The sequence below is a fragment of the Arachis hypogaea genome, chromosome 9 (genome assembly GCF_003086295.3).
Source record: "Arachis hypogaea cultivar Tifrunner chromosome 9, arahy.Tifrunner.gnm2.J5K5, whole genome shotgun sequence".
Classification (NCBI taxonomy): domain Eukaryota; kingdom Viridiplantae; phylum Streptophyta; class Magnoliopsida; order Fabales; family Fabaceae; genus Arachis; species Arachis hypogaea.
The window spans coordinates 1,474,274-1,546,362 of record NC_092044.1 but is presented as its reverse complement, the minus strand read 5'-3'; the positions used below and the strand labels follow the sequence as shown (position 1 = coordinate 1,546,362).

Genomic DNA, 72,089 nt, shown 5'->3' with positions numbered 1-72,089 from the left:
CAGTTTGACAAGAAATGCAATCAAAAGATTCATTTGGAACTTGACCTAAAACACCCTGAGAGACAAGAGGACGCAGTTTTCCTAAGGAGGTGTGGGCAAGACGCTGATGCCATAAGTGGAGGGTAGAGGGAGAAGAAGCAGCACAGAGATTTGGTACATGAAGAATATGAAGATTCTCGAGTTCAAACAACCTTCCGACCTTACGTCCAGTCCCGATGATTTGTCCTGTACGAAGATCCTGTACACGATAACCAGAAACAGAAAAAGTGACTTTAAAATCCAGATTAACAAGTTGACCAACAGAAATAAGATTGAAGTTTAATTTGGGAATATAATAAGTATCAAGAAGATTAAGAGTTGACTGGGATATAGAACCCTTGTGTGTTGCGTACAAGAGGGAGTCATTTGCAGTATTGACAGAAGGTCCATTTGTAGTGGTAGACATGGACGAGAAAATATTATGCAGCGGAGACATATGATTAAAGCAACCCGAGTCAAAGTACCATGTAGAATTACCTGGAGATGTGGAAAAAGCAGCAAGGGTATTACCAGAAACAGAGAGAAGATGCTGAAGAAGAGATGCAATATCAGAAAGAGAGACAGGAGACGAGTCGAGTGGACTAGGACGTGGTGGGCGAGTAGGACAGGCAGTAATTAAATGTCCCGAGAGCTTGCAGTAATGGCAGAACCACTGTGAACAATGGTAGCTAAGATGACCTTTCTGGTGGCGTGTGCGACATTCAACAGAAGGACAGTCGGCGAAGAGGTGCCCAGAACGGTTACAGTTTTGACAGAATTTACCCTTTCTGTTGGTGGCAACAAAAACATCTGGCTTTTCTATGATAGCAGTCACAAAGATCAAAGAGAGGAGAGAAAACGGAAACTTCGGAGCAGAAAATGAGAAATCGGAGTGCAGAATCGGAAAGAGCTCACCAAAAAACCTTAGGGAGGGTCCCACTTGTCTGCCACGTCAGCGCCATGTCAGCGAGACAAGGACACGTGGCGGCACCTGAGAGGAGGGAGAGAGACACGCTGGCAGTGAGGTGGACGCGGGTCAACGTCGGGTCGGTCCGGGTCGCGCGCGGGTCAAACAAGGAGCTGCATGCGACACGTGGCAGCGGGAGGAACGCCCGATCAGTGCCGAGATCTAACGGCTGCTGAAGCTTCTGGAAGGAGAAACAATGGAGGTGGACAGCGAACTTCTGGCGGCGCGTGACAGCGCGTCTGGTGGCGAAGGGCGGCGATCTCGGCGGCGTTGGAAAGCTGGCGAAGAGTAGAACACGATGATGCCGGAGGTGACGAACCAAAGCGTCGAAAACAAATCGAAAAACGAGAGAAAAGAAGCACGGTCGGAGGAGAAAAACAAGAAGCGCTATGAACAAAAATTCATTGAAAAAAAAAACTTTAGGCTCTTGATACCATGTTGTAAACAAGAGATTGAGAGAGTAATCTGAAAAGTGTATTATTGAGTTGTGATCAAAGGTACAATATACAAAGGGTATTTATAAGTGCTAAATGAATCAAAGTAATAAAGATATAGAATCTTACAATTAATGTACAGATATACTATATAAATGATACTAATTGATTTAAATTGATTCTAATGATTTTCTAACAAAAGTAAAGCCTATACAAAAATATAAATATATATATATATATATATATATATTAAAAATATAATTATTTATATATATTTTTATCAGTTTAAATTTTTGAGACATTGTTTATAAGTTTAACACTTACTATTAAAATTGAATGGATTTAATTAATGCTTAGTCTCTAGTAAAGTGAATTTTGTTCGAATTATTTTTCGATTAAAGTTATATATATATTATTGCATTGATGGAGTTTTGGTATGTAACAACAGGGTCAAGTGAAATGCTGAACAACTCAAGGGAACTCCTCCATAAACTAGCTACCATGGTGTTGACAACAATATTTCTAATTTAGATTAAATTTATATTAAAAATAAATGATTAAAAATTCTCCATTTTTCCAAGAATATTATTGTCCATTATTCGACCAGCCGAATCTAAAGTGCAGCGAACTATTCATACTGTCATACATAACGACTAACGAGTATTACTGAATTCTCTAGAGGTCTCTGTGTTTCTATTTTATCAACTTTATGTTTTTTTTTTCTCTTTCAAAAGTCAAATTATTACTATATATGATAATATAAACAATTATATGTTCCTTTCCTTTCTTAGCTTTCCCCCGATATTAAATTATAGTATCAAATAATGTGTTATATCTCCCTTTTTTAAATTTTGGCTATATTACGAAGAGTAGAAAGAATAAAAAAGGATGAGATTTGAATGGTGACTGTTTCGTATGGATTTTGTATTTTAGATTTTGATTAGAGGTGTCGATTAAATTTGTATCAATAATTTTAATTTAAAAAGTAAATACAATTTTTTTTATGGGTTGTTTCTAAAATTTAAAAATTGTGCCCAACAAAAATATAAAAACTAATAATTATAAAAAGTAAAAAATAAAAAAAACAAGCATAAAAAATAATTAATTAAAAATTATAAAATTTGTATTAAAATGTGCAAAAATTTACAAAAACTTGAATGAAAAAAAAAAATAGAATTTAAAAAACAGAATTAAAATTATTGAAATAAAATTAAGTTTTTCAATACTTATGTATAGCTTATGTTTTCGTGTGTCAATGTGACTAAAATTTTTTATAGTGAGTTAACGTGTGAATAAATAGAAGGTTTTCAAACTTATTAAAACTAATTCTATTTATAGAGAAAAATTCTAAATTAATTAGTATAACTTTGAATTTCAAATAAATTTGTACTTCAAGTAATTTTGAACCTCAAATAAATTTTGACTTCAAGTAGTCTTAGATCTTAAGTAAATTTAGACATCAAATATAAGGTAATAATTTGACCACCAAATCTAGCTCATTCTTATTTTTTTCAATCATGTTGTGTTTCATGTATATATAATATTCGCCTTTAACTATTGATCTTTTCTGGCGTCGATCATTTATGCCAAATTTTTTGTACAACAAAATGTCTCTTAAAGTTTTGGATGACTTTAATTTGACGAAGAAATATTAAAAACTTTAAAAATGATCTCTGAACTCAATTTAAAGTAATAGAATTGATCTTTATCTTATATATCAACTTTCATAAATATATTTTTTATCTTAACTGTTTGTGAATTATGTATTTTTTTTCTCTTTTGGGATGCACAAAAAATACATAATTATATTTAATTTTAACCTTTTTTGTGAGATAAAAAGGCTAATAAATTTTCATTAACCTTAGAGTATATATATCTTATTTTGAGTATATGTTAGAGTCAAATAAAATTTTTTATTTTATTATCGTATTGACAATAAATTCCTCAAATTTTGTTAAAATTTGAGGTCAACTCACAAAAAATTTTATTTTTAATAACTCTCTTCTTTAAAAATAATTTTTTCTTCGATAAGATTAAGAGATTGACATATACAATATTAGAATTATATATGCAACCAAAATATTTAATTTACACTATATATATGTCGGTATCATCCCATTTTGGTATTTTAAAAATTATAGTATCTCCATGCACACTCATTATTCTTATCCGTGTCGGTGCTTCACATCATCATCTTGCTCTAGGTATATTTATGTAGTGCAGCTCTTGAATATACCAAGGGACTAATAGAATTGAAAAAAAAAATGGTGTACTAATTAAATATATGTCACATCGAAACCCTACCTATATGGAATTATATATGTGTAACGAATGAGAAAAATGTAATAATTTGTATATATATGATAACTAGTGTGTTGTTGCTATTGATTATTTTGCCAATAGAATGATGACCCTATAATATGTTGTCTTATAGTGAATGAGTGTGACCATAACCATTAACTGAGCTGGAAGGTTTTCATTTTGATGTTATCCTCAGCTTCAAGACAAGACAATGGCACATCACATGTGTTAGTGTAGGATTGTAGGGCTACTAAGGAAAAATTATTTTTAGTAGTTATTTATTTCGTTTTTAACGATTATAAAATAATCGTTAATATATTTATTGATAATTAAATATTAATGATTTTATATTTTGTTATCAAAATCTTTTAGTAATAACTATATAATTATCAATAAATTTTTTTAAATAACTACAAAAAATATATAATTATTATAATATATAATAATAATGCTAAATATATAATTATATATTGTAAAATGTAAGTTAGATAAAACGTATAATAATTATTATTTAAATTCCATTAAAAGTAATTTTTATTGTAGTGAAATTCGTACTTTTTTTTAAGTAACGTTTATTTTGAGATTTAGTATCATATTTGTTGATTTGGAGACTAATATTAAAATTTTAGTATTTATTTCTAAAATTTTAGTATTTTTAAAAAATGGAGACAGAAAGAATTGAAATTTTGAGAGACGAAAATTGAAATTTTAATAACATTTTATAATTACTGTTATCTACGTGTTATTATTTAACTGAACAAAAAAACATTTTTATTACGTCATATATATCTCCTAGATTCCCTCTCAAAGTTAATTTGTTATTCCAGTAAGATATATATATGTCGTTATAGTTTTTTTCCCCTGAATATTTGGAGATCAGGAGGTATGAATAATTAGAAAGATTTCAATATATATAATATGGTGAAAACTCACGTGAAGTTGATACTTAATAGTTATTAGATAAAAATTTAATTAATTTAATTAAATCATGTAATACCTCTCATGTATCAATTTCACCTAAAATCGACTCCACCTTAATTTTCATCATATAATATATATAATTTGGATGTGATAAAATATTTTTAAAACTTGATTTACATGTACATATATAATTGAAATTCACAATTCTTTTAATTTATACCAGCTCTGTACACACTTTCCTAGCAAAATTCAACTCTTACATGATTGAAATGTCAAATTATTCCTACACATGATTCCACACACCTTTAAAAGGGTATCGCCATCAGTTTGTACCAATAATAGTGAAGTTGGTTGTCCTTTCCTTTTTATATGTTTGTTCTTCCCTTTGTCCATACATAAATCTTTTTTTCTAAGGTTGATTTTTGCGGACTTATGGTAGAGTTTCCCAATATAAATTATAAACTTCACAATAATATTTTTTAAAAAATATTACGTGTATATTTAAAATTATTTATTAAATTATTTTATATATTTATTTATATATATATATACATATATTGATTCATATATTTTTAATATATATATATATATATATATATATATATATATTGTATTTTAATATATATTTTATATAAGTGATTAATTTTTTTATGTACATATAACTAATTTTTGCATTTTTTTTTTCAGAAATTACACTAATGTATGTAACAATATTTACACTCTTTATTTTTTAATAGAAGAAAAAAATTATTTATTTTTTAAAAATTTAATGTAAAAGAAAAATAAATACCCCTACCTTAATTAAAAAGCACCGTAGCATATGGGGATCATTCATAATGAAAGTTCAACAATAATAATTGACTATACTTTAAAGTAAGATTATTATTCTATTTTAAAAATAATATGTGATATTTAAATATAGAAATCATAGAGTTTATTTATTGAGGAGTGCTACACATACAAGTTATTTAGTTTACAAGTCATACAAGTTGTGAGAAACTTAACAAAAAGCACGCTGACGCTGACCCATATACGATTTTCATGGCGTGTTTCGCGTTCTTCTTTCTCCTCCTCCTCTTCCTTCTTCTTCTCCTTCTTCTTCTCCTACTCTTCTTCTTATTCCTCCATGAAAACGAGTTTCTTGCCAAATTTGATCTCCTTCGTGCGTTCTCGATCTCTTTGCCTTTTCATTCGTTATTTTATCTGCGTTTATAATTGGTATTCTTGCTTCATTTTTTTCGATTTTCATGGTTTCTGAAATCAAGTTTTGAAATCGTTTTGAAGATAATGGAACTTCAGAAATACACCCGAACGATTACAGAAATACACCCAAACAATTACAGAAATACACCAAAATGATTACAGAAATACACCCAAATGATTACAGAAATACACCCAAAGGATTATGAAAATACACCCAAAGGATTTAAAAAATACACCCAAAATTCGTTGAAGTACACCTTATGCATAATTCAGAACTCTTTCTCTTTCTCCTCCTTATTTTCTACTGCTTCTTCTTCTTCAAAAATGATTTTAGAGCTTGATGTCAAAAAATAATGAAAATTGAGAATAACGAAAAAAGAAAACAGAGAGAAAAATACGTAAATAAAGAAGGAGAAAGAAAAGACAAGAAACGAAAGAAAAAAAGAAGAAGAAGAAGAAGAGGAAGAAGAACCTGCAGCAAAAAGAAGAATGTGCAGAAGATGAGGAGGAAGAAGATGAAAAACCTGCAGTCAAGAAGAACGAGGAGAAATATGACGATGAAAATGAAACACTTCAAAAACGAAGAAGAAGAGGCACGGAAAAAGAAGAAGAACGAAAAGAAAAAGAGGAGGCATGAAAAAAGAAAAAGAAAAAGAAATAAATGACTTATATGACTTATATAAAAAAAACGTTTGTATGTGGAGAATTTATCTTATTTCTGCCTTCTTAAAATGTATGATTTCTAATAAAGAATTATCATGACCTTTTAGTATCTAATTAATTACTTGAATTTGCAATTAAACTAAATATTAAACCAAGTTAAACTTCATACATATAACTAGAATCAATCCAACACTGTCATATTTAACTTCTTTTAGATTTGCATAATTTTTTTTTTGTATAGGCTTTTTTTATTAGTTTCATACTGGAATTTTTTATTTTTTGGAGTTAATAAATCTAAATTTTTAAGTTATAAAAATTCTACTATATATCATAATATAAAATGATTTATTCTAAAAATTTAATTAATGCCAATGAGTTATAATTCAAATGACATAGTCTTTCTATACTTACTTAGAAATTGCGGGTTTAAATCTCTTTATCTTAGGTAAAAAAAAAATTGATAAATAAAAGAGACATAAATAATTATATCACTATCAAACTCAAGCAATAAATTTAGTTATTAATTTTGAGCGAGGATAAGTTATAAATTATGCTACAATGAACATACACCATTAATAGTTTTAATACTATTTTTAATTTCTTTAGGTTTATATTATATATGTTAATTAATAAACAAATAAAATTGTCTTCATCTTCTCCATCTTCTATTCTTCTCTCTATATATACTCACCCAACAAAATCTTGTTCCCCATCATCTTATATATATAAAAAGGAGGAAGTTTTTTTAAGCAAGTACTAGCTAGCCCTATATTCCTAATTTGGCCACACAACTATTATATATTCACATACATAAACAATTATTTCTTCTTTGGTTCTAAAATTTCTTCAACACCATGCCTTCACTCTCCGAAGCCTTTAGAGAATACCCTTTGCACCTTAACCATAATAAGCTCCTTGATTTCAATTCCTTACAAGAACTCCCAGATTCTTATGCTTGGATACAAATAGATCAAGAAGATCACACAATAACTAACCCTAATTTCCCTTCAAATTCTTGTCATGGTGATGAGAATGTCCCAATTATCAACCTCAATGATCCAAATGCTCCAAAGCTTATAGGCAATGCATGTAAAACATGGGGTGTGTTCCAAGTTGTGAACCATGGGATCCCCATGAGTCTTTTTCGCGACATTCAGCAAACCGGTCAGGCTCTGTTTTCATGCTCGACTCACCAAAAGCTCAAGGCAGCTCGAACCCCAGATGGGGTGTCGGGTTATGGCCGAGCCCGAATTTCGTCCTTCTTCCCAAAACTTATGTGGTCTGAGTGCTTCACTATTGTTGAGTCCCCTCTTGAACATTTCATCCAACTATGGCCCCATGAGTACAACAAACACTGGTTGGTAACCAACAATTATAATGCATGTGTTATCAATAGTGAAAATTAATGCTACACGCTAGTCATCAATGTTAGCTTATTTTTGTTTGATTTATTATTTTTAATTTGTCATAAAATTACTTCTCCCAACAATCTAAATTGATAGATAAAGATATAAATGGCTATTATATCTTTAATATATATTTTCATATTTTAATTTTTTTAGGATAAAGTATACTTCTATTTTTTTAAGTTTGTCAAAAGTGTCAAAAATATCTCTAAATTTTATTTTGTTTCAATTTTGTCCCAAAAGTTTATGATTTGCATAAAATATATTCTCGACAGCTAAATTTTCAAAAACTTTAAGATCAATCTAAGAATAATGCATGAAAATTATGCTTGATTTGTTTGTGTTGAAAAATTATGCTTGATCAATCGGTCTTAAATTTTTTGAAAAATTAGCCGTTAAGAGTATATTTGATGCAAATAAAAAATTTGTGAGACAAAATTGAAACAAAATAAAACTTAGAGGTATTTTTAAAATTTTTGTCAAACTTCAAAAGCAAAAAGAATATTTTACTTTTTTTAATAATTTGCATAAACTTTATTTATTTATAGATTTTTTTATTTGGCTTATACTAATTTTTTTATATTAATCAAGGTTAAACCTAAAATTTTTAATTATAAAAATTTTAATTTGATAAATATCATAAAATTATTTTTTTAAATTTTAAATTAATGAATAGAAAGTAGATGATATAGTATAGTTTGATGACAAAATTGATTGATTATATATGGAACTAATTGAATAATGATGAATAAAAAGTTTATCTTTATATAAATTTTGATATAATTATTTGATTTTATTTTAACATGTGAGTGATTGAATTTTTTATTAATATATAATTTTATTACTATCTTGTGGAGTTGTGGCTTTGAAAAATATCATTTTCCTAAGTAACATTATTAGTTAAACTATTCTTATAAAAGTGGCAGCAAAAAAAAATTGAAAGAATTGGCATATTTTAAATTAAAAGTTGCAATGTTCAATGTTATGAAAAACAAAAAATATTATATACATACTAAAATCAACTATCATCTATTTGTTTATAAATATATATATATATAATTTATTTTATATTTTAATATATATTTTATATTAATAATTAATTTTAATAACTAATTTTAATATATACCGACATATAGTTGTATTGAAAATTAGTAAATTACCATGTTACAACATAAATTGGGTTCTCTATCACACATTTCATTAAAAATTTCCATCTGTGGCAACAAGCATTTTCTGTATCATAACTTTTAAAAAATTATTGCAACATATTATATTTTTCAAATATAATACGGGAGCAAACCCCACTATTACAAGTCTTCTTCAATAATGTTTATGTTTGAATCTTTACCATTAATAAACTGGTTGAGGTAGAAATATTATAATATTTAGTTTGTCACATTAATCAGATTCAAAATATACTTCGTACACATATTCCTTCTTTTTCTCAAGTAATTTTAACAAATACTTCATTATTTTACTACCAAAAAATTTCAAAAATAATTCTTTTTTTAAATACTAATAAAAAATTATATTCATACACAAGAATATATTTTTAATATCAATTATAAAGAAATGTTATTTAATAAGCACAAAAATTGCGGCCAAATCTCATATAGAAAAAGACTATTCTTTTAATTTTATTTATTATTATATAATTTTTTTTTAATTTTAAGGGTGTAGTGACCTGGAAATGTGTAAGTCTATTACCTTATCCTAATGCAATAGATCCAAGATCATAATGAGAGGAAAGGACCCACGAGGAAGATTTTGGGTGATGAGAATCTATTGAACCAAAGGTTCAAATCACCATTTGTCACTGTTAATTATTTTGTTGGAATCGAAGCCTCTTATATTTTTCAATATTGTTTTGTATTTTCTAAACACAGCTCCAATTGTGGGGTTCATTTGGTCTTTTCAGTGATGTAGTGGTGCAATATGAAGAAGCCATGAAAAAGTTAGCACAAAAGTTAATGTGGATGGTGTTGACTTCTCTTGGCATTTCAAAAGAAGAACTCAAATGGGCCGGCCCAAAAGGTGAATTCAAATGGGCCTGTTCAGCCTTGCACTTGAACTCCTACCCTAGTTGTCCGGATCCGGATCGGGCCATGGGTCTCGCCCCACATACCGACTCGACTCTCCTCACAATTCTATACCAAAACGATGTAAGCGGGTTGCAAGTCCTAAGGGAAGGCGTCGGCTGGGTGGCGGTGCCACCCCTTCCCGGTGGACTTGTGATCAACATGGGTGACCTCTTCCACATTTTGTCGAATGGGTCGTACCCGAGTGTGCTCCATCGGGTGCTGGTGAACCGAACCCGGCAAAGATTTTCGGTTGCATATTTATATGGGCCCCCATCAAATGTCCACATACGTCCACATCCAAAGTTAATAGGCCCAAATAGACCTGCCCTTTATCGGCCAGTGACTTGGAATGAGTACCTTGGAACCAAAGCAAAGTATTTCAATAAGGCACTTTCATCAGTTCAACTTTGTGCAACGTAATGTATGTAACTATATATATTAATGGTTGGTTTGATGTAAAAAACTCTCATAATATATAATAGTGTACAAGTGTCTTGAATATGCTTTTTTTTATTATTATATTCTTCAAAGGTTAGTAGTGTACTAGTGTTTTTGGTGTGTGTGTGTCTATATATATATATATATATATATATATATATATATATATATATATATATATATATATACACACACAATTGTGTTGTTTAAAGTTGCGATTGCCAAGTTGCCTTAAAGTATAAAATATTTATGAAAAAAGTAATAGTAGCAAAATTGAGAAAATTTATGAAAAAAGTAATAGTTGCCTTATATTTTTTTCATAAAAAATTTATGTAATAGATAACTTAATGGATCAAAATGCATATCAAACCTAATTTGTTTCTTAATTAATTAAAATCAGGAAATATAGTTGTTTAACGTCACAACTCCTACTTAAATTAGTAGCAAAAGCATTATTAGATATATAATTAATTAATTATTTAATGATTTAAATTTTTAAAATAAATAATTTTATAATAAATAATACAAAAGAAAGAATAATAGAAAGCTATTTTTTTTATATAAAAAATAAGGAGACTTAAATTCACGACCTCTTAAGTGAATATAAAAAGACTATATTATTTGAGTTATAACACATTGGTATAATAGAAAGCTATCTTATTTAACTTATTTTTGTGCTTAAAATTTTTGGCACTTGTATTATTTAATTTGTCCATAAGTTATTGTAAGAATTATAATGAGCTACAACATGGTGTATTTATTCTGCTGGTTAGAACCTTCTACAAATATCTCTTTTTATTGGATAACTTAACAAAAAGACTAGTATAATAAATTATTACAAGATTCTGAAAAGACAATAACAATCACTACAAAAGTTAATTATTATAAAGGAGTTTTTAAGGTCTTTTATCATTTTTTTTATATTCAACATTTTAATTTAACTAGTATTCTTTTTTATCACTACAATGCATTTTTCAATGGAGACTTGAGTGAAGATGTGTACATGCATGGTTTAGCCAAAAAGTTTTGTCTCTTCCAATTCTCTACAGTATGCCATGTCAGGTTAAGCCAGTTATATTCTATGACAACTAAAATGTAGTACTCTTAATAACTGTCAATCCAGTACTTCACTATAAATTTAAACTATTTTTCTCAATCAAATAGTTTTTTTTGTTTGTTTAATTTTTTGCATAACTTTTTTTTATTTGTCTGATGTTATTTTTTTTTACTTTTGAAATTCACCAAAGACCAAATTTTAAATTTTACGGATATAAAATTTTATTATCATATCGTAATGCTACTATCCTAAAAGTTTAAACTAATTAAAAAAAATTATGAATAATTATATTTCTAACATTAAAATTTCTTATGTTCTTCCTATATAATTTATGGATAAAGTTAAATCTGAAAGAGAATAATGAATTCCACCCGACCAAGTAGTGGTTGCATGGTGTGTGGTAAATAAGGGACTGGCGTGGCTTATAAGGAAGCCAATAAACAAAGTAAACTCCCAAAGACCCAAAGAAATGGAATTGTCAACAAAGTGAGGGAATAAATTCTCTTCAATCATTCCACTTTGGAAAAATAAGTGTGCGAAAGATATTGCATTTCCATGTTCTTGTCCATTTAAATAAATATCCATTTAAATATATTTTAGATCTTTCATCAAATACAATAAATAAAGAACTTGCTATCTTATCCTAATTCTTATGCATGTACTTCTTTAATATATAGACAGATTTAATCGTTGAAATTTTTTGTAGATACTCATCTGATGACTCGGAAATTATAGTTGATTGAAAGTTTCTGTTCTCATCTAAAAAGAGCAATTCAAAATAGTTATTGCTAAACAACAACAAATTGTAACAAAATTAAATAATTTTATTTCTTATGTTAAAATTTTGTAAAAGCAATAGCAATCAATCGAATTCTAGAAATTTTTCTTGAAAATTTAAATAATATGTCATTAAATTATTTATTTTAAAAGTTTAAAATATTAAATAAAAACACGTAAAAAATATGAAGTTCATGAGTATATTAGAGATGAAGTAAGAGAAAAATAAAAAAGTAAATCAGAGTGTTAAACTCTTCTTTTTTTCATAAGTAGTTTAAATAATTAAATTAAATAATAATTGGAGACTAAAATAATGAGGTATTTATAAAATAATATCTGGACACAAGCTAAGATCTTTGCTTATTAGTTATATATATCCCTATGGTATGTAGTTTAAAGGACACCATCATGAGAGTGATCATTACAGTATATAAAAGCAAAAAAGACAGCTAAAAAATACCAACTTTAATTTGAAGAATAATTGGTGACTGGTTTAGGAATAAAGCCAACAATCTTTTTGTGGTGAAGTCTTGATGTTATTGTGTTTCATTGTAGCCATGTTATTACACTGCTCACTGTACTGCAGAATATTCCTTCCATTTCATATCATAGTAATTGTTCTAAAATAGTAAAAATATAGACACTTTTTTGGGTAAGATAAAGTTCAAGTCTTCAATAAATACAATTAATATTATTTATATATCTTCTTTCTTAAAATTATATATTATTATTTATAATTTTTTAATTTAAAATATACAAATCGAACAAATATTTATTATAAAACGGAAAGATCAGAATATTACTTACTATAATTTTTTTCGATAACTATCAATTTAAATTTTCCAAAAAAAAAAGCATAACATTTCAAAAAAATATTTTTACGTGAGAAAAAATGACTTAAAAACTATGATGCATGGACACTAACATAGACACGGGACACGATACGACACGAAATATATCGACACGCGAATTTTAAAATCTTACATGGGACACGGAGACACGCATACATATAAAATATAAAGTATTTTTTATATAAATTGTAATGAAGATTTGATATTTTATTAATATTAAAATATAAATTATTTTTTTAATGTCTTATTTTAATTATATTAAGTATTTAAAATATTTTTTGTTTTATTAATTAATAATATATATTATATCTAAATTTATTTTAAGAATATATTTTAAGAATAAAATTGGACACGCTGACACATGATGGTATTTAAGTGTGTCCAGACGTATCCGGAGAAGAATTTTTTATTAAGACATGGTTCGACACGGCAGACACGCGTGTCGAACGAGTGTTGGTGAGTGTTGTCTTCAAAATGTGTCTAATACGCAAACACAACAACTCAGCAAAGTGTCCGTACTTTATAGTTTAAAAATATAACTACTTTTGTGTTTTATTCTATCGATTTAAAAAAACTCAGTGTAACTTAATTACTGTTTAGAAGTTATACTTGAAGGCCTCACACATGGAGATGATACCATTATTAGGCGACAAAAGTAAATCATTAATGATTGAGAGGAATCTCTCAGGGTGTCTATTATTTGATTCTAACGAGAATGCCTCCAAATTCTAAAATCTTGTCAGTTTTTTATATTCTAATTCTTACCACAAGGATGGTCTCCTAGTTAATAATTATGGAAAATATTATATGAATATTAAAATTCATTATCAATTAATTTTAAAAAAATATATATATATTTGGTATTTTTGAAAATTTTGTTTGTAATATATTGTAAAAATATTTTTGATTATTTAACATAAACAATTTGATTAGTTTGATAGCTAATTATTTTATTTAAAAATATATAAAAAACATAAATATGCATAAATATATAATAAGTAAATTGATTATTGATTTTTTGTGTTTATAGAATTTTTTAAATATTATTTTTTAAGAAAAAATAGAATGGATTATTTTTTGTGTTGCCAAGTTATAACAACTGCTTTAAATTTTACTGTTGTTTATAGAAATACTCTAATTATATTCTTTATATCAAACAAATCCTCATAAATTATGAAGAAGAACTTATGGAAATAGATTGCAAGCTTTATTATTAATCACTCTTTTGGCTCCAATAAATATTCTGTTAGGTTAGGATGTATATATTTTTAGATTTTTGAGTAGTATTTACAAAAATACTTATAAATTATCCATCAAATAAAGTTACTTTATATTGATAGAAAAAATAAATCTATATTCTTATAAGATATGAAATCATTTTTGCTATGTCCATCTTTATCCTGGTGACAATTCTAATAGTTATTATAACTAATAATAATTCTAATTCTAATTCCATATGTTTTTGTTCCAACTTCTTCTTCTTCTTCTTTCTTTCTTCTTCTTCTTTTTTTTTTTTTTTTGTTTAAGTTTTGACCTTAACGGGTAACCTCTACTTTTCCCCCACTTTTTGTTGTCTACATCATAGAAAGCAACATATAAATAAATCCATTAATCTCTAGTATCATAAAAGTTAACGTGATTATTAGTCATTACCGATTGTCTCTACTTTATTTTGGACAGTATCTATAATATCAATCATATGAATTATTTTATAAGATTTTTTTTCTCCCCATAAAAATAAATATAAATACGCGAGTTAAGTGGGTTCAAACTGAATAGGCATGAGTCTATTTGATATATGAATGAAAACAATAATGGTAAACTAAAAATTTAATTCAACCCCAAGTCCCAAATTTCACACACCTCCTGCTGAATAAATAACAAAAATAAAGAATTTGGCAGTGGTTTATAGAACCGCTGCAAAAAATTATAATGTTATATTTGTGTTCTAGTTTTAGCGGCGGTTACAAAACAGCAAAATACAAATGCTGAATTTTTAAATATTATTGACATATTGTGACAGTTCAAAATTGTCGTTAATAATACATAACCAATTTTAGTTTCGAATATAGCGGCAGTTTTAAATTATCGCAAAAAGGATCCACAACAAAATTCTAATTTACAACGGTTATTGTTGGGTCGTCGTGGGGAGTTCTCGATCACCGGGAGATTTCGGGGAGAAATCAAGTGAAATAACATAAAGTAAAAACACACCACATCTAACTCAAAACCTTAAGGCGTCAAGTTAATAGGTCTCTCATCTTATAAACTCCTCACTCTTTCTTGTTTTATTTGATGTGGAACTAACTTCATACATTTCTCACACTTGCAACATTAACAGTTATTTCAACGATTTGTAGAAACCACCGCTAATGAAGATAATGATGATACAAATTTAGCAATCGAAAATTCTAATAACGATCGTTCAATTGGAGAAGATGACATGACACATAATAATGGCACAATTTTATTAAGTCAAAGGTAAATAAATTAAAGTATTGCATTCAGAAACACAAATAATTATAAATAAAGCTTGTATATTTATTAAACACCACAATAAGTGCGTAGAGCAAATTGATCTGTCTGGCCTTGTGGAGAGTAATAATAATTGAGGAAGTCAACATGATCATAAGGCTTAAAGAGAAGAGGGTGATCATCATCAACCATCTCTTGTGGTGCTTTTATAAGGTACCCACCTTTTGGGATGGAGAACAACCCTGCAGAGTATCTTGCTTCATTCCCACTCATCATCACCCTGTGAAAAGCTGAATGGAGCCTCCCATTTGACCATGACTGAAAAATTCGGATAACAACCACATAAATCATCATAAATTTCAAAATCTTCAACAAAACAACGACAACAATAATAATATCGATAAAATATATTTTTTGTTTCTAGTGTTTGCGGTTTTTTTTTTAAAAAAATACTCTTAATATTTAGTTACATTTAATTTTATCCCTAGTTTTTTTATTTATGTCAAAATTATCCTTAAATGTTAATTTCATGTAAAATACTAAGGACAAAATAAAAAAATTTTAGAAATAGTTTTGAGATAAATTGAAAATGCTTAAGATAAAATTAAATAAATAAGAAATATTAAGAATAAAATTGAATGAAATAAAACGTTAGGTGTATTTTAAAAAAAATTGCAAATATTAGAGACAAAAAAATATATTTCTCTAATAATAAATTATCTTATCATATTTATAAATATATGTAAATGTTTTAGTTTATATATTATTTGAAAAGCATTTTCCTATAAGAACTTTGATTTTTTAGGTCAAAATATTTTTTTTAAATTTGGTTTAATTTTAATTGGAAAACATTATTATAATTTACTTTCAGCAGCCTTACACTCTACTTAAACCTAATTATTATCATAAATTTATAGGGATTTTAATCAAAACAAAGACTTAGAGACAAAATATTAGGTGTATTTTTAAAAAAATTATAAATATTAGAGACAAGGTATAATTTATAGAGATCTTAATCAAAACAAAGACTTAAGTCATAATGTTTTTTAGCAAGCTCATAAACCAGAATTAATTAAAAAAAAATTATAGAACGACCACAACTCATTCTCTATATTTATAGGTATGAACAGTTAATTACTTACCTAATAAATTCTGAAACCTGAAAAAACAATAATAACACAATTTCTTTTTTTTTTTTGCTTTTGCCAAATTAAAGTTGAGAAATGGTAAAATAATAAGGAAATGATTACATGGAGAGCATCACCAATCATAGCAATGAAGGTGCCAGGTTGGGAGGGCTTGAAGCTTATCCATTTTCCATCTTTAGTCAAAATCTCTAAGCCATCAACTTGATTTTGGCACAAAATGGTAACAACATTCTTGTCTGTGTGAGAGCTTAGGCCTAGCTTTGTCTCACTTGTTTGAGGGCCTTTGTATTTCATAACCCTAACAAGGTAATTGGTTGAGTTCATGTGCTCCTCTAAATACTTCTCAACTCCCAAGCTCTCCAAAACCATCTTCCTAATAATCTTATCCAACTCTGATAGCTTTTCAGAGAAGCAATGAATAGTTTTGCTGCAAAAGTAACAATTTTTTTTTAATAAAAAACCCATTTTGTTGTATAGATATGATATAGGAAGAATTTCAAGTGTACTAGATATACTATTATTTTAATAATTTTAACTGTCGATTTTAAATATAAAAAATTGAAAATGTTCAATAACAAAAAAATAAGTTTTAACGATTTTTTTTATTTTTTATTAATATTATCATAAAAATATATATCATATATATTGATTAAAAATTAACCGTTAAAATTACTGAAAATATTGATATTTTCAGTACATTTGAAAACTAAAACTTTCCTACTATATATAACATGTCACTTGTGAGGGGTGAGTTGTATTGTGGTACACATGTATCAAGGTATGAAAAGTGTTATCATAATTGGTATCATGTTATTGAATTTGTTAGAATATAAAACCTTTTATGTTATTCATTTTTATGTAATAGCTTATTTTTAAACAAAATTTGTTTAATGACAAAGTATTAAATTTATTATGATATCAAGCTTTAAAATTCAATTATTATTATTGTCTCTCATTCTTAGACACTAAGTAATGTGTCTCGTTAATTCTTCTTTTAATTTATTAAATGTGTATATTATTAATAAATATAAAATAAGTCAAGATGATTTACACATTCTAACTAGCTAAGACATTTTGGATTGAAATTTTAAAAATAGCAAAATATTTTTTAATAAATATACATAATGAAGAATATTTCAAGAAAAAAATCAAACACTAATTTACATACAAAACTCAATCTCGCATAAAATAAAATAAAATAAAAACCATCTATATATTCCTATGCATTTGTTTAAGTTTTTGGTGGGTGAAATTATTTTATAACAAAAAATATCACTCATTTGAGAAAGGGACTAAAATAATAAAAAAAAAGGTAAGTATACCAGCAGTTATACCAACGGTTGCTGAAAATCGCCACAAAACTTAATTCTTGCGCTCATAATCAGGGGCCGTACACTAAGCCGCTGGCCTTTGATTTTGCGGCGGTTTTAGGTTTAAAACCGCCGCTAATCATAAAAATTGCCACAATAATGTAGCGCTTCTCTTGTAGGTAAATTACAAAATTAAGTACTTTAAATTTGAACAAGCAGTGGATATATACCTGAAATTAGGGTTTCCATTAGGCCACAAGATGTTGGTCATGGCTTCAACTTTCTCAAGAACATTTGCATCATCTATTCCCATGCTTTCATAAAGTGGCACCATTGGAAATTGGCCAACATATCCATGATAGGGCTTCTTAGAGGCATTGAGTTTCTTGGTTTCTATAGGGAGATCAAAGAGCTCTTCTAGTGAAGGAAACAATTCTTTGCAAAGTTCTAAAGGAACTTTATCAAATATTGCTTCAAAGCAACCATACTCTATTAATGCATTGTACACTTTTGATTTCACTTCCTCCCACTTACAATTATTATTACTATCATCCATGTTTAGGTCATTGAAGTCAATGGTAGGAAGCTTTAGAGGGGTTTGGGTTCCCATTATTCTCGCTTCTTTATTTTTTTTCCTTCTCTAATTTATTTTGATTACAAGTTTAATTTGGATGGTATATATATATATATAATTCTTAATTGAAGGTGGGGTTGGATCAATAATTTTGGTGATCAAGTTATAAAATAATAGGTATGTTGTTTATTTCTGTGAAAACGATATATCATATATTAAAATAGAGGAGTGTTAGGAGGCCAGCAATTTTATATTTTGTAACCATTAATTGGCCATCAATCATGTTTTTAATGGTGTGAGATTACATCAATTGTTTATCCAATGGTGAGATATCACTCATTTTTTTTAATGGTTAAGTGCTGGCCACAAAATACAAAAGTTACTGGCCCCTAGACTTTCTCATTAAAATATTTGTGTCGTTATATGACTGTAATTATCAAATTACGTACACATACATAAATAATTCTAAAGGTTGCAATCATTTTGAAAAAAGAAAGATTCTTTGGATTTGAACCTAGCAGATAAAATTGGCAACAAAATTATTCGGATTTTGGACTTGTTAAGAATTGTCATATGAACATAATCTTATGCTTGCGTATCATTATTCCAAAAATAATATAAATAAAATTCTCAAAACCTTTTTAAACATTAAATAATTAATATTAAGACTACTCACATTGCCTAAGAATAAATTGTCGTCATTTTTATAAGTGAACTCCTTATTTCTTAAGTTAAATTAGACTTGAGTAATTTTTAATAATAAATTTTAATTTTAATAAATTGATAATGTAAGATGTTTTATACTATTATTTAATTATATTTCTTTTTTGAATAATCATTTGTATGATTAAAATAAAGTAATTATTTTTATTTATGTAATATTATATAATTAAATATACTATAAAATTATTATTTTAAATTAAACAATATAGTAAAATTAATCTTTTTAATTTAGTATTAGAGTAAAGATACAAATTGTTAAGGAGTCACCCATTACCACATACCCACATACACACATATCCAATTAATTCTCAAGTTTCAAAATACATTCTGATAATTCTTATAAATGTTAAAATATTTGGTTATACTTGTTTTTTTCACTTATGGTAGCACCATATAATAAGGATAAACTAAATTAAATTACAATTTAGAGAAGAAATGTAATTCAAATGATGAAATGAGTAGTATATTATAGGCAAAATGGGTATATATTTTTAGAGAGGCTGATAAAAGGTAAAATAGTAAATTAGGATATGCGTAATTAGTGTATAACTGACTACCTAATTATTATGATCTTTTGGGAAATAAATTTGTTTGAACAATATAAATAATAAATTAAAAAAATTAATTTTAATTTTAAAATTTAAATTTTAAGTTACTTAAATATAATCTTTGTTAATGACTTAGTGGACTTAAAATATGATCTATTATTCATGTTGTTTACATCTTTCATAGTTTATTTAGCAGGGTTGATTTTTTTGGTGTCTCATATGATCATAGAAAACGATGTCATATAATAACATAATATATATTATCTTGGTCATTTATATAAAATTTAATGGTTTGAACAAAATAATACAACAACACTATTAGCTTGTTGAGTGTGTGGACCACTGTACTATAAATCATTTTCATATTTTTATTTAAGGATCAAGACCAACTCAATAAATTGATTAGGTATCGTTACGTAGTACAATTATTTGCCCCAAGAAATAGTATATATTATATAAAGACTGATTGATTATCAATGTGTTACATAGCTCGTTAGTTTTTACCCTCACCCTATAAAATTTACATATTTCTTTTTCAGGCCATGATCCTAAAACTTTTGAAACTCTTACAACCTACAATTTGAAAATATCGGTTCTATTAGGAGAACAATAATAATCAGTTAAAAAATATCATAATACAAAAAATTAAAAAATATATCCAAAATCTAAATACTACATGTACATCTAAAATTTATATTGGCTAACTTTTATTATTTTCACAAATTTACTACTTAAAAATTTTAATAAAAAAATTATTGTTGATCATTAAATTATTATCATATATAAAACGGAATTAAAATTTTTAATACTTGTCTTATTTAAACAGATAAATAATTTGACCACTCAACCTATTATTTTATTAAGAAATGTAATAGAACTGTATATGACATATATATGTGCTTAGCGTGATGAAACATTGAGATTCATATAAATCATAATTATATAGTGTGGTCCATAATAATAATTGAGTAAAGAATAAAATATATGTCAAGGACATAATTTAATAAAGAGTTGAATAATTATTATAAATGTTAATTATTTTTTTTTAAATTAGCGTGTCTACAAATATTCTATTTCAAAAATTCACATATAATAATTCAAAACATTTATCATTTATCAAATATAGAGGGACTTTTATTAACTCCATTTTCTCTACCAATATTTTCTTCATACTTTCCTGAAAATCATGGATTATGAAGAACATGCATCTAATTCCCAAGTTCCTATTATCAATTTCAGTGATGAAAATTTGAAACCTGGCACTGAAAATTGGGATTCAGCATGCCAAGTAATAAAGGGAGCCCTAGAGGACCATGGTTGTTTCTATGCACTATCTTATAAAGTTCCTATGGAACTTAACAACAAAGTTTTTGGTCTCATGGAAGAACTATTTGATCTTCCATTGGAAACAAAGATGCAAAAGATTAGTGACAAGCCTTACCATGGTTATTATGGGCCACATCCTAGTGTTCCTTTATATGAATCATTAGGGATCCCTGACCCTTTAACTATGGAAAATGTTCAACACTTCACTAAGGTTATGTGGCCACAAGGATATGATCATTTCAGGTACCTCTTCTTTAAGAATAAGTATGAAAAATTATTAATTTTTTAATTAATTAATATTAATCAATTTTTATTGTCAATTTATTTTTTTTAACCCTCATCTTTTGAAGTTAAGATTTAGGACTTAGATTTTAAAATTTAAGGTGAAGGTCATTTTAAAAAATTAAATAATATCGGCTGAAAAAAATTAGTCTTTTAATTGAATTCATTGCTTAATTAAGAATTAGGTAACATATTTTTCTCCTCTCTTTCATATTTTTCCTCCATAATTATTTCATTTCTTGTTACATGATGATATATAGACATGGATTTGGTTTAGATTTTAGACTTTAAAGATTTGACCTTAGCTTACATAAAATAGAATATGGTTATTGAAGAGAAAAAGTATTTATTTTCATCATATCTATACCAAAAATTAGAATACCGATTAAATAGAAATAATGATAAATATATAAAAAAAGTTTCCATTATTAAAATTAGAAGTCCAATATTAATTAAAATGATTTTTATATATAGCATTATTTTTCTAGTTAAATTATATATGTTTATATTGTTATCGAATGTTGTAAATGCTTATAACCTTCTCAATTCTCGGTAACGTTAGAAAAACAAAAAAAATAGTCAAAATTTATTTTATTTAGTTAGAAAGACAAAAACAAATTATAATTTTTTTTTTATTACCAAACATTTTCGTTCAATTCTCATGATTATATATATTGTTCACACAGCGAGACTCTTAATGTATATGCAAATTTGGTGGTAGAGTTGGATCATATTGCTAAAAGAATGGTGTGTGATGGGTATGGTCTAGAACAAAGGCACTATCATGACCTAATTGAATCAACAAGTTATTTGCTTCGGAGCTTTAGATATGCACTTCCAAAGAAGGATGAGAGTAATTTGGGATTGATGCCTCACAAGGACACTTCTTTCTTCACCATATTGCACCAAAATAATGTAGCTGGATTGCAGGTTAAATTGAAAAGTGGAGAGTGGTTTGATATTGATCCTTCACCCTTCATGTTTCTCATTCTTGCTGGGGAATCATTTCAGGTGGGTCACTACTTGCAATTTAATTTGATCATTATCTTGTGCATACTATAATGCACTGCATTAATAATAATTTATTCAAACGCATATTGCGGCGGTTGAAAGAAAACCACCACAAAAAGTATAATAGTGACTCAACACAAGTAATATATTGCGGCGGTTTTAAAAAAATCGCCATTAAATATATTGTTGATTGCAACTCCACTCTTAACCACCACGATATGTGTCGTAATTATTCATTTGGCGCAATTACATAGTAAAAAATAACAATCATGCTAAATATACACAATTATATAGTAGTTAATTTTTGTGACTAATTTTAGTATAGAAATAACATTTTTAAAAAAATAACTATTAAATTAGTCATTAATTTCATCGGTTGTGCGGTGCTCTGGTTCATCACTTTATATTTATATACCTCTATTTTTATTCTCATTACGTGACTCAATTAAAATAATTTATCAATTATTTTCTATAATATATTTATTATAATTAAGTACGTCCAACTACCAACTATTGAATAAATGGCTGTCTTAATAATTTAAACGATTTAATTAGCTGTTTAATTTTCTCTAAGAATTTTTTGTTAGAATAATATTTAGGAAAACATTTTTGAATTGATGATACCTTTTTATTGTATGTTTGTTTGTGTGAATTTTAAGTCTTAATCTTATGACATTAAAATCTCACATCACCTTCCAGATAGGTTTTATAACAATTTTATAAAATCATGTCTCCAATAACTTAAACTAATAAAAAATACATATAAATAGTTATATTTTTAATAAATTTAAATTACCTGAAACTAACCCGTGTGTCTTTATAAAGTGTAGGGAACCCAATCTCATGAATTAATTTTTGGATGAGACTGATTGAATTATATGTTCCCAATTTTATTAATTAAATTTACTGAAATTTATTCTCCTTTATTTTATTTACATGTGTTGCTAGGTTTGGAGTAATGATAGGATTGAAGCTTGTGAACACCGAGTTATCATAAATGAAAAGAAACATAGGTTCTCTATGGGGCTATTTTCACTTGGCACCACTATTCAACCACACCAGGAGCTAGTTGATGATGAAGAACATCCAAGACATTATAAGCCATTTGATTATTATGATTATCTTAATTTCGTTGGAACAAAAGAGGCCTTGGAATCTAAGTGTAGAATCAAAACATTCTGTGGCATTGACTAGCTAGTATGTTAATAAAAGCACTCAAAAGTTTTATTTGGAGTATGTTTTTGAGATAAATAGATAAGGATAGATATTTTTTGTGCATACTTACATAAGAATATACATAAATTATAACACCTTTTTATCTCTAAGAAAAATTTCATATTTTTGTCTTCGAGACAACTAAATTAAACAAAATTATATATATTTATATTTATTATTTCTATATTCCTATTTTTAAGATAAAATTCAAACATAACCTTTGCATATATTCACTATTCTGTTAGTATATGACGGCGGTTTTTAAAACCGCCACTAAATAAAAAAATAGCGACACTTTTTGAAATAAATTTAAATTAACTTGTAAAATCATATAATTTAGCAGCAGTTTTAAAATTAATTGTTGCTAAATAAATATTATACCAATTAATTAAAACTTGTTATTCCTTGTATACACTGAGAAGCATTTTCTCTTTGAAAATCCTTTTTTTTTTTGCCTGAACGCAAGGGATAAAGGCGCGAATTACTCTTTGAGAATCTTTGTCGCCGTGTAGCTCCCTTCCTTCGATTTTCGGGGTTACATCCTTTCCCCCAATGTGTCGATCACTGCACTGCTTCTTCTCACTCGGTCTAGTAGCTCTTTCGGTTTATTCTTTGGTTTTCTCATTCTACTTGATTCATACTATGCTTTCTATTATAATTTGGTTTAGATTTTATCTTTCATTAACATGTTTATAAACCACCATAAAAATAAACTGACACAATCTTTTAATATTAAGACAGTTATACTAACGGTTGCTAAAAGTCACCACAAATTTATTTTCTAGTGCAATCAACCAAACACTTTATAAAACCGCCACTATTTTATGTACGCTTTGTATTGATTGTAGTAAACTGAACTTTGTCACAAGAGTGATTGGTAATAATTACTCTTAATTTTAGTGTTGCATTAAGATTGATATTCAGTCAAGAGCAAAGTAATAAAGATCAAAATCCAATGTAAAATTATTTATATAAATATTTAAACTTACTCTTATATATCATACTATAATTGGAAACAAAAAATAACTAACTTTACTATTTAAATGTTATATGAGCATGCTATGGGTGAAAATGCAGTTCTTATGATAAAAAAAAAAAGACTATTATGAACATATAAAAATAGATAAATTTTCTAATAGAGTATTTCACAAAATATAAAATCCTAAATTCTAACATTTAAATAAAGTATCTGATGATATAGAATATTTCACAAAATAGAAAAAAAAAGCTTCTATTTGATTGTTACATTGCTTGTGAGATGTGGAGTGACTTAAAAATCAAAACCCAACATATGTGCTATCGTCTTTGAAAGTTTAGGACCTTGATTGCAATGGCGAAAATGAGGGCAAATAACATTGCAAACCCAAAAACCACAATTGCACAAACTCCTACGAAATCATGTTTGAAGCCATAATAACTTCTTATGAAGTCTTGCACTGAAACATGTTCTGATTCCATTATATGAGTTATGTCTCCAAATTGTGATGCAACCGCTCCATATAAGGTCCATGACACAGGACATGCCCAATAGTACCACTTCCACCACACTGGGATCCTCTAATATTGAAAAGGTATATAATAAGAAAACAATAAAAGAAAATAAAATCGAACAATAATAGGGATCTCTATATACATAAAATATTAAAATTTGCAACCAAAAAAAAAATAAAAATAAAAATTCTAGTAACTTATCTTGATGTTTCTAGTACTTGATTATTTAATCAACTTCTAGGCATCTCCTACTAAATACTTAAATATTTATTTTTACCAAGCAATCTCATGTTTATAACCGCCGCAAAATGGCCATCGTTTTCATTTTCCTGCTATTTAGCAACGGTTGCAACCGTCACAAAATTGATATACATTTTGTAAATCCCTTACAGCAGTGGATAAAAACCACCGCAAAATCATTTCTTATTACGCGGCGGTTATTTCAACGATTAGCTTAAATTGCCGCTAACCATTTACTCGCGACCTATCTTTCAGTGAGTATTTAACTGTCGTAATATATTTAGCGGCGGTCAAAAATTACTACAATATTACTCCAGAATTGTCGCTATCTGCCGATAGTGTTGTAGTGCTAGAATTAGTATTGAATTTTCAATTTTTCCTATTGATTCTTCTTACTTGGCAAGATCAAGAGAAGTCTAAATAATTCTAGCTAAAGATGGTCTTCATCAAATATTTCAATTTTTCTAAAAAAAATATTTGGACAAAATTAAATCAACCTTGTATTCTCTCACTTTAATTTAGTGCATATATTAAATATATAATAGTTATTATAAACAAGAATATAATTAAGTAAAAACTTTGATATTATTAAGAAAATTTAAATTAATCAAATGACTTATATTATTAAACAAAATTGTCAATAAAAATGACTCATATAATTGAAAAAAAAAACTTAATATATATGCTTCTCTTAATTAGTGGTAAGGAATAATACTTACAGGTGATGGAATGATAAATCCTGAAAATAGGTTCCATATTGCATAAAATGAAGAAGCCACAATGGAAGCAACATGGCGGTTTGGTGTTAATGCCACAGTCATCATGCCATAGAAAGTGTAGTAGCAAAATGCAAAGTACATGAAAAACAAATACCAAAAGAATTTTCCTGGAGTCCACTCAAATCCAATCATGGCATAAGTCATGACACCATAGACTGTAGCTTGGGCTAAGATATATGGAAGCTCTATCAAGACCTATAACAAAAGAAACAAGTTGTATCAACAATGATATGAAAATGCTACCATATGGGAAAATATTCAAGAATGATACTATATACTCATAGTTTGGTGAAGATTATTATTAAAAAATAATCAGGGTTGTTAGATAATAATGAATCCTTTAAGTATATATGTAATTATAAAAAAAAATAGACTGAATCAATTTTTAATTTTTTTCAAACTAAAAACTGAACCAGTCATTTGATCGATCCTATTTTGTATTTGGTCAATTAATAACGACTTAATCAACTACGGTTAAACCTGGTAAAAATTAGTGTGCATTGACTCGATTGAACTCAAACAAATTAGTAATTGTCCATATAATTTAACTTAAAGAAATTATTGAAAAAAATACTAAAATTTAATTTTTCATGTAAAAAAAATTCAAATTTATTATATATTTATTTAATTAAAATCGATTTAAGTTATTTGACTAGTGATTATTGATGAAATAATCTAGTTAATTAGTTTTTTTTTTCTTCATACAACCCTAGGGGAAAAAAACAAGCAATACTCACTTGTGCATTTGCATAGGGTAAAGCAGAATACATTCCAGCAGCATTTTCTCTATAAAAGACAACTCTTTCAATTGCTACCACTGGTTGTACAGAAGATGCATACTGTAACCCTAGAAAGAGGACAGCAATGTATATTGAGCCCATGGCGTTAGATAGATCTTGCTTGTTTGAGCTGTGAAAATGTCACCAGATGGAATTCATTATATTATAATTGGAATAGTATGAAAAAAAAATGCTCTATAAATATAAAAAAAATAATCACCATATCAATATTATGGATTTGTGTATATTTATATATGTTATTTTACATATTTTTCTTATATAGTGATTAGTTATTAGAATGATAAAATGTTTTTAAAGGTAAAATATATTTTTTATTTTTAAAATTTTTCAAAAATTTTAAAAATATCTCTAAATTTTATTTTATTTCAATTTTATTACTAACATTTTTTATTTGCATCAAATATATTTTGGCAATTAATTTTTTTCAAAAAATTTAGGACCAATCCAGTAATAATATATACATGACAACTATATATGGTTTGCTTATATTAAAGATTGTTTTTGTGAAATTATTGCTGAATTAGCCTTAAATTTTTTGAAAAATCAGCTATTAGAGGTATATTTAATGTAATTAAAATTTTTTTTGAAAAAAATTAAAATAAAATAATATTTAGGGATATTTTTAAAATTTTTAACAAATTTTATCCTATTTTTAATTACAATATAAACATTTCTTTTCATAAAACTAATATGTAATTTTGTACAGTGGTTATTTTTAATTTTATGTTGATATGGTATGGTTATAATAAAATTGAGTATTATATTATACTTACTATTTGCCTCCAAGGTTCCAAAATATAGTTCCAAATATGAAGGCTAAGATAATAGTGGTAAAAAATCTTATGGCTGTATATGATGGATTGCGCCAATATGACCAATATTGCTTCCATAAGCATGCTAGGAACTGCACCCAAAATGGCTGTGCATATTTATTAGGGAAATGAAGATCATTTGAATCAGGACCAGGGTTTCCCAATTCTGCTATCATCTCTTTGTTCCTCCTGATGCACAATAATGTATGAGAGTTTAAGCACATTGCAAAAAAAATAATTTTAAATTGTTTTTTTTTTTTTTTGTGGAGAATCAATTTCAGTTCTTTAAATTATATTTTTAGGTTTAATTATTTCGTGAGTCTCTATAGTTTTATTGAATTTTTAATTAGGTCTTTATACTTTTTTCTTTTTAATTGAATCCTTATACCATATCAGATTTTGTAACTAAGTTTCTAGCGTGACAAAAAGTTAAAATTAACAGAATATTCTGTTAAACTATATAAGAATATTCAAGTGTTAGGCATATTCGTTTTGTTTAACAGAATATTCTCTTAATTCTAACATTTTTATGACGACAGGAATTTAATTACAAAATCTGATATGGTATAGAAACTTAATAAAAAAAAGTAAAGGGATTTAATTGAAAATTCAGTGAAATTATAAAGACTCTGACAGAATAATTAAACATATATTTTACAAATTCTTTAATCAATAAAATTATAACTATGTTTCTATGTAGTGTGTTATATAAAGAATAAAAAAGCAACCTAAGATACCTATTATTTCAAAAGGGTCTAGCCATAAACTAGGGTAAATTGCAATTTTCCTAAAAATGATCATAATAATAATATAAGTCCGTGCTTACCTATACAAATCAGAATTTTTGTATATCTCATGAAAATCAACACCGAGATTAAGCTCTTTTGCTGAACTTGTAGCTTCTAACATCCAAGTTGCTGGGTTATGACCATCTTTGATTTTAGTAACTCCATCAATGCTCTAGATAATGGAAATATTATTAGAAAAAGAGATGCTATTAGAATAAAGAATTGTACATATAGTTAATTTTTAAAATATTATTAGTGAATTTAAGTTGCATCATGCCATACCTCAAAATACTTTATCAATTGGCTTGAATGATGACCCAATGGTCCAACATATATTTCTTGTCCTCCACGTTTCAATAGAAATAACTGGAATCATATCGTGCGTTAGATTATGTTAAAGTATAGTGGTCGAAGAATTATAAATCCCAATGCTATTTTAATTTTTATTATATATATATATATATATATATATATATATATATATATATATATATATATATATATATATATATATATATATACGCGATGATTCTACTTGCTCTCATTTAAACTTTTTTAGATAAATAATTTTATAATATAATATCAAAATTTCTACCCTCAAAAATTTAAAATCTAATATTTATTATTCCTATTCTTTTAAATAAAGATAGAAATTTATTATAAACTCAAGAGTATATATTTAAATAGGACCTTTAAAAATACGTTTTCGTTTCTAAAACATTTATTATATTGAGATCCTGAACTTTAGAAAAAGAAAAAGTTTAGGGGTCAGCAATTTTTGTATTTTTTTGTTAGCACTTAACCATCAAAATAAAAGTAAGTGATCTCCCATCATTAGATGTAATCTCACACCATTAAAAATGCTATTGATGGCCAATTGATGGTTATAAAACATTAAAATTGCTGCCCCTAACATTCCTCTTTATAAAATTTAGGGAACTCGATGTAATAAAATTTAGGGACGAAAACGTCCTACGCAAAATTTTTTAGAAACCTATGTAAATATATACTCTAAACTAAAAAATAAACTCGTTTTAATTCATATTTTAAATTTATAAGAAAAATCTTACATAAAAAATATATAAGATATATAATCATTTATAGACTTTACTGTTTTACCCAATAATTTAATCTAAGCATTGGGAATAATCGGTTTCATAAAATTCTTCACCTCATCAAAAGCTTCAAATATGTCGATGTTGGGCTGATGAATGGTGCAAAGAATTGTTCGTCCAGTATCAACGATATTTCTAATAGTCCTCATAACAATGGCGGCAGCTCTAGCATCTAAACCAGAAGTAGGCTCATCCATGAAAATTATGGATGGATTAGCCACTAATTCAACTGCTATAGTTAATCTCTTGCGTTGTTCAATTGAGAGTCCACTTACTCCAGGTAACCCAACTAGTGAATTTCTCAACAAGTTCAATTCCACAAGCTCCATAACTTCTTCAATAAACATCTATAACCATTTGTTAGATCCAAAATTATGAGAAACCCAATTCAAAGGAAAAGATTAAGGCATGTTTGTTTAGCAGTTTTGATTTCTTTTTCCCTTAAAAATTTTTAAAAATTAAAATAAAATAAAGGTTTAATTACTCTGTCGGTCTCTATAGTTTTACTGTATTTTCAATTAGATCCCTATATTTTTTTTTTTGATTGAGTCCTATACCATATCAGATTTTGTAATTAAGTCCATACCATGATAACAACGATAAAATTAACAGAATATTCCGGTAAATAAACTCAATATGTCTAACACTTTACTGAATATTCTGTGTAGTTTAACAGAATATTCTGTTAATTTTAACATTTTTATTATGGTAGGGACTTATAAAATCTGATATAGTATAAGAACCTAATTAAAAAGAAAAAAAATAGAAAGACCTAATTGAAAATTCGATAAAATTATAAAAAATTGATAGAATAATTAAATCTAAAATAAAAATATTTCTACAAACTAAACAGTGGAAGTCTTGAGATGTCTTAAGCTACAAAATACTTACTTTTTTATTGTTAGAATCGATTTTTACTGATAAGCGAAGCCATGCCGAGTAAAATAAGGACTCATAAACAGTAATATGAGGAGAGTGGATATCATTTTGCTCGCAATAACCCGAGATTCTAGCAAATGTTTCTTGCTTCTTAGGGTATCCAGAAATTTTTATGCTTCCATCAATATATCCACCGGTTTTCCTACCAGCTAGAACATCCATTAAGGTGGTTTTTCCGGCTCCAGTTACACCCATCAAGGCTGTGAGCACACCAGGCCTAAATGCACCACTAACACCCTTTAGAAGCACTAATCTATCTTCTATTACTCCTTGATCCTTCATTTCCTGCCAGTGAAGAAAATAATACAAGTGATCTTCAACTCCATTCAATTATAACCTCTTGAAAAAATTCAATAAAAAAGAACTCACAAATAAACATAGATTTAGTCCACCCATATATGTAAATTAAGTTTGTGTTTATTTATTGTCTCAAAATATTGAAGATATCGATACAAAGACACACATATACACGGACAAAGATAAACATAATTAACGAAAATATTTGATAACAAAAAAAATTAATCAAAAACAGTTAGAATTTTGTCTTGTTTAATATTTATTAATTATTGTAATAATTAATAAATACTAAATAAGACAAGTTCTAATTTTTTGTCTCTTTAACATTACTGTAAACATAAATATGTGTTGTCTATTTAGTTATTAAAATGCTAACAAAAAGACATAAACTAGTTTTATCCCTAATTAATTGAGAGTAGAAAATAGAATTTTAAAATTTACGAACAAACAAAATTTTTAATAAAAATTTGTATCTCATATTTAATATTTATGTCTCAATTTTCAACGAGATATTAAATATATATATTTTGTGTGTCGTTGTGTATCAACATGCTCTTCCAAAATTTGTGCCTCATTATTAAACACAAAAAGTGAACGTATATATGTTATTTGTTCAAATGTAATGTTAATTTCAGGGCTTAGCTTAAAAGCTTTGTTAAAATACAATTGCTAACTTTGAAAATGACTAACCTGTGGCATATCAACGGAATAGACAACTTCATCAAAGGTGATAGAATGTGGTTCAAATGGAAGAACCATGCCTTTTCTCCTTCTTCCGTTGCTACTATTGTTGGAAGCATTAACTCTTCTTGAACCTTCTTCAAGACAATAATACAAAGTTTGATTGATATGCATTTTGATGTATACTATAACTATTAAACTATGTTATTAATCACTAATAATAATTAACAGGGTTAGTAAGTATGATTTTGGTTTTTAGGTATAGGTCGAAAATGTTTTTGTCTCCAACTTTTTTTTGCATACAAAATTGCCCTTAACGTTTAACTTAATTTTAAAATCGTCATTTTTACCAAAATTTTAATTTTTATTACCAAATTATCCGTAACTAAAAAAATTATAAAATAAAAAAAAAGAAAATGGGCTAAAGAGGAAAGGAAATCACGCGATGGGGGAGGAAAGAAGAAGGGGAAAGGGAAGGTGGGGACAATGGAATCACGCGAGGGGAGAAGGGAATCTGCCACGTCGTCGTTCTGCTCATCCTCCTCGCTAGCTTGTTGGTCACCGCTGTTCCTCGTCGTTCGCTGCTGCTTCACGTCCTCGCTGTTGGATCTCACCGCTGCTCCTTTTCGCTCGCCGCTGCTCTCGTCGTTGCTCCTCGTCATTCGCCGCTGCTCCTCTTCCTCACTAGCTTGCCGCTGCTTCTCACATCTGCTCCTCGTCGCTCACCGCTGCTCCTCGCCACTGGGTTCCAATTCTATTTCTGATTAAATTGATTATTTTGCTTATGTTTCTGACTTCGTTAATTAAGTTGATTATTCTGCTTCTGCTTCGTTTGTTAATTATATTGTTAGATTTGTTGATTTGTTAATCACACTGTTGTTGTTGACTCTGATTTCATTTTGATTGATTCTATTATTCTTCCGTTTCTGTTTTGTTTCTAATTTTATTTCATTCTTCTGCTTTTCTGTTTTTATTTTTTGATATTCGTTAGTTAAAATTTTGTTGCTACTGTTGAAATTATGTTGCTGTTTGTATTCTTCTGTTTCTTTGTTTTGATGCTGCTGCTGTGATGGAAAGGAAGAACTGGGTATTGCTGTGATGGAGAAGGAGAACCAAGTATTTTGATGAAAAAGGAGAAAGGTATTTTGGTTTGAAGGACGATTTTAAAATTAAGTTAAACCTTACAGACGATTTTATATGAAAAAAAAAAGTTGAGAACAAAAAAATTTTTCAACCTATACTTTAGAGACTAAACTCATACTTAACCCTAATTAATATCTCAACAACATCAAAATAATTATTGAAAAGATGAAATATTTGATAACAAAAAATAATCAGAACTTACTTTATTTAATATTTATTAATTTTAATAACAATTAATAAATAATAAATAAAGTAAGCTCTCACTTTTTTTTTTCTTTAAGAGTGACATGAAATGATAAGTCACCTATATGTGGCAATTCAACTTCTTGAGCTATATCATTAGTTGCATTGCCTTCTTCTTGTTCAATTCTTGTTGCTCGTTGATTCTCAAACGCTGCAAAAAATATACATGTATTTTAATAAAAATATTTAATTTTGTGTGAGCAAATATGTTAGGCATATAACTATTTGATGTCAAAAAGGAATTTTTGTGTGAGAAAAAATATGTTAGGTATATAACTATTCAATTTAATTCAAGTATCTCAACGAGTAAACTTTGAAGATACTTATAGACAATACAATTACTTTAATTGCTCTAATGAAAATATTAAATAACCAAATAATAATGTGAAGATACTCACGAGTTAGATAAGTGAGAGCCATGGTGTATAGAATGTTGAAGAGAAAAATATATCCAATCAATACCCCAACGCCAATCCAATACCAATAAGCACGCGTGAAGAATCCATGAGACTCCAGAGCTTGAACTCCTAGTGTCTTGTTGGAATTTTGTGTAAACTATAATTGAAGAGAAAATAAATTAGGCTTTATTATTATTATTATTATTATTATTATTATTATTATTATTATTATTATTATTATTATTATTATTATTATTATTATTATTATTATTATTATTATAAAACTAACATTGTCATATGATTTGGAGTTATATATATATAGCTCAAGAAATCACCTTGTGCCAACTTTTTCCGAGAAATTCATTCACCATTATTGCATTTAGACCATACGTGATAGGTGAAATCCAATACCCCCAAATCCACCAATCTTTGATGTTTTCTGTTGCATTGCCCAATTATGAGTGAGTTTCAATTTATGTACTTAATATCAAGGTTATAAAAATCGAATCGATCATTGTATCGGTAGAGTTTAAAATTTAAAGACTTAAAAGTTCAATCGAAAATTTAATTATGATACAACTAGATATAATAAAATAATATATTTGTGTATAAAATATATTTTTTAAAAAATATATATATTTTTTAAACTAGTTAGCACTAGAAAAATGTATTGAATTTATCAATTCTGTCAAATAATCAATTTTTTGATTGATTTTTCTAATTCCTTAACTGATTTATTGTCAGTCAATATTTTATCTAAATCAAATCAGTTTGATAATTAGTTTTTGATTGAACTGACTAGTTCGGTGCAATTTACAGAATAATCATGCTTAATATACTAGTGTGTTTTATTTTATTTTATTTTTTAATAAAAGATAACCTAGTGCAATAGAGCAATGTGCTACATCCGAGTAGTGATTTTTTTCTTTTTTGATAAATTAAATAGGAAACAAATATATATGGTAATTGGACTCACTTCTGGATAAAATGAAGCCACCCAATAGCAAAATTATAACACCTATAGTTGCCCCAAATGTGTTGGCCACAATCACGTTATTCCTAGACAAGGCAGCAACTGCTCGGAACAGTCCAGAAGCCATTTGGCTGGTTAGGAACAGCACCAGATATTGCTTGAAGAATCTGCCAAAAATAATATAATATATAAAACCTCAAACCATATGATTATTTTTGTGTGTATGTGTGAATTGACACAAATTTATGGCAATAAAAGAAAAAAGAAAGCGATAAAATAATAGGTTTTTGCACCAGTGTCGGTAGATATCAGTGTTTTTTAAAGGCGGTTTCTGAAACCGTTGCTATTTTTCCGGTTTGTGGCAATTTTAAAAGTGGTTTAATAGTAGAGCAACGATATTCCTTAATTTGCGACGGTTTAGATAAAAACTGCCGCAAATTCTCTACTTTTATAAGCAGCCAAAGCCTATCAAACCAAATCCATCTTATTTTCAAAAATTGTAGTTTATCACAAAAAATATTATAAAAACTTATATTTTATGAATTTAATTTTTAACGTATTGTCAATATTATTATCAATAAAATTTTATAAGTGTATCTAATCACATAATCACATAATATATTAATATCACGTAAGTAAAAATAAATACTTTTATATTGATTACGTGGTTATTTAAAAGAATAAATATATATAATTAGAGATTGTATAAAATATTTTATAACTTCAATTAATGAAAGTTTAAAGTTTGTAAATTTATGTAAAATTCATTATTATTGGAAACGTACTTTTTTTTTCCGACACTAAAAAGGAGAGAAAAAGACGTTGTACCTGCCAACATTTGAATCATATCCAATAACATAGTATGTGAGGAAGACCCAATTAGCAACATCAAGAAATGATAGAGGAATCTTAAGGATCCAAGTGGGTATGGCATATGCCCATGAAGGATAAAATAGAAGATCCCTTTGCTTGTACAAAACTGCAAGCTTTGCACTCGCCATTGAAATTTCAGATATTCCAAGTACTGTTAGCATTGATAGTGAGAAATATAAAGCCCCAAAATAAACACTTCCATCATCAATAGAATCTCGGTGCATCTTTGTTCGTAGAAACAGAGTCATAGTAATTATTGCAATCATTGTAACCTGTAAAAAAAATTATATATTATATAAATTTAATTTAAATACATAATTATTGTTGTAATTTAATTATATATTATTATATACATATAAAAGCATTGATTCATTATTTATATAAATTAGTTAGTGTATGTGCCAATAAGTTATACCTCAAATGGCATAGTTTTTTTATACTTATCTAAAAAATTTTAAATTCGAGTTTCACTTCTAACTTTAGAAAAAAAAAAAAAAACTAGTCAGTAAATATTGATATTTTATTCGTTTTATATTTTAGGTTAAAATATGAGTACTAATATATTTTTTAAATTCCACCTTAATTAATTTGCTAATTTAAATATTCTTCTAATCATTTCAGCCAAATAACAACTAAATTTTTTTTATTACTCCTGATAATTTATTCATATCTTATCACTTAATAATTGTGGATGATTATTTGTCTATAAAATTTAAAATCTAAAACTGTTATACATATTATTAGTTCAACAACAATAATAGCAACAATAATTGAAACAAAAGTTGCTAAAACTTGCCTGGCTCAACTTGAAGATATAAACAAATGAATTTCTTTTCAAGAGCAAATACTCCCTTGAGATGTTAGCCTTTACTAGTTCCTTCAAATTAGTACCATATTTTTTTGTGGTTAATGCAGCTCTGTGATTCATAGACTTGTCAAATGGAATTGAAAGTTCATCAACCATTCCCTTGCCAACGTGGAATGATTGAAATGCCTCGGCAAATTGAGTAGCAGATATGAAATTATAAGGTTTATCTCTTTGTGACCAATATTGCTCTTGATCCTTTTTAGAAGTTACCTATAATAAGAAGAGATAATTCAGATATAAACACTTCTTGGTAATTATTTTGAAATATAATTTACAGAAATTGAAATAATTTTAGGACCTAGTTTACTCAAAGTAGAAAATATAAACTAACTTGATTGGTATTAAATTGGATTAATTTGACCATCTACTCAAAATAGATAATTCATTTAAGATAAAATCTAAGGTTTTGATAACTAATCGGTCAATAAACTAATGATAGAGCTAAAAATTTAAAAGTTTAAACGTTTAATTGAAGAGTCGGGATTAAATCATATATAATAAAATAATATTTTTATTATAATATATATATATATATATTTTTTAAAAATAATGTTTATATTTTATTATTTTTAAACTAATTAACCACCCAAAAATCATACCTGATTCGATCAATTAACTAATTTTTATTGATTTTTTAAGTTTTTTAACCGTTTCATTGCTCACAAATTTTTATCTAAATCGAACTAAAATAATCGATTTTCAGTTAACCTGATGAAATCGGTTCAATTCGAATCTCAGAACATAAAATCTTTAAAATAAAAAAAAATAAGAGGAGAAATTTGACTTACTTCTTGAAGAAAATCAGCAACACTTTTCCTTTCAGGACAGTTAAAACCCATACATTGAAAAAAATCAAGAACATGTTGACGGGGTCCTTGGTAAATAATTTCACCATCAGAGATCAAAACAATGTCATCAAAAAGTTGATAAGTCTCCGGTGTGGGTTGTAGTAAAGAGATGAATGCGGTTCCATTAAGAATGTGAACATATTGCTTTAAAGAGTTCACAATCTGAAAAGTTGTGGAGCTATCCAAACCGGTTGAGATTTCATCCATGAACAAAGCATTTGCCGGTCCAACCAGCATCTCCCCTATAGTAACTCGCTTTCGTTGTCCTCCTGATATACCACGCAACATTTCGTTCCCTACCATGGTATTGGCACAAATATCCAACCCTAGAATCTAGGGTTTAAGGTTAAAGTAATTATAACCTTTATTCGAAGAACAATACTACGTTACCAGTAAATATTATTATTATTTTTTGTCAACAATAATTTATATCCATATTTACTTATGTGTTGCACACAATAAATATATAATTTAAATTTATATTTATTAGAGTTTTACACACATGAATCAATATAATTTGCATTTATATTTTTCAGAATTTATATATATGAATTAATAAATTTATTTATTAAAGATAATTTAATATTTAATTTGCACTGGCCAAATAATAACAAAAAATACTAAAAATTGCTGAACTCAAGAATTTTTCTTTTTTTTTATATATAATAAATACCTATTTTAATAAAGATGTCAAAAATATTTTTCTATAAAAATATTTTGTTTAGCTACATTTTAAAAGTGTGATTTATGAAAAAATATTAACACTTTAAAAGGAATAACAACACTTTTAAATAAAGATAATGTTTTTATGATGTACCAAAATTAAATACTACATTTTCACTATCCAATAGTTAAAAAAATATCTTCAGAAAAAAAAAATTATATATTTTCGTTAGAATATTCACCTTTTTAATAAATAAATGTCAAGTTCAAAAGAAAACATAATACAAAGTAAATACAATGATACAAACAAAATTAAAAATATAACTACTTTAACTACTTATACATACTAAATAACACATTACCTACAATCTGACCACAAAAAAAATTTATACCTTTATCCGATCAACCACTTAAATTTTAAGGAAAATAATTCATGTTCTCCTAGACACTGTACTCTAGTCTCTAGCATATAATTTATATAAATATTCTCATAAAATTATTCATTTTAAAAATTTAAATTAATAAAAATAATAATAATAATAATGATTATATTTTTAATATTTTCCTCAAACAAGAAATTTGTTTTTGGATTTGTTTGATTTTTTACATAAATATTCTTTTTTTATTTATCTTATACTATTTTTTTATTTTTTGAAATTTTCCAAAGATCGAACTCTTAACTTTTCGGATATAAAACTCTAATATCATGTCATAAAATTACTCATTTCAAAAACAAACTTAAGCTGATAAACAAAGATAATACTAATAGTTATATCTCTTCTTAAAAAGCTTAAGAACCTTAAGGCATAGAATCTTATTTTTAGTGTTACCTTTAGTACATAATCTGTTACCAAACTTGCTTCTTGTCCTCCAATTGTAGTTGCCTGTTATATTAGAAACCAATCAAATGTAAATATGTGACATCTACTAAATACTGATTTTATTATTGTAACTTCTCTTCTCATCATACCTTCATGTAGACATCAATATCTGAGTCAGGTTTAATCTTTGCTTCCTTCTCTCTTCTAGACAATTCAGATAGCAAGTCTATTGATGCATGGATGGCAAAATTATTATTACCAATAATATAATTTTGTGTTAAACCCAAAATTAGATTTGAAATAAAAAAAAAATCATTCATCTCTATATAACTTATATAGTTAATATGACTAACCATAACGTGATCCAACTCCTTGGCACCTTGCTGAGAAAGTCAACGTTTCTCTAACAGTCATTTCTCCAATATGAACATCATGTTGACTAATATATGCAGCAGTTCTTTGAGGTACAAACTCATTCATTTCATGCCCATTATAACTCACTTTTCCAGATACCTTTAGGCCAAAAGTCAAAAAGGTTTGGGGCATTAAAGGTACTTAGAAAAATAAAATTATTAAGAAACCATGCATTATTATGGAGTGCTCTATTATAATAATAAGAACTTTTGGAATAAGTGTTTGTACTTTTTAAAAGCTCAAGCTTCTTATTTTGTATTTGATAAATAAAAAAGATCATGTGTTTGTACTTGCAGCTTTTAAAAGATCGAAGTATTTTTGAAAGTACCTAAAATAGAGTTTTTTAAAGTTGGCTTGTCCTTTTCAAAATTTAAAAATCTAATATAATCTCGTATATTAACTAATTTTCAAATTTAATGTTTGCATTTATGTCTATTATAGTATTTTTAAATTTTAAAAGTTATTTTACCAAACGTAATTATTGTTGCTTGTGTTTATTGAAAGCTATTTTTAATTTGATTTACTAAACATAAATACTACAATTTTTAAAAAGTGATCTTTTAAAAATTAATATTTATAAGCTACTTTTGATGCTAAAACTAAGATTAGAAGGCACATAGACAAAAAAATCAGCTACCAAATTAGTTATTATTTTTTGTGTATATATTTATATGTATGATCAAATTTTTTACAGTAAAATAATTAATTAAATATTTATATAGCAATAATATACCAAACCTTTTTCATGAATACATAATATGTATATTTATAATATAGAGTAATTAATTTTTTGTCTATATAACATAGTTGATTTTTATTTATTTTTATTGAAAAAATAACAATAACATACATTAAGTCATCAATATATAGTGTTTTTCATATTTGATTGAATGTGTTATGTGAATCAAACAATACTATATATATAGTATACAGTATCATATCATTGATTGTGGCAAAAAAAAAGTATCATATCATATATTAATTATATTTTTGTTTAAACCATGTATATAGAAACAATTTTTTAAGAGAAAACACTTAAAGCATGTTTGGATTACGTTTTAATTTTCAAATTTAGTATATTTTGTTTCTATAATTTTATAAACAAGAAAAGAAAAAAAATAGTGAAAATAATGAAATTTAATTTATTTTCTATTTCACCTTTTCTTTTACAAAATTCTAAAACCTTACAAAATAGAAACACAAGCCAAATAAACAATCCTTGATTTTAATTACCTTGAGACTTGGATCAAGCTTTCCTGATAAGGCTAGAAGAAGAGTGGTTTTTCCAGAACTTGGAGGACCAAGAAGCAATGTCATCCTATTAGGTTTAATGATTCCACTAACATCTTTGAAGATAGTCACTTGTTTCTTTTTGCTTGACATTATGTGTAGAAAAGTCAAAACACTCTACAATATCAAAGTGATTATTTAAAGATTAATGCGAGACTAATAATAATTAACTAATTAAAAACACAACATTAATAATTATATTATTAATCTTCTTAATTAGGTTTACCTCCACTAGATTAATAGCAAAGTTTAGAAAAGTAGGCATAGCTCTACTCCCCACAAGAACTTCAGCCTCAACATTAAGGTGTTCAAATCTAACTTCAACTGTTGGAATGTTAAGCCCAACCCTAGCAAAGTTGTAAAGACAAACAAAAATGAAAGAATATAATATTATACAAAATAATTACTAAATTTGAAAATTTTATTTAATAGAGTAATGCTAGAAAATTAACTTTTTTTTAATAAATATTATTCAACATTTTTTAAAAATTATTTTATATATCTTAAATTTTAGACATTAAATTATAAAAGTTTAATTACTCTATTGTTCCTATAGTTTTGCGAAATTTTCAATTAGGTCTCTATACTTTTTTCCTTTTAATTGGTCCCTGCACCAAAATTTTGTTTTTAATTAGGTCCCTCTTGACAGTAATTGGCTTAATTTTATAGGGATCTAACTAAAAAAAATTGGTGTAGGGACCCAAATAAAAAGAAAAAAAAGTGTAGGGACCTAATGAAAAAAAAATTAGTGCAAGGACTCAATATTAAAAGGAAAAAATTACAAGAATCTAATTAAAAATAAACTATAGGACCAACAAAGTAATTAAACTAATTATAAACTCTTAATCCTATTTTCAAAATTATAAATTCTAAATTCTAAATTCTTAAAAAAATTAAAAATTTTAAAATAAAAAATTAGCTATTGTTAATTTTTCTTAGTGTCCAGTTAATATTAATTAATTAACTAAAAATTAATTTTTTATATTTTTAATTAACAATAATATTTTCATGCACCACATAATTGAAATTCAGTAGGGAAATTAATTCCGATGATCGAATTTTTGTATAACTATCCATTATAATACCACAATTCCCATTTGTTTTCATCCCACAACTAATTAAAAAAATCATTGTTATATCTTTATTGATTAGTATTTTTTTATGTTAAAACTTAAAACATCTGTTAACAAAATCATTAAAATAAGAGTAAATGCTCTTTTCGATCTCTAACAATTTGTTTGATAGACTTTCTAACTCCTATGAAATCTAAAAACTCAAATTGATCACTATCTACTTTGATTATATGTACATTTCAGTCCCTGGTTAGGGACCAGAAAAGACATTTACTCAAAGTAGATAGAGACTATAACGTACATATATCAAAATAGATAGGAACCGATTTGAATTTTTAGATTTCTTACAGAAATAGGAAGTCTATCAAACAAATAGTTAGGGATAAAAAGTACATTTACTCTTAAAATAAAAAGTATAAAACTTTTTTATTTAGACATGTATATCAAAAATTTTATAATCTTTGTCTACTTAATTACCTATCAATCCTTTCTCGGAGTTTCAACAAGAAGTTCTCATTATCCTCTTCAGCAACCTTGATCAATCTATCTAGAAGCTTCTGCCTATCTTGGAATCCAAGCTCAGTGATGTCAATCTCATTAGCCACACCTCTAGATGTGGCTAATAACCCTTTCCTCAAACGATTATATGTTGGTAGCTTCTCTAGTGAGGCCCATTTAAGAGCTTCTTCATCATCTTCTTCTTCACATGATGATGCCTTTGAAAAAACGTTTTCTGAGCTTGTGGTTCTGTTTCTCCTAAGTCTAAAACTACTTGATCTTACACTATTGCTTCCTCTGTATATATCACTTCCTTCCATTACTGCAGTATCACCACAAACACAACAGAGATATGAATAATTATATTTTTAATATGATCTTTTATATACAAATCGAATTTAATTTTTTTAATTATAAAATTTTTATTTTAAAAATTTAAATAAATAAAATATAGACGAATTATTATAACTTTAACAACAATGATACATGCAAAAAATTTAAACAATGTGGCAAAAACAATAATATATATAAAAAGTAATTTTAGGATAAAAAAAGTTATATAAAAATTTAAACAAATTTAAAAGAGATATTTATTTAAAGAGGTGTGTAAATATATAACCATTTATTTATCTCTATTTTTCAGTTTAAATGTCTTAAAAAAAATACGTAATTTCATGACAAATGAATATATATAATTTTTACCTCTAAAACTTTTTGCTTTGTGTAACCATATGCAACAGTAACAAAGGATTGTTTTTTTAGAGAGACCAAAAAAAAAGATATGATGGAGAAACTAAAACACTAATGAATAATTTGTCGATGTGATGCCATAATAATTAAATCATGTGTCTAATATTTATAGGCATATAAAGGGTGGCGATTGGTGCCTGTACTGTGTGTATATGTTCATACTCATCATCAAGGCTCATCAATTTCTTTTAGTTTATATTTAGAGAAACTCTTGGAATCAACTATTTTAATTAATATTTGTCATTATTTGATTAACATAAATGTTAAATTATTTTTAGAAAATAAATTTTATTAATATATGTGTGTAAATTTTAAAAATATATATATAAATATAAACTATATTAATTTATGTATATAAATTCTAATAAATATAGGTATAAATTATATGTTTTTTATATATAAATTTTTTTATTATAAATACCGATGCAAATTTTTATTGACTAAAATACTATTAAAAAATATCATATTTGTTGGAGTATTATTCCTATATTTATAAATAATTGTGTGAAAAGTGAATAAAAAGCAAGTTATTAGAGAATTTTAAATTTTAAATTTTTGTAATTCCTATAGATTTTAATTATTATTTAATCCAGAAAAATGCAAATGTGAACATTTAATTAAAAACGGAAGGAATAATAGTTTGATCACTTACATGATTAGGCACTACCCTAGCCTTAACTAACCCTACAAAAAAATAGAAGAATTATCAAAGACCTCCTAACACACGACATAATAACCAATATAATGGATTACGTGGGTGGGGTAAATGCCATAATTAAATGCAACATACTTCAAGAAAAGGGACAAATTTCTATAGTTATTTCAATTCCAAACGAGTTTCCTACAGCTATACTAATTATTTGTGCAAACTTTAATTTCTATAATAGGACGGTGCTGCCACGCTAGGTTTTTTGACAAGGAAGTGATGATAACACACCTTATTGTTTAATCTTGAAAAATGGTAGGTAGGGAGCAAAAAGGTGAAAGGTTTTGAATCATAGTTATCAAAATCGAATCGATAATTGATCCAGTCATACGATTGAGTTATTGAGTCATTAAGTCATTGATTTATTCAATTAATCCGGTCATAATTAAATAAAAATATAAAATTATAAAAATAAAAATAAAAAATTAAATACATATTTTTAAAAAATATATTAATGATTAATCAAATATCAATTCTTAGATATAATTTATGATACAAAAATGGATAATAAATTAGTCACTAATACAAAATATTTTTTCAATTTAAATGAACGAGAAAAAAAAGATAACACAATCAATATCAATATATCAATATATTTGTATAATAGGTATTATCATTTGTTTGGTATTCATGTCGATTTACGTTTAAAAGGATAAAAAAAATAAAAATTCATTCATGGTTATTATATATTAAATTTTTGTCATATATGTTATGAAGAAGCTTAATAGCACAGCGGCCAGGGCTAAGGTATGTATTCTTGTCACAACGTGTTTGAACCTTCCCCACAATAACAGTAAAACTTTTTATCATAATTTCCAAAAAAATACATTCACCAAATTTAAAAAATTTAACCTAATTTTATTTATTATTGTAACAACTAATGAATGTAAGTAAAACTTTTTATTATAATTTCCAAAAAAATACATTCACCAAATTTAAAAAATTTAACCTAATTTTATTTATTATTGTAACAACTAATAAATGTTAAATAAAGTAAGTTTTGAAATTTTTTTTATCGCTCTCATATTACTATGCAATAAAAAACACATAAATTATAATTTAATTTAGATTTTTAAATCTAGTCAAATAATATTTGTCTTGGCATTAAATAAATTACTGTTTTCTAAACTTGACAAAAGTAATGTTAAGAAAAGAAAAAAGAGGAAAAAAGTTAAAAAACCAAAAATCAACATCTACATTTTTAAGATATTCTTTAAAAATTGTCCATTATTTAGTCTTTAGAAGAGAGATAAATTAAAGGGTAAAGTATAAAGTATATTTTTTGTCTTTGAAGTTCGACAAAAATTTTAAAAATACTCTTAAATTTTATTTTATTTTAATTTTATTCTAAAAATTTTTTATTTGCATCAAATATACAATACATATAAATATATAGACACAAAAAGACATTCGATCTTTTATTTTATTTGATAATTTAAACACAATAGAATATACAATTCAAAATTTTTACTAAAATATCAATTTTATTCTCACCATTTTTCTCCAGCACTATTTTCGCCTAATCTTTCTTTCATCAAGTTATCATCAACATCAATACCACTATAATCTTCAATCAAATACAAAAGCAACAATATGCCAATCTAAATTAAATTTAATAAAATAATTTTTTAATTTATTGCATATCTGTAAAATAAGATATACAGATTTAACTTTTTAATAAATGAAGATTAGAATTTAGAAGAGGAAAAGATCGAAGACGTTCTTTTTGGAGGGGATGAACGACTTTGCTAGAGAGAGGATGTGGAGGAAAGCGCCGTCGAAACTTGAAACCGCTAGCGGATTTGGATGACGATGGATTTGGACTCCCGTAGCTCGAACCCTTCAAAAGAGAAGGAGGAGCAGATGCAGCGGTTCTTGATGTAGGAGCAATGGTAATTGACGGCGAAAAATAATGAACGCAAATTTGACTATCCGAGAAATAGGACAAGGCAGAGAGAGAAGGCACAATGGACAAAGATGAAAAGTGGAAGAGATGAGTGTTGGATGCCGAGAAGAGAAAGTGGGAGAGAAGCAACAGTAGGCATTGCGAAGAAGAAGAGGGAGATGCGGCGATCGGCGATGGGAAGTAAGAAAGGATAGAGGATATGGAACTGCTGAAAATAATGAGAAGTTGCAGAGAAGGAGGCGATGCATGAGAGAAGAACTGGAGACAGATTTGGGAGGATGGGGATTGAATTTGAAATTTTGAAAATTAAATAAGGGTAAAATTGTAAAAATTTAGTGTCTCACAAGTTATGTCTAAGTGTCTCAACTATTTGGAGGTACACAAATTTAGGCTTATAAAAGTAGCTTATAAAAGTTAACTTTTAAAAGATAGCTTTTTAAAAATTGTACTATTTTTGTTTGGTAAATCAAATCAAAAATAGTTTTTAATAAACACAAGCAACATTAATTGCGTTTAGTAAAATATTTTTTAAAAATTAAAAATACTATAATAGACATAACTGTAAGTATTAAATTTGAAAATGAGTTAATATATGAGATTATATTAGATTTTTAAATTTTGAAAAGCATAAGCCAATTTTAAAAAACTCTATCTTAAGTGCTTTCAAAAGTATCCTGATCTTTTAAAAACTGCAAGTACAAGTACATGGTGTTTTTGATTTACCAAACACAAAATAAGGAGTTTGAGCTTTTAAAAAACACAAACACCTTTTCCAAAAATTTTACCAAACCAAATTTTAATGTCTCTGATGTCCTTTCATATCTTCCGTGTTCATAAAAAAATTGCGTTTCAGTAAATTAAAGAGACGTGTGTCACGGTATCTATGTCTCTTTGAATAACAACCAAATGCTACCTAAGTTTCTCTGTGCTATCCAAGAAGCTTTGTCCAATCCATATAAGGTCCAAATATATAATAACTAATTTAGTAAATTATTAGTGTATATGTAGCAGTTTTGAGAAAATATTCACATGACATAACTTAATTTGAGGTTCGAATAGTTAAAAGCTACATAGAATACAGAGCGAAGACAAAATAAAGAAAAAAGGAAAACAAAAAAAGCAAAAAAAAGAGATCCACTATGATGTTTTATACTCTTTTAATATTTCTATTTTTTTCTCTCTGTATGTGAGTAAAAACCTAGTTAAAAATGTAAAAGGCTAAACTTCAGATTTTATTTATCAAATTAACAATAGAAAATGTGTTACAAATATCTGTGACTTATTGCCTTCACTTCTTTATTTTTTTCAAATTATTAATAGATGTACAATAATAGATATTACACTCACTGATATATTAACGGTACAAAAAAAAAACACTTACATTTATGAATGAAACTTTAAATTTTAATAAGAGAAACTAAGTCTAGTAGTACATCAACATAACAAATACAAATATACCTTTTCAAAAAAATAAAAAATAGAAATATGAAAATACGTGCTTCAAGATGTATGAAAATAGGTAGAAATTCAGGTGCAGTCGATTTCACGTGAAGTTGATAATTGTGAGTCGTTAGATGATTTGACTGATTTGACTAAATTTTCATCTAACAGCTCTCACCTATTAATTTCACCTAAAATCGACTGCACTTGAGTTTTCACCATGAAAATATCTATCTATCTATCTATCTATCGTTTTTGAAAGTTAAAGAGCTTGATTGCAACAGAAAAAATGAGTGCAAATAAGACTGCAAATCCAGAAACCATAATTGCACAAACTCCTATAAAATCATGCTTGAAGCCATAATAACTTCTTATGAAGTCTTGCACTGAAACATGTTCTGATTCCATTACATGAGTTATGTCTCCAAATTGTGATGCAACCAATCCATATAAGGTCCATGACACAGGACATACCCAATAGTACCACTTCCACCACACTGGCATCCTCTGAAATTAAAATAATTAAAAAAAAAAAACAGAACAACAAGTATCATTATACCCATGAATACATGATTGAATTCATTTATATATAGATACTCTGTTTTAGGAGTTATTTGTCAAGGTACAAACATTTTAGAGTTTGTGATATCTGTTTATTTGCTTTTAATATTAAGCTAGTAGTGATAAAATAAGATTTGTAATTTGATTATGATAATAAAATAACCATTAATTATCATAAATTTAGGATTTAAAATTTATATATTTTTTAGGTTAAATTATATGGTTCGTCTTTACACTTTTAGTGAAATTACAAATTGGTCCCTACATTTTAAAAGTTTGTAATTGAGTTCTTAAAGAGAATTAAAATTTGCAATTTAGTCTCCATCGTTTAAAAAGTATTTGATTAACGGAATATTCTCAGCATATTCTCTAAATTGCAAATTTTTATTCTCTTTAGGAATTCAATTACAAACTTTTAAAGTGTAAGGACCAATTTACAATCTCACTAAAAATGTAGGACCAACTATGTAATTTAACCTTTTTTTATTAGACTTCTTTTGTTTTGTTTAAATCTTAAACAATACGCTAAATATCCTGTAAAATTAGATTTTTGATTCTTTATTTCTCTTTTTTTTTTAGTTTGAAGAATAGATTCTTTTTTATTTTTAAATTATTTTCTTTTCATTTTAGAAGAATTAAGGTAATAAGAGTCGAATCCAAAACTTTTTAATTATATAAGCTTTGATATTATAGTATGAAATTATTTATTTCAAAAGTTGAAGCAAATAAATAAAGTTACAATAATAATTATATATCTAATGAATAGAAAAAATTTAGTGCATTATCAATATTACTTTGACATTTTTTCTTACAAAGATATTTAATAATTTTATAACGATTTAAAAAAAGAGTTAATTTATTAATCCATTGGAATATTAGAAATACTTACTGTATGAGGAATGACAAATCCTGAAAAGATGTTCCAAATTCCATAAAAAGCAGCAGCCACAATGGAACCAATATGGTGATTTGGTGTTGCTGCCACAGCCATCATTCCATAGAAGGTGAAGTAGCAAAATGTGAAATACATAAAAAATAAATACCAAAAGAATTTCTTCACATTCCACTCGAATCCAATCATGGCATAAACTATCACACCATATGTTATAGCTTGGGCAAAAATATAAGGTAGCTCTATCATAACCTGTCACAAAATGGAATATAATCACATACACATGATTATGATTAGATAAATAATGTTAACACAGACGCATAATAATAATTCATTTAAGTTTTGGTACATACTAGTTCACTCTTCTTTTAAAGTTGTAGTTATTTGTTATTTTTCTTTCCAAACCATGATAAAAAATAAGGGATTTGGATCTTCTAAAGTTTGAATTTCACTTTAAAGAGTAAAATGTGATCTTCTACCCTTAAATGGTTTTTCTTTCATATTTATTCTTTGTCCCACCTATAAAATCAATGATGAGAGATCACACTTTATTCTCTAAAGTAAAATTCAAACTTTAGAGGATCCAAATCAAAAAATAAGTGTCTTTTCTTGGTACCTTTATAAAACTAGGATATGAGTAGTGCCCATTAGTTATTTCTAACTAAAAAGTCAATCATGCCTCACTAATTTTAAATTTTTAAATATTTTTAAATTATTCTTAAAATTCATAATATTATAAAATAATTACTGATATGAAATTATCTTTACGTAAAAATAATAATTAAAAATCATTAAATCATTAGATAACAGTTCAGTCAAATATATCAAACTAATTAACAATTTTTATTTATTATCTTTAGATAATGACAATATTATTATATGAATGATCACCTTATTAAATTATAGCAATTGAATATACAAAATATATCATTAACTAATTAAAAATCAGTCATATGAAATGTACATAAAAAAAAGTCATTGGTATAAAATATATACTTAAATATAAAATATATATTAAAAATATATAAAATAAAAAATACAAAAAAATCTCAAATAAAAAAAATTACGTATTCATATTTAATGTACTGATCATGTGAAAAAATTATATCATCATCTAATTGAATTCATACTTTTAAATAATTTTTGAAACAATCAATTTAAAAACTAGTTTTTTACTAATATGACAATACACCATTGAAAAATTCATGTAAAATCTTTTACAATATGTATGAAAATTGAGCTTTATATATACACATATGATGAAAATTCTAAGGATATTGTCTTAAGAAATGAGGATAACATTACCTGTGCAATTGCATAAGGTAAAGCAGAATACATTCCAGCAGCTCTTTCTCTATAAAAGACAGTTCTTTCAATTGCTACCACTGGTTGTACAGAAGCTGAATTCTGAATTCCTATGAACAAAACAGCAACATACATTGAACCCATGGCATTCGAAAGATCTTGGCTGCTTGAACTACAAGTCACCAAATAAATGAAATTACTCTCCAATAATATTTGTTTTAGAAAAAAATAATAATAAGATTAACAAAAATACTATTTACAATTGAAATCAGTCTAATATATATTTTGTATTTTAATATGTATTCTATATTAATAACTAATTTTAGTGTACATCTAACATAGTTGTAAAATTAAAGTACTAAAGTTTAATATTTCTTTGTATTTGACTTACTATTTGTCTCCGAGATTCCAAAATATTGTCCCAAAGATCAAGGATATGAACATGGTGGTAAAAAACCGAACCGCCGTGTACGGCGGATTGCGCCAATACGACCAATGTTGTTTCCATAAGCAAGCTAGGCATTGAACCAGAAACGGTTGCGAATATTGAGTTTGAAAATATAGATCCTTTGAAGCAGGGGCAGGGTTTCCCAATTCTGCTATGAGGTTCTTATTCCTCCTGAATCATCAACAATGTATAATAATACAGTAATGTTAGAAAAACAAAAAAAAAATTGAATTTGTCTTATTTAGTCTTCATTAATTTATAATAATTAATAAATATTAAATAAGACAAATTTTGGTTATTTTTTGCTAATTTATTTTTAATACCAAATATTTTCGATAATAATAATGCTAAGCATTTTTCATAATTTTGATTTCTCTTTATTTATTTATGGAAAAAAAAGTTCATGCTTACCTGTACAAATCAGAATTTCTGTATCTCTCATGAAAATCAACACCTAGATTTAGCTCTTGTGCTGGAGTTGTAACTTCTAACATCCAAGTTGCTGGGTTATAACCATCTTTGATTTTACTAACACCATCAATGCTCTAGACAATGGAAAAATATTAGAACAAAAGATGTTTTTAGAATCAAGAATTGTGCACATAATTAATTCTAAAATATTAGTGAATTTAAGTTGCATCATCACACCTCAAAATACTTGATCAATTGACTTGAATGACGACCCAACGGTCCAGCATAGATTTCTTGTCCTCCACGCTTTAATAGGAATAACTAACATGACGGATAAAATAGTTAAATATAATATATTTAACTAAACTACTTAACATAACACGTGTTTACATTTTATCCATTATTTTTATATGAAAATATTTTTATGCGAGCAAGCAATCACGGTATAAATATATTATTTATACCTCATCGAAAGCTTCAAATATGTCGATGCTTGGTTGATGGATGGTGCAAACAACTGTTCTTCCGGTGTCAACTGTATTCCTGACTGTCCTCATAACGATGGCGGCGGCTCTAGCATCTAAACCGGAAGTGGGCTCATCCATGAAAATTATGGATGGATTAGCCACTAATTCAACCGCTATAGTTAATCTCTTGCGTTGTTCAGTTGAGAGTCCATTTACTCCAGCCAATCCAACTAGTGAGTTCCTCAACAAGTTCAACTCCACAAGCTCCATGACTTCCTCAATAAACATCTACAACCATTTCACAGATAAAAAAAATACAATCCATCAATCTCTAATTTCACAACGTCCATTTGTCATCATTTGTAAAGTTACTTAAACTTTGATTTTTTTTTAAACAAAAAGATATTAAGTAAGTAAAAAACGTAGGATTAATAATTAAAATAATTCCTAAAGTATTAAGCATACATCAATTTGGTAGTCTAAAGTTCAAATGTCTTAAATTGATTCCTGGAAAATACAACTATGAATCAGAGGCTTGGTCCTCCATCAGATAGACATTGACACATGTCATAATCATTTTGCTACATATTATCTAATTAGTAGTCGGAATGAAAAAGACATATATAGTAGAATCGTAATTATAGAATATGATCTTAATTGAAATGTATATATCTGTCTCATGCACTATGGGATGGTGAAAAAATATATATTTTACACTCCAAAAAATTTATAATTGAAAATACTATTGTTTCTGATACAGAAATTTCTATTCGCTGTTGTATTTTTTAAGAATTAATTTGAAGCGTTTGATTTTTTGGAGAATCAAATTGACGAATATATTATCTTTCAAGGACTATTATTAACTCAAAAATCATAGGTACATACCTTTCTTGTATCGGAATCAACTTCGATGGGTAAACGAAGCCATGCTGAGTAGAGTAAGGATTCATAGACAGTAACATGAGGAGAGTGGATATCAGTTTGCTCACAATAACCCGAAATTCTAGCAAATGTTTCTTGCTTCTTAGGGTATCCTGAAATTTTTATGCTTCCGTCGATATATCCACCGGTTTTCCGACCGGCGAGAACATCCATCAAAGTAGTTTTTCCGGCTCCACTTACACCCATCAAAGCTGTGAGAACACCAGGCCTAAATGCACCACTAACACCTTTAAGAAGCACTAACCTATCTTCTACCACACCTTGATTCTTCATTTCCTGCCAATTAAAATTTGAAGACTTAGGGCTTATTTTTTTATCTAGAGTACTCAAAAAACAACTTGCAATCAAAAGCTTATTCGAGATTATTGTGATTGAAAAAACAAAATCTTTCAAAACTCAAAGGGTGATTATATTTTTTTGGGGCAAATTGTCAACAAAGCGAGATTATATTTATTTTTTGGAGCTAAAGGACTACAGTTGGGAACCACGGGAGAGTGGTTTTGTGGCGGTTTAAATTTGTCGCAAATAGTAAAAAAAACCGTCGCTAATATTCGCATCTATTTGTTGTATAGCATATGATTTTATTTTTAGAGAACTAATTAATTTAATTGGTGGTGTAGTAAAAAACCAGAAAAAATATTTATTTGATCCAATACAATATTAACCAACCTTGCCTTAACAACATTGTTTAGAAGCCAATTTTTAATTACAAATTTGAAAATCACTTATTACCTGAGGCATATCAACGGAGTATACAACCTGGTCAAAGGTAATAGAATGTGGCTCAAAAGGAAGAACCATGCCTTTTTTCTTCCCATTATTGCTGCTTTTGCTTGAAGCACTAACTCTTGTTGAACTTTCTACAAGGCAATTCAAAAGTTTATTGTCAACATTTAAACTTGGATTATGTATTTCTAATCAAACTTTTATAGTTAAAATTTTGGTCTAACTACATCTGTGTCATTTTAGAGCTTTAGTGTAGTATTAATAAATTCTTTTCATGGTTATCTTTTAAAAATTATGTAAATTTAATTATTTATCTATTAATTAATATGCATGTTAAACCTTAAAAAAATAACCTTTGTGGACAAAGGGATTAATTTAAATAAGATAGATACCTATGCGTGGTAATTGAACTTCTTGAGCTATGCCATTACTTGTTTTGCCTTCAGGCTCATCAATTATTGTTGCTTGTTGCTTCTCAAATGCTGGTCCAAAAAAACAAAAAGAAACATATATACATGTTAATAGAAACATCACTCTAATTAAAAATCTTAAACAAACGCTAATGCTTGAAGATAATAATCTAAAATTATCTTATTTAACTTAATATTTATAATTATATATTTATTATATTTAATATTACTTAATTATTTTTCCATTAATTAAAGAATACAAAATAAAATAATTTTAATTTATTTTGAGTTGGATTTCCATGGTTTTTCAAACATTAATTATATAAAAAAGGATAAAGTATACTTTTTGTCCCTAAAATTTGACAAAAGTTTTAAAAATACCCTTAAGTTTTATTTTGTTTTAATTTTGTCCCAAAAGTTTTCGATTTGCATCAAATATGCCTTCGACGGCTAAATTTTCAAAAAAATTTAAGTCTAATCTAACAATAATGCATGAAAATTATACTTGATTTGCTTGTATTGAGAGTTGTTTTTATGAAATTATTGTTGAATTGGTCTTAAATTTTTTGAAAAATTAACCGTCAGGAATATATTTGATGTAAATAAAAATTTTTTGGGACAAAATTGAAATAAAATAAAATTTAGAGATATTTTTAAAACTTTTGTCAAACTTCAGAAACAAAAAATATAATTTACCCTAAAAAAAATTAAGGGTTATGATACTCACAATTGAGATATGTAAGAGCCAGGGTGTATACAATGTTGAAAATGAATGCAAATCCAATTAATGCCCCAACTCCAATCCAATACCAATAAGCTTTTGTGAAGAATCCACGAGCCTCTAGTGATTGAACTCCAAGGGTCTTGTTTGAGTTAGGGGTGAACTATATATAATTGAAGAGAAAATGATGATGAATTAGGCATCAAATTAAATTCATTATTTCTAAACTAATAGTATTATTAGTAGTAGATAGTTTACAATAGTAGGTCAAGAGATCATGATCATCACCTTGTTCCAACTATTTCCAAGGAATTCATTAACCACTATAGCATTTTGAGCATACATCATTGGTGAAATCCAAAAACCCCAAATCCACCCGTCATTGATGTCCTCTGTTAAATTACTCAAACAAATCAATGAATCATCAATATCAAATTGACCTTATGATATGATACAATATAGAATGAATATTGGAATACACTTATTTTAAAAATTTGTTAAAAACGGGTGTGCGACATATTGACATGAATATATGTAAAGGTGAATTATACGATAAAGATGTAAGTTTACAGATCTTTCTTTTTATGGGATGAAAGAGAGACTGAAAAAGGTAGGATCCACACTTTGAATAACAATAAAATAATTAAAAATAACTATAAAAGGAATTTATTTTTTCTCTCTATACCACTTCAATATGTATAGTAGAGTGCTCCGTATATAAAATATTATAAATTATAATTGTTTAAAATAATTATAATAGTTCTTATTATCTCGATATGTCAGATAATTTCTTCTGCCAAAAATAAATATTAATGATAAATATTACTTTAAAGCTTGTTCCAAAAGTATATATAAGTCAAGAATTTACGCTTAAATGAAATAAATTAGTACAATATTCTTTTAATCTTAGGTCTATTTAAATCCTTTTACTCAAATTAAGTCATTATTATTTTAAAATTCAATTTTTTATTTATACTTTTATAATATAATATATGACCCCATATACTTCTTGTACCCTAACTTTTTAAGTATATATGAAACAAATTTTTAATCAGTTAATATGTATGTATTAGTCAATGTCTTTTTAGTAATTATTTTTTAATCAGTTAATTTTAATGTACTAACAGTGGTCGTCCGATTATATTTTTTATTTTTAGATAACCATTATATTGTCAATGTAAAAACAATTATTTTTATTGATGCGATATTATGTAATTAGATGTAAGTATAAAATTATCTTAAACTTACATTCTATCAAAATTAAATTCAAAAAATAAGGTCAAAAAGTTAATAAATATGTAAAACTAAACTTACTTCTTGAAAGAACAAAGCCGCCCAATACAAAAACAGCAAGAAGTGCAAATGATCCAAATGTGTTAGCGACGATTAGATTCCTGCCTATTGCGGCGATTGCTCGGAATAAACTAGAAGCCATTTGGCTTGCCAGAAATAACACCAGGTATTGCTTCAAGAATCTGCATAAACAACATAATGAAGCCTCATCACACCATAACTTACACTACACTATAGCTACAAAGCAAATAAGAACAAAAAAAAAAAAGTGTTTGGAACGAGAGACAAGAAAAACGAGAAAAAGTTAGATAAAATGTGTGTAAATACAGAAATATTTATCTCTGTTTCAACATATTATTATCAGACTATTAAGTAGCATTTGAAAGAGAAACAGAAATTGAAAGATTGAAACTGAAAGACAGAAATTAAGAGACAGAAACTAAAATGAATCTTAGTATTGTATTTGCTGTAAAGTGGGAAATAGAGACTCGGATAAAAATAAAGCTCTAATTTAATTTGCAAAAAGGATAAAGTTGGAATTAATTAATTGAAATGGAGGTATTTTAACTATAAAATATTATTAAAATTTCAGTTTTTGTCCCAAAAAATTTCAGTCCATGTATCCTTATTTTTTGGAGGTACTGAAATACTGAAATTTTGGAGACGTAGACTAACATTTTATTACCAATCTTTGCACCAACAAACATGACATTGAATTTCAGTCTCTCGGTCTCCATCTCAATACCTCAAAATAAATGCTACCTTACTGTTATTCAACATTGATCAACACGTGGCGGAACTAGGTTAAATTTTGGAAGGAATTAAATTTAAAATTATATCATAATAAAAAAATTAAAATTAAAATTTCAAAGAAATTAAACTAAAATTTGTATATAATTATTTATATAAAAAAATGAAGTTTGGGAGATCATTACCTCCTTTCTTTTTATAAGCTGAATCTACTATAAAAAATATCGTTAAAATCAATAAAAATAAGGAAAATTTTTTATGAACAGTAAAATAAAAAATATATGTATTATACAAGATAAATAATTTTTGGTGAATTTTTTATTAAAATTTCACTTTTCACCGTAGTATTCTCTAAATAATAATGCTCACTTTAATGACATTTTTTACCTCCAAATATTTGGATCATATCCAATGACATAATATGTGAGAATTATCCAATCAGCAACTTCCAAAAGTGAAATTGGGATCTTAAGGATCCAATTAGGTATAGCATATGCCCATGAAGGATAGAATAGATGATCCCTTTGCTTGTAGTACACAGGAAGCTTTGCAATGGTCATTGAAATCTCAGCCATTCCATTGAACATAACCATTACTACTGAGAAAAACAGAGCACCGGAATAAACCATTCCATCAATAACTGATTCTCGATGCATCTTAGTTCTTAGGAACAGTGTCATTTCAATTATGGCAATCAGAGTAAGCTGCCAAAAAATAAAAACAGAACAAAGAGTTAACATGAATGCCATATAATCATATATAAAATTAATGAATTTTATTTGGATCAAAATATCAAATGCTAGTGTGCAACATATTCATTGCTATTATAAGATAACACATATTACAATCTTTTCTTAAATTATACTTATTACAAAAAATTTATATACTATTGTCAAAAGAATTTAATATTGATGCACTGTCAGTAAAAAATAATTTTACATATATATTTAATTACGTAACATCTACATCAATAAAAATTATTTTTATTAATTATGTAAATATATAATTATTTAAAAAGACAGATATAATTGTATAATTGTATAAAACAATTTACGTAAAAAATTATTAATAAGTGCTAACACTACACCATCAGGAGTAGACACTAGACAGCGACAATTTTGGAAGGAATATATAACTACTGCTATTAGATTCGCTGCTATTCGCCGCTTCAACCGCCACAAAACTAACAGAGTGGCAATTTCAAAAACTGCCACTAAGCTATTTGCCACCTCCCTTATAGTGTATAGTAAAACCAAACATTTTAACATTAAAAAAAAGTGAAATCCTAAAAGTATTGATTCATTCATATAAAGTAAAGAGAAGTGATCACCTGGAATAACTTGAAGATGTAAACAAAAGAGTTCCTTTTCATAAGCAAATATTCTCTTGAAAAATTAGCCTTTAACAACTCCTTCTTGCTGATGCCATACTTGTTAGTTGTCAATGCAGCTGGGTGATTCAAAGACTTGTCAAATGGAGTTGCAAGCTCATCCCCCATTCTTCTGCCCACGTGGAACGACTGAAACGCTTCTACGAATTCAGTAACGGTTATGAATCTGTAAGGTTGATCTTTGCGTGCCCAATATTGCTCTTGATCCTTTTTAGAAGTTACCTATAACAAATGATATATAACTTAGATATATAAAGACTTCTTGCTAATTATTTCATAAACAGAAGGTGAAAATTCATGTACAGTTGACTTCACATGAAGTTGATAGCTGAGAATCGTTAGATGGTTTAACTGATTTGACTAAATTTTCATCTAATGACTCTCAGATCTCAACTTCACGTGAAGTCGACTGTACCTGAGTTTTTGCCAACCAAAATAGATAATTCGTTTGGCTTACTTCTTGAAGGAAATCAGCAACAGCTTTCCTCTCAGGGCACTTGAAACCCACATACTCAAAAAAATCAAGAACATGTTCACGGGGTCCTTGGTACACAATTTCACCATCAGAGATCAAAACAATGTCATCAAAAAGTTCGTAAGTCTCCGGTGCCGGTTGTAGCAACGAGATCAACGCAGTTCCGTTAAGAATGTGAACATATTGCTTTAAAGAATTCACAATCTGAAAAGTTGTGGAACTATCTAAACCAGTTGAGATTTCATCCATAAACAGAGCATTTGTTGGTCCAACTAGCATTTCTCCTGTCGTAACTCGTTTTCGTTGTCCTCCCGATATACCGCGCAACATCTCGTTCCCTACAATTGTATCGGCACAAATATCCAAACCCAAAATCTGCATTCATAACCTTGTAGTTAACACTTTCTAGTATTTAATTGTTAAAAAAAAAAGTTATGATAGATAATCAATAATTTTTTTGAACAATATAAACAATGAATCTTAAAATTGGTCCAATTCAAGTAAAACACACTACACTCTAAATTATTCACCCAATTCTTAATATTAGAATAATCATCCGCACACCTAGTGAATTCAACATCCGATATATCCATTGTTCACATTATTTAATATTTTTATTATCTATATATACTTTTTCAAAAAAAAATTCTATTCGAACGTTAAAATCATTTACTAAAATCAACATCAATATATTTGTGTATAACTACGTATGTATAGTTCAATTTATTTTTAATATGTAATTGTATTTCAATATGTATTTTATATTGGTGACTACTTTTAGTATATACGTAACATGGTCGTAAAAAAATATTAATGTCAAAACATAGATAAAAAAAAAAAGTAAAAAGTAAAATTTTATTTACTTTTTTCTTTTTAAATTGGTAAAAAAATATATATATAAAACCAAAGAAACACTTATTTCTAGTGTTATTACCTTTAGTACATAATCTGTTACCAAGCTTGCTTCTTGTCCTCCGGTTGCAGTTGCCTAGTTTATTAGAAGAACCAAATGCCAAATATATGTTATATCCATTATATTAATTTCATATAAAAGCTTCTTTTTATTTAATATATAGATTCTTTCTTACCTTCATGTAAACATCAATATCAACATCAGGTTTAATCTTTGCTTCTTTCTCTCTTCTAGACAACTCAGATAGCAAGTCTATCAAATGTGGATCACAAAAAGTTACAACCAATTATATATTATTTTTTAACCACAAATACAAAGATATTAAAAAATAAAAATATATTTAGAGAATGACATGAAAAAAAGAAAAATAATAAAATGTTTTTATTTTGAATAAAATTTGTCCTTTTTCTTTTTTCCCTAAAAATCGGAGATAGTAAAATAAAAATAAAAATATTTTTTTTAAATCTTAATTTCGTTTTTTTAGTGAACACAAGTTAAAAAATTAATGTGATGAAGAAACAAAAATCGTGTTACAAATTAAAATTAACTAACCATAACGTGATCCAACTCCTTGGCACCTTGCTGAAAAAGTCAACGTTTCTCTAACAGTCATTTCTCCAATATGAACATCATGTTGACTAATATATGCAGCAGTTCTTTGAGGTACAAACTCATTCATTTCATGTCCATTATAACTCACTTTTCCAGATACCTTTAGACCAAATATAATAATAGGCATCCAAATTAGATGGGAAAAATTAATTAATCAAAATATTACTTTTCTTATATATACCATGTTTAACTAAACCCTTTAATACAAAGGGTTTTGGTTTTGGAGCATTAGTGCTTAATAAAGAATTTAGTCCATACAATAATTACTAGGAAATTAAAGCATGAATTGATTTCGACTATGTTACATACTTACATGTATACCAAAATCAACCACCAGCATAAAATACATGTTGAAATACAAATATACATTAAAGATAAATTAAATTATAAATGTATTTATATATAAATATATTGATGATTGATTTTAGTGACTGATTTTGACATACAAATAGTATTTTTAAATTTATTTAGATAGTTTAATTTATTTACTAGAAAAAACAACTAGGTCTTGTCCAATTAGTTGGGACTACATGAATCCAACAATGTTCATATGAATTTATTAATCCCTTCTAAATAAATTAAATTTCTTAAAACTGAACATATATATAGTACTTCTCCAATAATTCAATGCATGTAATGGAGAACAAAATGATAAGATGCTTGTATTTTTATTTTTAAAAAATTATAAAAAATAGAAAAATAAAATTTTATGTTTTTTTTTATATTATCTTTTTTTTATAAAATTTTAAAAATAAAAAATATTAAAAAATAAAAATATAAACTAAACACACTCTTAATTTTTACCTTGAGACTTGGATCAAGTTTTCCTGATAAAGCTAGAAGTAGAGTGGTTTTTCCAGAACTTGGAGGACCAAGAAGTAATGTCATCCTACGAGGTTTAATTATTCCACTAACATCTTTGAGGATAGTCAATTGTTTCTTTTTGCTTGGGAGAATGTGGAAAAAAGTCAAAACACTCTACAACACACAAGTGATAATTATTAAAGATTAATGTGTGACTAATTTCTTAACAAAAGAAGCACTTAAGAAAATAATTAATTAAATAAAAAACAACATTAATTAATCTTCCTAAGAAGTCTTACCTCAACTAGATTAGTAGCAAAGTTTATGAAAGTAGGCATTGCTCTACTCCCCACATAAGCTTCAGCCTCAACATTTAGGTGCTCAAATCGAACTTCAATTGTTGGAATGTCAATTCCAACTCTAAAATAAATAATGCATATAACAATCAAAGAAAAAAAATTATGAAAAAAGAAAAGGGGAGAGAGGATATAGTCAACAAAAAAAGGGAGAATTAATATAACATCAAGAGATAATTACTTAGTATATATGCAAATATCTTTTTATTAATTCATTTCATAATTTTTAAAAACTAAATAGTGGCAGTTTGTGTCCATCACAAAACAGCAAGAAAATCCTGTTTGAGTATAAAGTGGCGGTTTAAATTCGCTGCCATACAATTTGAGGCAAAATATCTTAACAATGGCAGTTACATCAACGACTTCTAAAAATTGCCGCAATAATTAATTCCTGTACGCTAAAGATGGGTTGAGAAATCACTGGAGATTGGTTTTGCGACAATTTATAACTGCCGCAAATAACAAAAAACCACCGCTATTATCTGTGTCTGTTGTAGTGTGATAATCATAATTTTTAGCGTAAAAATTAAACCATATTTAGTATGGTGAATGATAGAGAAAATTATAGATAAAGAAATAAGAAAAAATAACTAATAATTAAATATTTTTTTATTCTGATTAATATATATCTTTTTTGTATATTTTTTATTTTTAATAATAAAAATTGTTGATAAAAAGCAAAAGAAGATAAATGTTTGTCTTTTGCATTTAAAAAAATGTACAGAAAACGTACAAAAAATTGTGCAAATATTATTTCTAATAAATTTAATAGTAAAACAAAATAATAATCATGATGAAAGAAAATGCAAAGAGGAAAAATAAGACTAATTTACACCTCCCATGCATATTAATTTAGAGCACCAAATTGAATACATACCCAAAAGGAATTAGCCATCTTTCAGTTAACTCCATTTAGAATATTCCTATTATCCTTTCCAATTAGTGAAAACAGGGGAAATTGGAAAAATTTTGTATGCAATAGTTTGAGAATCTAATTTTGATATATTGTCGATCTAAAGTAGTTTTACATAAATATTATTCAATTATATAATGTCATATTAGTAAAAATAATTACATTTCATATTAACTATGTGAATAATCATCCAAAAGAACGAATGTGATTATACGACTGTATAAAATATTTTACACTGCTAATGCATCAAAATTAAACTCATAGTTGATGTCCTTACAAAAATACTAGAACAAAAAAGAGTAGAGATTTTGCAAAATTACCTATCAATCCTTTCTCGGAGCTTCAACAAGAAGTTCTCATTATCCTCTTCAGCAACCTTGATCAATCTATCTAGAAGCTTCTGCCTATCTTGGAACCCAAGCTCAGTGATGTCAATCTCATTAGCCACACCTCTAGATGTGGTTAATAACCCTTTTCTCAAACGATTATATGTTGGTAACTTCTCAAGTGAAGCCCATTTAAGAGCTTCTTCATCATCTTCTTCTTCTTCTCTTTCATTTGAGAAAACCTCTTTGGCTGTTCTGTTTCTCCAAAGTGTTGAACTTCTTGTTCTTAAAGTATTGCTTGCTCTGTATATATCACTTCCTTCCATTGATTAATTACTATATTATTCAAACACAACAAACAACAAAGCTTGAAACTTTAGCTACAACCCACCAAAACCCAGAAGGCTTTTTTCATTATTCAAGTCCTAAAGGGAATTAAAATCAAACATTGAATAGGTGTCTAGAAAGGTTTGATGAGAAACACTCCAATATTGTTAATGTTATAAACAAAACTACAAAAGTGTTAACTAACTGATGATGACTCTAACGTGTAATTGCATGACTTATTAATTTTTTTGTTTCTAGTTACATGACGGTTGAGAAGAAAATTAAACAATTCAATTGTTGCCTAATTACTGTGTTGTGAGACCAATTTGGGATAATTAGTCGGCAAAAATGAATGCGAGTTATAAATACAAGAATTTATGAAATGGGTGATGTGAATTCTAAAGAATATTAAGAAACCTTTCGGCTAAGGTTTGATGAGGGAATTGCAATTGTGAAAGAAACCCGACTATTTGTGTCAGCAGGGGACCTCAGTCACAATCTTTCTTACGTGGCAAGAAATTAAAATTAAGAATTAGCCAGGAAGTCCAACCAACTTTTTGTTTTTGATATTGGAGTGGCAATAGTATTTTTAAAAAATATAAATTATTGGAGTGTTATTTTTAAATGTGAAACCGTTTAATTAGAGAGATAAAAATCAGACTGTCTGATTTGTTAGAGAGGTAGAAATTGAACTGTCCGATTTATGTTAAAAAAATTAAAAAATTTGAGGTACAAAAATTGGACTCTCTGATTTGTATACCTTTTGCAATTTTAAAAAATACAAAAAATTATAATGTTAGAATATATTACTTCTTTTATTTCTATACCCAAAAAAAGAGCCAAGTCTAACACCTTTAGCTCAATATCTTAATTCTATATTTTTTACCTATACTTTTAAATATTACTGATTAATTATTGAACAAAAACAATAAATTATAATAATTCTAGAATATTATCCCTTTTCAAATTAATAACTTAATGGACATATTATTTTGATATTAATTGTAATGTATTATTAATATAAAAAAGTTTACATAATTATTTAATTAAATTTATATATTTAAATTCATGTTTAAATATTAATATACAATTTGAAATATTAAAATTAAATTGTACAAATTTATTGAAATATTAAAATTAAATTCTATTATTTTTAATATAAAATTTATTTATAACAAATTTTTTTATCAAATTAAAATAATATCATCAATTTTAAAATGCATATTATTATCTTTCTTAAAATTAGTTAACTTATTTTTAATTTCGATCCTTATTTTAAAAGAAATAATTTTATGACAATAAGCGTAACCGAGAACATTCGAAGCAAGATTTCTTAATAATTTAATTGTATTCACATCATAACTATGATTTTTTTTTGTTAATAATTAACACCTTAAGGGAACATTTTAAATTTCAAAGTGCTTAACAGATTAATAAGTCTATTGAAAACTTTTAAAAAGAAATTATTAAGAATTAAAGTATTTTGCTCTTAAGAGACTACTTTAATAAAGAAATTAAAAATATCTTTTTTTAAAGACGTTCACACATATTATGTTATTATTAGATATTTTTATTAAATCGGTTAATAATTTATTTTTTAATAAATTAAAATAAAATCAGTTTATTATAGCAACAATAATAAACTCAATTGTTTATATTATAATTATTAGACTCGATTTGATCCAATCGAATTATACCATCTAAACTGAATATCTTTAAATTTTTTGATAAAAAGATAATTATATTCTTGACTTTTTATTTTTTGGACATTTAAATCCCTAAAAATTTAAAAATATAATTAAATCCCTAGAAAAAAATTTGGATTTATTGCTATTGTTATAAAAAATTTAGTTTTATTTTAATTTGTTAAAAAATTAAAAAATAACCAATTTATTAATACATTCAATAATAATGTAACACGTAAATATCTTTACAAAAAGGTATTTTACGAGTCTTTATGGAGCATTCCCTTCCTCTTCAGTCTTAACATCTTTTAATAACAATAGTTTCAAAATATTTCTCCCTAAAACCCTAATTTAAAAGTTGACACATTAGCTTTCTTCTTTCGTTTTCACTTCAATAAGAACTTGCGTTCTTGACAAGACATAACCTATCAACTTAGCACACATTAAATCTAAGGAACTAATTATAGTATACACACATTAAATATTGCGCTGTGCTGCACTTCTCTAATTCGAAACTCAACTGCATCATTCAAAGAATCGGTTGCATGAACAATTAATTAATCCATTGTCCACGTGATTCACGAATCTTTTATGTTTATGTATTTACAAGATAAGGTTCAACTTTTGTATATATATTGATGATAAAAAAGAACCTATATAAACATTTAAATTTATGTTCTTCTATCAATCATAAGTTAACTTATTTAACTATTGAGTAACTTATTTAACTATTGAATTTAATATTGAATTTAATTTTCATATATTGACAGTGTAAAACGTTTTATACAGTCATATAATTACAATTAACTTTTTAGATAATTATTCATATGATCAATATAAAAGATAGTTATTTTTACTAATATGACGTTTTATAATTGTATATACGTATAAAATGATTATACATTGACAGTGTATCAAAATTAAATTATTTAACTATTTATTTATTTTTGAATTTTACAAAAAAATATTTAATTGAATAAGAATATATATGTTTTACAAAAAATAATATATACATATATAATTTTGGATTTGTGTCTATATAACTTTAAGTCAAGTTGTTTATTATTATTATTATTATCATCATAGAATTCTGTTGTTTGTTTTAGTACGCCTTTATTTTTATATATAAAGGTGAATATAACCAAAAAAAATCAAATATAATAAATAGAGTTTAATTTTGATATATTTATAATATAAAAACGTTTATACAGTTATCTAATTTAAGCCAATTAAAATCATTCCCTTTTTTATGTAATACAGCTTACAACATTAGTCATGTGATACACACTATGATATGAGTGATATGTGAAAGTCAATTAGGTTGGCACCACTTATTTATTTTTCTTATTCAAATTCAATAATGGTTACACAAAAAGATAAGTGCGCTTAAAAGTCAAAAAATTAGTTTGGTATGCCTAGGTTTTGAAATTAATATGAGGCCATAATCCCCAACCTAAAAGGCAACAAATATATGCGATTCATATAGTTTTTTCAAACCGTTAAATTAATGCAAGTTTGTCTTATTTGGCACCATTATTTCTGCTAGCACCTATCTCTGTTCTTGAAGACTACTATCTCAATGTATAAGTATTTTGAGTTAATCACATATCTTTATTTATAAATTTTTTCAGATAATAAATAATTAGATAAAATATTTTTTATTATTTTTGGATAAAACTAAGTCAAATACTTTTAGAGTTTAATTTATGTTTAATTATTATATTGGTCTTTATATTTTTACAAAAAGTTTAATTAAATCACTATAGTTTAAAAATTTATAATTTAATCTTTATATTAGATAAAAAAAATTTACTTAGGTCTTGACTAGTAATTATCTATAAAAAATTGTAATAATTTTAGAATATTCTCTTATAAAATATTTCATAATTTATCCGAAAAAGAACTTAACTGAAAATTTTTATCTTGTATAAAAACTTAATTATAAATTTTAAAATTGTACGTATCTAATTAAAATTTCATAGATATAAGGATCGACAAAGTATATTAAACTTTTAGTTTAAATATTTCATTTGGATTCACTTATTTAAAACTTTTTTATGTTGTTATCGAATTATGTGCAGTCACCTACATTAACAAATAGTTGACCAATTGACATATAAAATATTTTACATTGTCATTCAATAAAAATAATTATTTTGATCATTATTCAGTTAGTAGTTACAAAACTTATGTAATAATATATGATTAGATATCTATATAAAAAAATTATTTTGTAGTAATAAATGTCAAAATTTAATTCTACAACTAAAGAAAATTATAAGATAATATTATTTCAAAGTTCTTCTGTTTCTGTTTTTTGCCCTTTTCTTTCTTTTTGGATGGATATTATTGTTGGGAATAAGACACAATTCCCCCTTGAGAAAACACCTTTGACAGAGAAATAAAATAGACACAATCACAACACAAGAATTTAACGTGGAAACTCCAATTACCGGAGAAAAAACCACGGCCGTTGTCAAATGACAACCAGAGAATATCACTATGTGAAAATTGTTACAACACATAGACTTCTTTCTCTCACCGGCACCCCAGTACACCCACACTCTTTCAAAGCAAATATCTAACTACACCTCACAACACTCTCTAATCAAAGAGTACAGAGGAAAAGAAAAATCAGATACAAGCTTAAAGTGTTTCTGACTGGTGCAAAAACAAATGGAGAACTTAGCCTCATATTTATAGCCTAGGCCACCCACTCCATTTGCTATCCTAAGCAATGTGGGACTAATTCAACCAAATCCTAACAATCTCCACCTTGATTGAAATAGTCACACATCTTCAGCTTCCATTGTCAACACCGACAATTCTTTGCTGCCATTGTCTATACCGACAATCATAGTTCAGAGAACTATCATACTCCACCATGAAAGTATACTCACTTGGAATTAGACCACTCCAAGAATTTCGCCTTGGTACAGATCGAAACCTTGCTGAAAATTCATGGTGCAACTTCCAAATTGGCTTTTCCTGGAAGTTCTTCAGCCATCGACCTAACTCCGCCACACACCTTGCATCTCAACGCCAACCAATGCCCGTGTGCAATTGTGGACCTGATTGCCACAACTCATCCTTATCCATGGCAGTGCGGTAATACCATGAGGATACTTCTTGTCTTCTAGAGAACATCATCTTCTCTCATAGAGAGAGCAACCAGAGATCTTCTCCTTCAACGCCTTGTGCAAACCTGATTGTATCAACACATCCTTGACTTGTACTTGCCACAAGCCAAAATTGATTCTTCCATCAAATTTCTCTATTTCAAGCTTCACAGCACTTGAATATCCTGACATTGTTGCAACCGTATACTGGAATATTATAACTCAACTGTAGACCGTGCACTAGGAAGGGTCCCCAGGAAAGAGAGGTGGGTCACAATGGACACACTTAAATACCAAGTCTTTCCTTAGCCAGAACCTTTTCCAAACTGCACTCTCACAGAGTCACACTGCCTTCCAGCAACAACAACAGCAACCAAAGATCAACCTCAAGCCACAGGACAAAATTCTTTTCTGATGTGGAAGGTCAGACTAGGCTGCAACCACAGAGCATACTAAGAATAAATCCCACCGAACCGAAGCTCTGATACCACTTGTTGGGAATAAGACACAATTCCCCCTTGAGAAAACACCTTTGACAGAGAAATAAAATAGACACAATCACAACACAAGAATTTAACGTGGAAACTCCAATTACCGGAGAAAAAACCACGGCCGTTGTCAAATGACAACCAGAGAATATCACTATGTGAAAATTGTTACAACACATAGACTTCTTTCTCTCACCGGCACCCCAGTACACCCACACTCTTTCAAAGCAAATATCTAACTACACCTCACAACACTCTCTAATCAAAGAGTACAGAGGAAAAGAAAAATCAGATACAAGCTTAAAGTGTTTCTGACTGGTGCAAAAACAAATGGAGAACTTAGCCTCATATTTATAGCCTAGGCCACCCACTCCATTTGCTATCCTAAGCAATGTGGGACTAATTCAACCAAATCCTAACAATTATTGCAAAGTTAAAGCATGGAAAAGAGAGAGGGATGGCCCAACAAGTTAGTCATGAGATGGTCCATATTTTGATCCAAAACATAGTTATGTGTGTGTCTGTTGGAGGAGATTTCATTAGATTTTTTGGGCACATTCCTAACACTCGTGTTCCAATGGTAGATTGTTTGATCCTTGATATTCATTAAATGACGAAAGTATATGCACTATGTCAGGCAATAATAACACTAAGCCAATCAGTTTAAGTAGGTCGAACAGTCAGCTCACTCGTCCACTTAAATAAATGTCGAAATTTTGAATTCCATCTTGTATATGCACCAACTCATTAGCTAGTGACAGACCCTTAAATGAAATTTAGATTCGCGAAAGCCTTGACTTATCGAGTTGGGGATTATTATAGGCAACCCAAAAAAAATTAATATATGTTGCCAATTCACACCCCCATTAAAAAAAACAAAACTTTATGTCTTCATCAAATTCTATATTGATATTATTTTCTGCTTGTTTATATAATTCTTAATCCTTGATTAAACCTCTTTATCTCAATCCTGTAGAATAAAAGCAAGCTTAGAGTAGTAAAAGGAACATTAACCAGAGGAGAAAAGCAGCAATGATTGGAGAAGATTAAAATTTGCAGAACAAAATCAAAATTCAGAATCAGTTTGATTTTGTAAAATGAACTTCTCATCATATATAACAAAACATCCCCAAGATACCTACATTTTCATGTATGTATGTTTGTTTACAACAGCTTCTGTCAGTGATCAAGTGCCTAACATCATTCTACATCAGATTGTTCTTTCTCATTTGCAGCACAACCGTTGGTACCCGGAACCAGTTCGGTTTCAGGAGACCTAGAAGACAACCTCTCATATCTGAAACTCGGGAGAAGTCTATGCCGGCCGATTGTCAAAGTCCGGCTTAGCTTCTCGTAGCCCCATCTTTGTTGAATGTAGAGTACAATTGCAAGAATAATAGCAGTCACTGGAATGGCAATGTCACCAAACTTTGAGTAGAATTCCAAGCTTGGATTGACAAATTCCGAGTCCTCGGAAAGGTAAGGAGTTGGAGCCGGTGCTCGGATGTAATCATACACATGAGGAAGAATTCTGACCAAAGTTATTCCAATATAGTACAGTTTTCTGAGTGGTTTACAATGAATCTGCCAGATCAAGTTCCCAGTAATTTGTGGAAACAAGAAAAAATCTTCAACAAGACCACAGTATTCTTCCAACTCTCTTAACCAATCTGGAAGCAAATGAGAATTTTCGCCATCCACCGAATATGTCTTTGCTCTAAGAGGCTTCTGGCCGGCCTTCGCGCCATGAACTACTAGAACAATGACATATCCAATCAGATGCATGACAAAGGTACAGAGTAATACAAATTTATCACTTGGGAGACCAAGTGGTTCGTGAGAGGCGCGAGTTTGCAATCTGATGCGAGACTTCCACACCTTCTGACAAAGCCGAAGAGTTAGTAGCAAGGATACAATCAAGAGCAGTTTCACAGTGTAGTCAATGACATGAAGCCATTCACTGCTCTCAAGTTCACCTGATGCTGACACATCATAGGATTCCGAAGCCATTCTCTTGAAAAGAGCTTCAGCACCTGTTATCAATGGAATGCTATATCCAAGAGCTTGAATACCTAGCACAACAAGAGATACATACGGAAGCGAATCCACATTATCTTTTATATAAAACAGTTGGCTTAAAATGCAAGTAACAGCTAGTGTAAGCGTCAAGATGCGAAGAATCCCTTCGACACCTCTGCGTGAGAGGACATCCTCACGCTGCTTCCTGTATATGATTGGAAATGTTTGAAGTTTTATTGAATCAAAGCGAAGGGCATCATCGTCGGTTCTTTGACTTTCTATAGAAATTTTAGCTGTGGGATTGGCCAGCCACCGAGCTTTTATCGGAGGATAAGATATGACCACCTCGATCAAACAGTCCAGCCCAGACTCAAGGTCATAACTCTGATATAAGACCTTCCACGATGCTCGCACATCTCTACAACCAATTAGATACATCTTTCCGACATGTGGATCATAAAGACCCTCCAAAGATACCACTGAAAAATTACTATAAGCTTTTCCAGTAAGAATGAGTTGTGCAGATACATTTATAAGAAGCTGCTTTTCTGTATATACATCCTTGACATGATAAGGTGTTTCTTGTTCCCAAGTTGAACCATTTCGGGCATACCAATACCGGCCAAACAAAGGACCAACAGATAGAATTTCTATCTGAATGTCAACCCTTGGGGCCTGGATATTAGGCATAGGATCAGGATAACCGGAGACATGAAAACTGAGATCTTCTGAAAGAAGTGACAGACTATCTTGGAATGCCTCATTATCTTCCAGTTTGGGGAATGTCAGCAACGATTTCTTGACTGAAGTTGTAAAACTGAAGGGCTCGTTTCTTTCCAAGACGGTGCCAGCCAAGTTAATCTTAGAGTAACTGTAATTTGGATGAGTGAATTTGAAATAATTCCAGAGCTCCGAAGGTAGCACAAACTTCTCAAAAGACAGAGGAAAGAAGGCATTAGCATTGTTAATGGGAGACATAGTCCCCAAGATAATACTGCGCTGCTTTATCGAAAAAGTGGTAGGGAGATAGATACAGATCCGAGTGTTACAGCTACTCTCTTTGGCATTGATTAATCCGAGGCATCCAACCATGCAAAGCTGTCCACTAGAGGACTTCCAGATCCCTTCAGCGGCAAGAGACATGTTGTTCGGACCAGATCTCTTTGCGGCGGTATATAAATTTTCTGATGGAGAAACTGCTCTTAAAACTGCAGATACTCTAGCAGAGCCGGCATTTTGATTAGTAGTTGGTTGCTCACAGATAACAAGCTGCATATAAAGTTTAACATCTTGAAACCCTCCATCTGTTGTTTTGATTGCCTTATCAGACAAAAAGGGACCTAACTTACTGCAGAAATCATCAGTGCCATTGCATCTCCAGTTCGGCACGACATTTAGAGGCTGCTCTCTGGTAATTTCTTCAAGGATTTCACAGAATCTTTCCCCTTGATAAACACCAATGCCATCGGTTGTTGTGTTATCTTTATAAGGGTATGGACTGCATGCCTTGGACAGGACATGTGGGGTGGCAAATTTGTATTTCGCTGACTTTCCCAATTGTGATGATATGCGAACCGGATCAAAATATTTAGGATTTGATAAGGGGTTCACACTTCTTAACTCTCCATTGATGATCCTGTTTGTTAATGTGAATGTCATGGGATATCGAAGAACTAGAAGAATTTGATCATCTTCTGACAGAGGAATATCACCATGATTCTTCATCCATGACCAAGGATTAGAAGGATCGGCCTCTCGAGTCGGAAGCATTGTACTCCCTAACAAACACAACACTCTTTCCCCACCATTCCTCCTTGATTCGGTGTAAACACCTTGAAAGGAAACTGAGAGCTGAGAATGGTTTGGCCATAACAGGAATTCAGGATTCCCACCATAATTACTATCCAGAAAGCTACCATCTCGAGTAATTCCCATCATCATAAATCCATTAATAGGAACCGATTTCTTCAACCGGTGGGCATGATCAACATCAGTCACCCAGAAAGATACCAACTTCAAAGGACTACGGTCTCCGGCCAAGGACCCCGGAGATTTCCCGGCATCAAAAGGCATTATTGGAAACTTACCCTCACTCTGCATCCAATCCCCATTGACAAATGAAAGCTCTCCTTTCATACCAGTCACAGCACTATAATCAGATCTCAATTCAGATGATGCAGATAACACAGAAGCACATTGTTTCTGAACTTCACTGATTCGATCATAACTATATGTTGGATGCGAATTCCTCTCAAAATTATAAGCATCCTCAGGGAAGTATGAGTTTGCAACACCAATGAAGAACAGGTGACAACAAACACACCAAAAAGCAACAACAATAGCTGAAAATGGAAACCCCATTATTCCAATTTCCAACACAAAACCAAAACAAAATCCCCTCACCTTCTCTTGGTAATTTCAGCGAACAACTAGCATACCCAATTGCTCATTCTTGTAAAATCTCAATAAGAAAACGGGCTTCATTACCAATCCAGGGTGCATAAATCAACCACAGCTCAAAAACTCTCAAATAAGATCTCGCTAAAGACAAAGGAAAATAAACAAAAAATAGTAAAAATTCTAAACTCAGGTAAATCACAAAAGCAAAAGCAGAAGTAAATAAAGAACACAAGTGAGTGAACTAACCTGAATCAGACACAGATCAAAGTTCCATTTTTTATATATGTTGTATCTGCTGCAATTGCTGTTTGATATGAATGATAACGGCAATGATAATCCAGTTTTAGTTGATAGTATTATGAAAATGAGGGGTGTTGTAGAAATGGAGAAAGATTCGATTTTTGGAATTGGAGTTAGAAGAAAGGGTTGAAGAGTTTGGGAATGGAGTTGAACATACGCTTCTGAAGTGTGTCCGAAGACTTTGAAGTAGCTGTCTTACTGTCTGGTCTGGTTGGTCTTTCAAGATCCAAAGGACTCAAAATTAATTAAACAAAAAAATAAATCAAATAAATGGATATAAATATTGATTTTATTTATGAATGTGAATATATTAAATTCATTATGAGAAAACCATGATACTTAATTTGGGATAAAAGCTATACATTATTAGAAAAATTTTAAGTGTATTGGGAATATCAATATTCCACTTATTTTAATCGTTGATTTTAATTAATATATTATATATATTTTTTATAATT

The 72,089-nt window shown here is 27.8% G+C and overlaps 6 protein-coding genes across 7 annotated transcripts; 2 read left to right on the top strand and 4 right to left on the bottom strand.

The window, feature by feature from the left end:
* The first annotated feature begins 6,739 nt into the window (after positions 1 to 6,739).
* On the top strand, positions 6,740 to 10,493 carry LOC112709815 (gibberellin 3-beta-dioxygenase 1). The gene is made up of 2 exons (XM_025761795.2): positions 6,740 to 7,864; positions 9,832 to 10,493. The coding sequence occupies exons 1-2, from the start codon at positions 7,362 to 7,364 to the stop codon at positions 10,412 to 10,414; spliced, it is 1,086 nt and encodes a 361-aa protein (XP_025617580.1). The 5' UTR covers positions 6,740 to 7,361; the 3' UTR covers positions 10,415 to 10,493.
* A 5,068-nt stretch (positions 10,494 to 15,561) lies between these two features.
* LOC112709816 (probable 2-oxoglutarate-dependent dioxygenase AOP1) lies at positions 15,562 to 18,707 on the bottom strand. Of its 2 annotated transcripts, none has more exons than XM_025761796.2 (3): positions 18,281 to 18,707; positions 16,843 to 17,167; positions 15,562 to 15,910 (listed from the first exon to the last, which is right to left on the bottom strand). In XM_025761796.2, the coding sequence occupies exons 1-3, from the start codon at positions 18,658 to 18,660 to the stop codon at positions 15,662 to 15,664; spliced, it is 954 nt and encodes a 317-aa protein (XP_025617581.1). In that variant the 5' UTR covers positions 18,661 to 18,707; the 3' UTR covers positions 15,562 to 15,661. The 2 variants fall into 2 exon arrangements, with proteins under 2 accessions (XP_025617581.1, XP_025617582.1); XM_025761797.2 differs by having other exon boundaries at positions 16,857 to 17,167.
* Positions 18,708 to 21,006: 2,299 nt separating this feature from the next.
* Positions 21,007 to 23,743, top strand: LOC112709817 (probable 2-oxoglutarate-dependent dioxygenase AOP1). Its single transcript, XM_025761799.3, has 3 exons — positions 21,007 to 21,464; positions 22,190 to 22,514; positions 23,463 to 23,743. Exons 1-3 carry the CDS (start codon positions 21,082 to 21,084, stop codon positions 23,706 to 23,708), a joined length of 954 nt encoding a protein of 317 aa, XP_025617584.1. The 5' UTR covers positions 21,007 to 21,081; the 3' UTR covers positions 23,709 to 23,743.
* Positions 23,744 to 24,837: 1,094 nt separating this feature from the next.
* On the bottom strand, positions 24,838 to 42,096 carry LOC112709813 (pleiotropic drug resistance protein 1-like). The gene is made up of 22 exons (XM_025761792.2): positions 41,756 to 42,096; positions 40,432 to 40,552; positions 40,149 to 40,322; positions 38,855 to 39,014; positions 38,651 to 38,727; positions 38,511 to 38,564; positions 36,958 to 37,350; positions 36,098 to 36,379; positions 35,257 to 35,573; positions 34,432 to 34,595; positions 33,791 to 33,894; positions 33,456 to 33,612; positions 33,119 to 33,208; positions 31,681 to 31,808; positions 30,646 to 30,978; positions 29,811 to 30,101; positions 28,922 to 29,005; positions 28,678 to 28,811; positions 27,813 to 28,040; positions 26,977 to 27,148; positions 26,180 to 26,434; positions 24,838 to 25,286 (listed from the first exon to the last, which is right to left on the bottom strand). The coding sequence occupies exons 1-22, from the start codon at positions 42,094 to 42,096 to the stop codon at positions 25,026 to 25,028; spliced, it is 4,320 nt and encodes a 1,439-aa protein (XP_025617577.1). The 3' UTR covers positions 24,838 to 25,025.
* Positions 42,097 to 46,398: 4,302 nt separating this feature from the next.
* On the bottom strand, positions 46,399 to 62,056 carry LOC112709812 (pleiotropic drug resistance protein 1). Its single transcript, XM_025761791.3, has 22 exons — positions 61,288 to 62,056; positions 59,998 to 60,118; positions 59,699 to 59,872; positions 58,835 to 58,994; positions 58,458 to 58,534; positions 58,304 to 58,357; positions 57,352 to 57,744; positions 56,835 to 57,116; positions 55,892 to 56,208; positions 54,776 to 54,936; positions 53,750 to 53,853; positions 53,468 to 53,624; positions 52,723 to 52,812; positions 52,337 to 52,464; positions 51,548 to 51,880; positions 50,660 to 50,950; positions 50,433 to 50,516; positions 50,196 to 50,329; positions 49,728 to 49,955; positions 49,337 to 49,508; positions 48,029 to 48,283; positions 46,399 to 47,085 (listed from the first exon to the last, which is right to left on the bottom strand). The coding sequence occupies exons 1-22, from the start codon at positions 61,617 to 61,619 to the stop codon at positions 46,825 to 46,827; spliced, it is 4,308 nt and encodes a 1,435-aa protein (XP_025617576.1). The 5' UTR covers positions 61,620 to 62,056; the 3' UTR covers positions 46,399 to 46,824.
* Positions 62,057 to 67,964: 5,908 nt separating this feature from the next.
* On the bottom strand, positions 67,965 to 71,882 carry LOC112709811 (uncharacterized). The gene is made up of 2 exons (XM_025761789.3): positions 71,578 to 71,882; positions 67,965 to 71,472 (listed from the first exon to the last, which is right to left on the bottom strand). The coding sequence occupies exon 2, from the start codon at positions 71,290 to 71,292 to the stop codon at positions 68,113 to 68,115; it is 3,180 nt and encodes a 1,059-aa protein (XP_025617574.1). The 5' UTR covers positions 71,293 to 71,472; positions 71,578 to 71,882; the 3' UTR covers positions 67,965 to 68,112.
* Positions 71,883 to 72,089: the final 207 nt, after the last annotated feature.

Bases quoted from the DNA above. Each gene is read 5' to 3' on its own strand.
- LOC112709815 (XM_025761795.2), top strand. From the start codon at position 7,362: ATGCCTTCACTCTCCGAAGCCTTTAGAGAATACCCTTTGCACCTTAAC. The intron at 7,865-9,831 runs GTTGGTAACCAA...TGGTCTTTTCAG, and splicing joins CATGAGTACAACAAACACTG to TGATGTAGTGGTGCAATATG.
- LOC112709816 (XM_025761796.2), bottom strand. From the start codon at position 18,660: ATGGGAACCCAAACCCCTCTAAAGCTTCCTACCATTGACTTCAATGAC. The intron at 17,168-18,280 runs GTATATATCCAC...TTACTTTTGCAG, and splicing joins AATGGAAACCCTAATTTCAG to CAAAACTATTCATTGCTTCT. The intron at 15,911-16,842 runs GTAATCATTTCC...CGAATTTTTCAG, and splicing joins TGATTGGTGATGCTCTCCAT to TCATGGTCAAATGGGAGGCT.
- LOC112709817 (XM_025761799.3), top strand. From the start codon at position 21,082: ATGGATTATGAAGAACATGCATCTAATTCCCAAGTTCCTATTATCAAT. The intron at 21,465-22,189 runs GTACCTCTTCTT...TTGTTCACACAG, and splicing joins CAAGGATATGATCATTTCAG to CGAGACTCTTAATGTATATG. The intron at 22,515-23,462 runs GTGGGTCACTAC...ATGTGTTGCTAG, and splicing joins TTGCTGGGGAATCATTTCAG to GTTTGGAGTAATGATAGGAT.
- LOC112709813 (XM_025761792.2), bottom strand. From the start codon at position 42,096: ATGGAAGGAAGTGATATATACAGAGGAAGCAATAGTGTAAGATCAAGT. The intron at 36,380-36,957 runs GTAAGTCAAATT...TTCTTATTATAG, and splicing joins TTGCTGATTTTCTTCAAGAA to GTAACTTCTAAAAAGGATCA. The intron at 28,041-28,677 runs GTAAGCACGGAC...ATTGTGCATCAG, and splicing joins AAAAATTCTGATTTGTATAG to GAGGAACAAAGAGATGATAG.
- LOC112709812 (XM_025761791.3), bottom strand. From the start codon at position 61,619: ATGGAAGGAAGTGATATATACAGAGCAAGCAATACTTTAAGAACAAGA. The intron at 57,745-58,303 runs GTAATAACACTA...TTATGAATGCAG, and splicing joins TAACAGATTATGTACTAAAG to ATTTTGGGTTTGGATATTTG. The intron at 53,625-53,749 runs GTGATGATCATG...AATTATATATAG, and splicing joins TTGGAAATAGTTGGAACAAG to TTCACCCCTAACTCAAACAA.
- LOC112709811 (XM_025761789.3), bottom strand. From the start codon at position 71,292: ATGGGGTTTCCATTTTCAGCTATTGTTGTTGCTTTTTGGTGTGTTTGT.